The following is a 70,386-nucleotide window of genomic DNA, read 5'->3' as shown; positions in this document are numbered from 1 at the left end:
AGACTAAGTACTCATTTGGAGATTGAATTAATAATAGAAACCTCCCAACCACAAAAGCCTAGAACTAGATGGCTTCACTGGTAAATTTTACCAAAATTTAAAGAATTAATACAAATCCTTTCCAACTCTTTCAAAAAATAGAAAAGAGGGAAACACTTCTAAAATTTTACAAAGCCAGCATTATCCTGACCAAAAAAGATACTACAAGAGAAGAAAATGACAGCCAATATCCCTGCTGGACGTATATGAAAAAAAAAAAAAGAAAAATTAGCAAACTGAGTTCAACAGTACATTAAAATGATCTTATACCATGATCAAGTGGAATTTATTCCAGGGATGCAAGAAGGGTTCAGCATCCACAAAATCACTGTGACCTCCCACATTAACACAGTGAAGGATAAAAGTCATATAATCATTGCAATAGATGGAGAAAAGGCATTTTACAAAATTCAACACCCTTTTATGATTAAAAACTCTTAACAAATGGAATATAGAAGGAATGTACCTCAACATAATGAAGGCCATAAATGATAAAACCCCAGCTCACATCATGTTCAACAGTGAAATGCTTAAAGCTTTTCCTTTAAGATCAGGAACAAGACAAGGATGCCCACTCAAATCACTTTTATTCAACATAGTTGTGGAAGTCCTAGCCTGAGCAAGTAGCTCAGTGTTTCTTTTTGTAAAGAAATATAAATGTATCCAAGTCATAAAGGAAGCAATAAAATTGTTGCTGCAGACGACATGATATATGTAGAAAACCCTAAAGACTCTACCAAAAACCTGTTCAGTTCAGTTCAGTTCAGTCGCTCAGTCGTGTCCAACTCTTTGCGACCCCATGAATTGCAGCACGCCAGGCCTCCCTGTCCATCACCAACTCCCAGAGTTCACTCAGACTCACGTCCATCGAGTCAGTGATGCCATCCAGCCATCTCATCCTCTGTCGTCCCCTTGTCCTCCTGCCCTCAATCCCTCCCAGCATCAGAGTCTTTTCCAATGAGTCAACTCTTCGCATGAGGTGGCCAAAGTCCTGGAGTTTCAGCTTTAGCATCATTCCCTCCAAAGAAATCCCAGGGCTGATCTCCTTCAGAATGGACTGTTTGGATCTCCTTGCAGTCCAAGGGACTCTCAAGAGTCTTCTCCAACACCACAGTTCAAAAGCATCAATTCTTTGGTGCTCAGCTTTCTTTACAGTCCAACTCTCACATCCATACATGACCACAGGAAAAACCATAGCCTTGACTAGATGGACCTTTGTTGGCAAAGTAATGTCTCTGCTTTTCAATATGCTATCTAGGTTGGTCATAACTTTTCTTCCAAGGAGTAAGTGTCTTTTAATTTCATGGCTGCAATCACCATCTGCAGTGATTTTGGAGCCCAAAAAAATTCAGTGAAGTTGCAGGATATATAATATCAATACACAAAAATTAGTTGTGTTTCTATACACTGACAATAAAATACCAGAAAGTGGAATTAATAAAACAATTTATAAGTATAAAAAAATAAACTACTTAGGAATAAATTTATCCAAGGTGAAAGATCTGTGTACTTAAAATTATAAAACTGGTGAAAGAAATTGAAGACAAAATAAATGGGAAGATATTCTGTGTCCACGGATTGGAAGAATTAATATTGCTAAAATGTCCATGCTACCAAATGATCCATAGATTTAGTACATTACTGATCAAAATTCTAATGATATTTTTCATAGATACAGAAAAACAGGGAAATACAAATCAAAATCACAATATCACCTAACACTAGTTAGGTTTATTTTTAAAAAAGAATAAGAGCAAATGCTGGCCAGGGTGTAGAGAAAAAGGAACTCTGCTGCACTATGAGTGGGAATGTAAGTTGGTGCAGATACTATGGAAAACAGTATGGAGTTTTCTCAAAAAAAAAAAAAAAAAAACAGGGAGAAGGAAATGGCAACCCACTCCAGTGTTCTTGCCTGGAGAATCCCAGGGACGGGGAAGCCTGGTGGGCTGCCGCCTATGGGGTCACACAGAGTCAGACATGACTGAAGTGACTTAGCAGCAGCAGCAGCAGCAGTAGAACTTGCAGGGCAAGGTCTGTATTTCACTGGTATTATTTGGCTGCAGTATTTGTTCCCTCTCTGGGAACTACAGATGTTATGCTTCAAGTGGATGCTCTGACTAACTTTACTCAACAGGCTTTACAAGATTCTCAAAAAGCTATTTCAGCTCTTAATGCTGAACAAATACAAATTAGAAACATGGTTTTACAAAACAGATTGGCCTTATTCTGACAGCTGCACAAGGAGGAACTTGTGCCATGATTCATACCCAGTGCTGTACATATATACCTGATATGAGCACTAATGTTACTCACTTTACTAAACATATGAACAAAATGATTCCGGCTATGGATACTCCTGAATCCTCAACTGCCTCACTTTGGGAGATGCTAACTAGTTCCTCATGGTGGAAAACTATCCAAATTGTAATGATTTCAATTGCTCTGTTTTTGCTGTTTTCTCCATCCATCTGTAACTGTGTAGCTGGATTTGTTTCTAATTGCATGACAGCTTTTAAGTTACAAAAAACAACAACAACAACAACAACCGAAAAATTGAACTACCTTGTGATTCAGCCATTCCACTGTGAATATATATCCAAAGGAAATGAAATTATCTGAAAGAGATTTCTGTACTCCCATGTTCATTGCAGCATTATTCACAGTATCTGAGGTGGAAATAACCTAAGTGTCCATTGATGGATGAATGAATAAAATGTGACACATATGTACACAATAGAATATTATTCAACCATAAGAAAGAAGGAAGTCATACCATTTTCATCAATACGGATGAAACTGGAGGGAATTATGCTAAGTCAAATAAGCCAGACAGAGAAAGACAAATAGTGTGTGGTATCACTTTTATAGGAAACCTTTAAAAAAAAATAGAACTCATAGAAACAGAAAGTTGAATAATGATTGCCAGGGACTGGAGTAGTGGTGGTGAAGGAAATAAGGAGAGGCTGATAAAAGCTACAGACTTTTGTTTATAAGATGAATAAAGAACTTCACTGGTGGTCCAGTGATTAAGAATTCACCTGCCAGTACAAGAGACACGGGCTTGATCCTTGCTCCGGGAAGATCCCACGTGCTATATGGGCCAATAAAGCCCATGCACCATGATTACTGAAGCCCACGTGTCCTAGAGCCTGTGCTCTGCAACAAGAGAAGCCACTGCAGTGAGTAGCCCCTGCTTGCTGCAACTGGAGAAAGCCCTTATGCCACAACGAAGACCCAGCACAGCCATAAATAAATAAATGAAATTATAAGATGAATAAGATCTGAGGCTGTAATGTGAACATGGCGACTATAGTTGATAACACTGTAAGTTGAAATTTGCTAACAAGGTAGAATTAAGTGTTTTCATTAAAAAAAAAAGCTAAATGTGAGGTGATGGATGTGTTTCTTACTGGTGAGAATCTTTTCATAACGTGCATACATAACATCACCATGGTCTACACTTTAAATATATGTTTTAAATGTCAATTACACCTCAGTAAAGATAAGGAAAAAGAATCTGTGAGTTCAAAACTCCAAGGGAATAAGTTAAGGCATTGTTCCAGGTTAAGAAGTCACAGTTCCAGGGTGGGAGGTTCTGGATGTGTCCTCACATACGTCTGTCTCCCTGCTAACAAAAAAAGTGAGCTTATAGATGGTCAGACCTGATTAGAGTCATCCTCTTGTTCCTGTTTTCCAGTGCAGTGCCTGCCTTAAAGGATACAGTATGTTGATGGATGAATTATGGAGGTAGGGAACAGGGACAATGGAGAAAGGGACTTCCGTCTTTCATAGTTCTGTCTGCTGCAAGCTGTGCAGACAGAGCTCGGATCACAGAATGATTTGACATTCTAGTGAGTTCTCTCCTCCCTACACTCAGTACTGAGCTCCAAGAGGAAGCTGTTGAGAAGAGGTCTGGGTGTGATACACACATCCAAGGCCACCTGTACAAAGAGCCACTTCCTCCCACTCTGTTGGCAGAAATATCAGACCCCTGAGTCAAGTAATCGACCTTTTTTTCGTTGACTTAGAGCCCAGAGACTGTGTCATTCTGAGGTGACCTTCATCCTGAGGGTACATTTCTCTCCTGCAGTTAAAATTGCCCTTGATTTCCGTCTCTTCCTGTGATCACTTGTAAAGATCTTCCACCTGTAAAGGATTCTTTTATTAAAAAGTGAAAAATCTGAGGTGGTTTGGTAAATCAGTATTGGAAAGTGAGAATCATCTAGGAAATATATATTTATATACATGTATGTTATATATAATGTAATTTCCAGGTATTATGTAATTATGTAATAAATATAATCATATATACAAATATATGTATTACAGGTATTATGAACCAGTGAAGCCTGGTTCAGTAGTCTCTATAAGGCTCTCGCCTTCATCTGATGCTGAAGCTTGAATTCTGCAAAGCATACAGGCAGGAAGGGAAGATGGATGTAAAGAGAGTGAGGACAAGCTGGAGCCCCTGGGAACAGACTGGAACTTCTATCAGTCTCTCACTGCTCCCAAAGCTGGATTTCTTTGTCATAGAAGGAAATGCTTCTGGAGCTGGGACAGAACGAGATCCCCACACCACAGAGCGGAGCCAGCAGGTAAGGTACTCCCACACCAACCTCCAGAGCACCAGTGTCACGGCTGCTTCACTCCCACCCTCCAAATCCCAGGCAGGATGTCTCTTGCTGCCCACCCTAACCGGATGCCTGTAGCCTAAGCAAGATGACAAATTACTAACCTGCCAAACAGTCCCTGCCAAGGTTTGGTACAGTGAGGTGGCGGGTACGCAGTGTTTGCTACGTCTCTGTGGTCTCAGATGTATGTTTGAAATACCTTACAATTTGAGGTGTGAATCTATTTACGTGCATTGTAGAACCCCTAAGAAAAATGATGTCAAAATCCACTCCCTTCCAAAAAAGTTGACTTTTTGAAACCAGTTAAAACATTGTGTAAATGAATAGCCTTTCCAGTGAATAAATTAACAGGCCAGGTGGAAATGATCTTGGTGATTCCAATTTCATCTGTCTTCTTAAGTGTTTGCAAAGTGATACCATACCTTAACATTAGCAGAAGAGATACCAGATAGGTTTTTGCTTGAAATTGGATTCCCGAGCACTCATTACACGAAATTAAACTGTAGTCATTGTGCAGAATTACCTATGTAGCTTGTAAACCTGAACAATTCAACAAATATTTCACATCTTCACTGTTTCGCTACACTTTGTGTTTGAGCTGGAAAGAGCTGCAAAAACCTGTATGTTAAAATAATTGTATAAACATAATGTGCAGAAGCTGAAGCAAAATGCTAATATTAGAAGTATTTTAATAATTTTCTTTAGTCTCAACAATTAAGCACATACACAAAGCTTCCTTTGAGATCATATTCCATTCAATTATAAACTACTAAATTATAAACTCAAATTATAGTTGTACGAAGAGTCAAAGCCCCTGATGCCACCCTGTTTTATAAGCAATTAGGAAAAATAACAGACACCAAGTTTTTCAGCTCTGGGACCTAGTGGGCAATGTGGGCCCTCATTTCGAAGTCAAAATATCATCATTCTACTGCTGAGAACATGCTTTCTTGAGGTGGGCTGTTTGTGTGAATCCTGTGTTTGATTTTCTTTTTCTCTAGTTGCTACGCTCCCCCATTTAGAAGCCTCAAGGCTCGTCTCACGGGTCTGTAATCCTGCCAGCTGGAGAGAGCGGTTGTTAACGTGTTGCTGTATGTTCTTTCACTTTTTTCTTTCCCATGAGGCACATATTGAATAGGAACCACTTAAAAAGGAATTGCTTGGTACAATATTTATATAATGACAAAACTAGGGTAATTTTTGAAAACATTTTCTTCTTTTCAAATGATACTTACTGCTAAAATTTGGAAATGATAATGTTTCTACAAAATTTCAACCTAGATAAATAACTCCCAAAATAAAAAGTGCTAATTCACAAGTGTGTCTGAATGCCTGGAGTTGTTATTACCTGCAGAGTGGAATACCCACCCTCTCCCACAAACACCCCAGATCCGAAGAACACAGTTAAAAATTGCTATGAATCAAGACCACTAAAGATTGTTTCATTTAAGCGTACCAGCTGACACTTTTAGGTGTTAAATACAGAGAGATGGCTCCTTTTGTTTGCTAGTTATTACCATTGACAGAGACTTTGGAATTAAGTTCCTAAGACTGGGTTAGAAAAATGAAAAGGTAATGTAATTGAAATGGGCAAAAATAGTTTGAATTACACTTTTGAAACAGTAAAGCAAAGCAAAGTTTCAGTCTCAGTCGTGTCTGACTCCTTGCAACCCCATGGACTATAGCCTGCCGGGCTTCTCTATCCATAGAATTCTCCAGGCAAGAATACTGGAGTGGGTAGCTGTTTCCTCCTCCAGGGGATCTTCCCAACCCATGGATCAAACCCGAGACTCCTGAATTGCAGGCGAATTCTTTACTGTCTGAGCCATCAGGGAAGCCCTTTGAAACAGTGGAATGAACACAGTTCATGAATAACTGTCTTTCTATGTATGGAAAACATGGCAATTCATCCTTTTGTATCCATCCATCCTCTAAACAATTTCCCTAAGACATTCAGAACATGGCACAGTGTCCCCTGTGAGTGTTAGTCACTCTGTCGTATCTGACTCTTTGTGACCCATGGACTGTAGCCTGCCAGGTTCCTCTGTCCATGGAATTCTCCAGGCAAGAATACTGGAGTGGGCTGCCATTTCCTTCTCCAGGGAATCTTCCCGACCCAGGGATTGAATCTGGGTCTCCTGCATTGGCAGGCAACTTCTTTACCATTTGAGCCACCAGGGAAGTCCCCTGGGTGCTCTGAACAACCCCTCCAGTGATTATTTCCATACAGATGCCCTCTTGACAGAAAAGAAATAAGAGAAGCCCACAGTCTTTACCTTGCGGGGGTGAGGCTACTTCTGCTACTCCAGTGGGTAATGGATTGCTTAGTCAGTTAAACTGTCTAAAAAGCAACATCATTCATTTTGTTTCTTCGAGGCATATGGTGTCCAGAGCCCGAGGGAAGAAGGCTACATGATCACACTGAGTTATTTAAAGGCTCTCCCTTCAGAATTGTTGGGTTGAAAGCCCTTGCTTGGGGAGAGCCAGTGGAGTGAACAGAAATGTCAGGAGGATCAGTGTCCATGTGGTGTAGTGGTGGTGGATTGTTTTAGGGATCAAGCCTCCCAGGGCATCAGGATTGGCCTGGAAGGCCCTCTTGCTGGTACCTGGGAGAAACTGTCACATACCCAGGGAAGCTACAGGTATAGAGGAACTAGCCCAATTCCTTCCAGGAGGGATGTGGAGGAGGAGAGCATGAGGGCACAGCTGTGCAATAGGAGGGGGAACAAGAGAGCTGGCCATGAAGGGACACACTTCCATTCTGTGACCCTCCCCAAAGAGGGCTTCATTTGGGGGCTGGATTTCCCCAGTTTGAGTCTTCTGTAAACGGCCTTTATGGGTTCTGTCCTTTCTACATGACGTGTGTGCGTGTGTGCTCAGTCGCTTCAGTTGTGTCCATCTCTTTGTGACCCCATGGACCATAGCCTGCCAGGCTCCTCTGTCCTTGGGATTTCCACAGCAAGAATACTGGAGTGGGTTGCCGTGCCCTCCTCCAGGGGGATCTTCCCAACCCAAGGATCAAACTCACGTCTCCTGCACCTTTTGCATTGCAGACAGTTCTTTACCACCAAGCCACCAGGGAAGCCCCTCTGCGTGACTTAATATTCTTCAAATCAGTACACTTTCTCTTTCCCTTTGGGTCGCTCTGTGTGGCATGCAGGATCCTAGTTCCCCGACCAGTGACTGAACCTGTGCCCCATGCATTGGGAGTTCAGAGTCTTAACCACTAGACTGCTAAACCATCAAGGAGGTCCCTCAGTATGCTTCCAAATGTCTAGTAGCCTTAATTTAAAGCAGCGATATTAAAACACAGTTTGTGCCACTTATATGTTTCTGACACCTGTTAAAATAAATACACAGCCATCACATTTAACAGTGCTGGCCCCTGCCCCCATAAAATCACCTTGATAGTACATAGCCCTTGTAGTACATAGCCCGCACTTTGAAAATCTGCTCTGCCACAAACTCCAAAGAACAGGAGTTTGAAGTAGATAAGCCACTCAGCAGGATGGTGGCAAACCCAAGAGGGGCCAGGGCACTGTGAGCTTGGGTATCGGGGTAAGAAGCGTGAGCTTGTAAACTCGCTCTGGGAACGTGCCTCTGTTCCTCCCAGGAGTCCTCACCCGCAGGGTCAGCCCGAGAGAACAGCTCAAACCTGCCACCTGGAAGTCAGCCTAATGAGAATTTCCTGGCTTGAGGTTGCCCCACCCTAGTGAAAGACCTGTAACGGGAACCTGAGTCTCGCCTCAAATGTTCGGGCAATTCTGGGTGTAGTTGGTTCAGGTGGTATCAAATAAGAGCCAGGAAAATGGTGGCTGAGAAAGGAGAGAGGAGAAGGGAGGAGGAGGAAGCAGGTGAGGCGGGAGGAGGAGAAGGGGGTGGCCGGGGATTTGGTCAGAGCCAGCAAGTCTCTGATAGTCTGTTTTCCTAAGGGAAAAAAACAGCTTGAAAATGTCTGCTCGTCTCAGCCAGCACTGCAGGTTTCCTTAGCTTTAGGGCCATTGTAGCCCTGCACTTGTTTCTGTCTTGTATTATTTGCTTTTACTTAAATCTCTCTTATAACAACCTAACACCCAATAGCAGAAAACACATAAGCAAGCATGACTTTCCGCTGGCTAAAATCTCTTCACAGGCGTTTCAGACTCAGATAAATTGCTGAGAAAATCCTAGCCTGATGATGCCATTTATTTGTGACTTTGTTCCCCCGAACCTCCTTTCCCTGTGCGCTTGTGCACAACGCAAGTAAGGATGGCTTAGCGCTCGGCTAAGACCAGAAATCTTCCTGAAATTCTTCCCTCGGTCTTCAAATCGCTTTCATCCCTCATGGAGGAAGAAACCACACCCACACATCAGCAGATGATGAGAAAGGTGTCTTTATTGGGTGATTTTTTTAAAAGGCATTTTTGTCTGGCCTTACAGGAATCATTAGGGCACACCCACCACCAAAAAGTCACGGATGACTGTCTAACACAGCACGGATGACTGTCTAACACAGCACGGATGACTGTCTAACACGGATGACCTCACTAACACAACGGACAAACTGTAGAAGCATTTTGGGGGAAATTAATAAATTAGGGGGAGGAGGTGGGTGTCCCAGTTCCTGGGGCTTTGGAGGCCTTCCAGCCGATTCTAGCTCCACAGTCTGGGCCCTTTAAGAATGTACCATTTCCTGGAATTCTAGAACAGAAGAGGTGAGAACAGGGTCAGCGGGGAAGGCTTGGCACTTTACAGACAGGCTACTGCCAGTGAGGGTTCTGAGGAGGAAAGAGAACCAAGCGCATCGTCAGATGATGGCCATGGCCCCCTCCAAGGGCGCAGAAAGAAAAAAAGATGTCACTGACAGCCTGCGTGTTCCATCCTCCTGCCGAATCTAGTGTAACAAACATCTTTAATTTTGCATCAGAGCCCTTTGTGTTAGAACTTGCCAATCCAGTCATTTCGCTTTGACGAAATGTAGCAGCCCATTGTAGCAGCCCATCACAGTACCTGTGCTCACTCAGCCTTTTGTCTGGTCAATTCAGGACAGAAATGGGAGGTCTCCTCCTCCTGTTGGGTAGCTACTTATTGTATATTTAGGAAACATTTAATGGTTTGGGACTTTGCACTAACTTTTCTCCACTGGACCCTAACCTTGCCCCCCAAATTTATATTACTAAGAGATAATAATAAGGTGTGGATGCCACAGAGTGAAGCTGAAAACTAGGATTTGTTTTATATTTATTGGTAAGCTTTGCTTGTTTGAAAAAGCTGTCAGTGACACCTTATGAGTAAGTTTAAATAAATCTACCTTCCCTTACCTAAACTATTTTTCTATCCATACAGGCTACATTAACTCCCTTGTAGTAAGTGATGGTGGTATCATTTTGAGTAGATTTTTTACATTTTAATTAGTACCACCATAAGGAACACACAGAAGTTCTCCTGAGCTGACATGCACGGAGTAGGTAAAACATGTGGTAACATGACAGCAGCAGATGAAGATAATCCTCCAGACATGCAGTTACGATGAAATTTGAATACAGGGCTCTGCACGCAGAAGGCTGCGCAAATGGTGACTGATTTACGTGTTCTCTTAGTATTGCCTCCTTGGTATGCTGATGTCCAGGAAAACATATTGCTTTAAACCCTTGCAAGCTAAGATCCTTTCCTACTCAAAAGGATCAAGCAGACACTTCAGTATGAGGTGTACTTGAGAACGTCAATTCTCCCTTATTCAGGGAGACTCAAGTCCCACCGCTGGAGATCCCTAACATTGTTTTTCAGGTACATCAGGGTGTCTTGGGCCAGGCTAGTAGCTAGTACCGTGGTCAGGTGAAGGGTATTTTCTGGTTCGTAGACAGTGGTCAGTGGGACTACCTTCTGTGGTATATCCCCACGCCAGAGTCTTGACATAGATCATTTGTATCCTCAATTTACTTTTATGGATGAAAAGACTGAGGCTCAGCAGGCTGAAGGTAGGGGGGTTTTAACCTGTATTTGTCTGACCTCATGGCCTAACCCCCCTGCCCCGGATGCCGCCTGAGCTCAAGTCTCTCCTGCCGTGTACAGGTGTGAACATACCATCAGCCCCGATCTTCCCGTCTCCATCATTGTCTGCAGCTGCCATCAAGGACTTGGTTTCTGACTCGGTCAGTTCTCTAGCACCACTCTCAAACTTCTGGAGGAAAAACCTACAGGATAGTGAAGATTGAGGGGAATGTTTTTAAAAACCACACACATTTCTGTGTTCGCCCCTTTCTCTTCCCCTTGAAGCAAACCATCTGTTCCCAGCAACCACAATAATCAGTCAAGATCTTAGCAAGCAAAAGCTTCTTTCATTGTCGAGACTAGTGGACCTTTTGTTTAAAAAATTCTTTTTTTCAGAAGTTAGCTGTTAAGTCAGTTTGCCAAGGAATACTCCTAAGACTAATGACTTTTTGTCCCCAAGTCTTTGGTGCTCATATTTAGTGTTTTGTGAGTCAGCGTGGCTGACTGCCTCATGCTCTGCTCTTTCATGAGAATCTACTGAGTGACCAGCATCAGAGCTGGTCATTGAAAGATACTGGGGAGACTGGCCTCCACTGCACCCCAGCCCCACCTAACAATGTTGGGGTGCTGGTCGGGCTTAGGACAAAGCTCACTTCAGCTCTTCTTCATCCAGGTACCCACTCTGGTCGTTGTCTATGAAACGAAAAACATCCTTCACCTGACTGGCTGACATCTTAGCAAGGCCCGATGTCTGGAAGAATTTTTGGGGTTCAAAGGTATCTGGATCTGAAAAACAGAGAATAGGTTATTCTGATGCTCGTTGGACTGCATTCTGTCTCTGGACCAAAGTGATGTCAACTTAGGATGTTAAAACTACTTTACATAATATCATTGAGCTACAGGGATGCTCTGTTTAAAAAAACTTTTTTTAAAGGCCAAGTAGGGCTGTGACTGGGTCTGGATTCTGAGGCAGCCAAGACCACATGCCTTCATACTCTCATCTCCTTTCCCCCTCCCCAGATTTCCCTCTCCACTTGACTCTGTCCATCTCCTCTTCTCTGGCCTCCTCTCGTCTGTGCCTCCTGATGCCCTTTATTCAGGCTGGGTATCCAGGATGGCAGCCCCACTGGTCTAACTGATGAGAGAAACACAATCATAGGATTCAAACAGGCTACGGGGATCCACTGATTCCTTTTTTTTTTCTTCATGTTTAGTAAGTTTCTTTCACCATACAGAAAGGGATTCTATGCTCAGATCTCCTATTTCTATCATGTAGTTATCTAGTTAATAAGTTCTTCCTCTGATTCCCATGCACTTTCAGCCAGTTTGCATTTTAATTTTTGTAACTTTTCAGGAGCTACCGATTTGTGCGAGAAAGCCGCCGCCGCCTCGCTTCCCGTTTACCTTGGCACTCCTGCAGGGCCGCTGCGATGTCGTCAGCACTGAGGACATCTGAGATGCTCATTTTCCACCTGTTCTCACAAAATAATCGAGATGTGGTAAATGCCTAGCAGAAACATGCACATCTCGGGGGAGCACACCCCCCAAGGCCCACAGAAACTGCACATTTGTTGAGCGATTTTAAAGTGTAATAAGCGTATGACCAGCTAAGACATAATATCCAAATAAAAACCAAATACTGAAAAGATTCCAGCCCCCTTCGTCTCAGTGTCCTCTCTTGAATATATGCCAAAGATGAAATTAAAAAATACAAACTGAAGAAAGATTTGATGCTGCTTTCTTGTAAAAAAAATATATATTCACATCATCAACCACTTATACAGACATCTACAAGCCATTCAGAAGTAGACCATGTTACAAATGCAATGGCATTTTAATACACTAGCCAGAGAAATGCAACATTGCAAGTTTCACTTACAGAAGGACAGAGCTTGGGCTGCTTGCAGACTCTCTACAGAAGGGATGCCCTTCTGTCCCGAAGGATGGGAATCAGAGACATCAAAAACCCATTTACCAGAGATCAAAATCCACCCATGTGTCAACTCCACGGGAAAAGAACCCGAGCACCGCATGCACCAGCCTAAAATCCATGTAGGAAAGAAGAGTCTGGGATCTGGGTGGTCCACCAGCTACTCACTGTTTTAGATTTTCCTCCAAGAAGAATCAGGAAAAAGAACTGAAGGAGCCAATAAACAGATGCGCTTTTGCTACCTCACTGACGTACCTTATATAGGATTGAAAAAGCGATAGGAAGAACCTCTTAGATTTCCTTTTCAAGGATCAGGTGGACATAGCTCAGATGTCTCGTTTTACTAATTAAACCTTTTTTTTTTCTATTTATATCTCAAAGGAATGTGGGTAGGAACAGCCAGTTTTCAAAACCAAACCTCAACAAGCCTTAACTAAGGTTTCAATTTTGCAAACCAACCCTGCTGGCCAAGTGTCAAGACACCAGAGGCCTGGTAAAGAGGAAACAGTGGTTGAAGTGAGGTAAACACATCTGAGGGGCCTTTGTCAATTGAAAAGGGCTCCCCCCGCAGATGTTAGTGGCTGCCATCAGAGGCAGGTCTGTTGTTGGCCTCTGAAACTTTAGATGTGTGAGGCCAACCTCAGGCCAGGGCTGACAGACTCAGGGTCAGTGTCAGATGGGTACAAAGCTTTGTCCCACCAAGGGGATAGATGGGTTAGATGGCTTTCTAAAAAAGCCTTGACTTTGCTGTTGCTCAGCTGTACTTTTTTTTGGTTGACATATAGTTGATTTACAATGTTGTGTTAATTTCTGCCGTGCAGCAAAGTGATTCAGTTATACCTATATGTACATTCTTTTCTGATATCCTTTTCCATTACGGTTTATCATAGGATATTAAATATGTGCTATGCAGTCAGACCTTGTTTTTATCTATTCTGTATATAAAAGCTTACGTCTCCTAACCCCAACCTCCGCTCCATCCTTCCTCCAGCTCCTTCGTCTTCGGCAACCATCCGTGTGTTCTCTATGAGTGTGGTTCTGTTCCTGTTTCACAGATAGGCTCATTTGTGTCATATTTTATTAAAGATATTAATTAATCTTTTAGGCTGTGCCGTGTCTTCCTTGCTGCGAGCGGTTTTTCTCTGGTCACAGTGATGAGCAGGGTCTGCTCTTGGTCGCGGTGTGTGGGCTTCTCATCCCGGCGGCTTCTCTTGCTGCAGAGCACAGGTCTAGTGTGTGGGCTTCAGTAGCTGCGGCACACGGGCTTAGCTGCCCCACAGCATGTGGGATCTTCCTTGACCAGGGATTGAACCCACGTCCCCTGCACTGGCAGGTGGAGTCTTAACCACCGGAACACCCAGGAAGTCTTCATTTGTCTCATATTTTGGAGTCCACATATAAGCAAAATCATATGGGATTTGTCTTTCTCTTTCTGACTCCACTTAGTATGATAATGTCTAGTTGCATCTGTGTTGCTCTCAGCTGTATTTTAAATTGCACCTACTAAAAAGGCAAAAAAGGGGAAAATAACTACCCATTCCCAACCCCATAGCTAAAATTTGCAGAAAATATATGAGGCCAGGACTTGGGACCTCATAATTTGTTTTTGTTTTGTTTTTTGGGTTTTTTGGCTTTCCGCAAACCTTTTATTGAGTCCTTATGTGGCCATCACTGTGCTACTTTCTAAAAAAAAATTATGGCAGAAAACATAGAATATAAAATTTGCCATCTTAACCATTTTTAAGTGTACATATAGTAGTGTTAACTACATGTGCGTGGTTGGACAACAGACCTCTGGAACTTTTTTCCTTTTTTTTTTTTTTTTTTTTTTTTTGCTGGGCCGCAGCACTTGGGATCTTACTTCCCAGACCAGGGATTGAACCTGAGCCCCCTGCAGTGGAAGTGAGGAGTCTTAGCCACTGGACTGCCAGGGATATCTCTCTAGAACTTTTCCATCCGACAAAACTGAACTCCGTACCCAGTGATTAAGAACTCCCTATGCTCCTTCCCTCAGCCCCTGGCGACCACTATGCTACTTTCTGTCTCTAAGGGTTAGACCGCTTTAGATGCTCCTTATAAGTGGAATTGTCCAGTATTTGTCTTTCTGTGACTAGTCTCTTTCACCTAGGAAAATGCCCTCAAGGTTCATCCATGTGGTAGCATATGACATTTCCTTCTTTTCGAAGGCTGAATCCATGTGTTTTAAAAGTCAAAACTGATTCCATGTTGCAATCATAATTATTCAGTGTTTTTTTAGAGAAGGATCTCAGGACTCTTACCTGGGGGTACATAAATCTGGACAACCATCTTCAATTTCCTCCCAGATATATTCCCCTGCTGCTATGCCTCTACTTCTGCTAGTGTTATCAATGAAAAGTTTCTCTCAGGATCTCCTACAGCATTTTTTTTTTTGCATTGTATAAGATTTTTATTTTTATTGAAATATAGTTGGTTTACAATGCTGTGTCAGTTTCAGGTGTACAGCAAAGCGATTCATATTTCTGCGTTCATACATGTATTGTTTTTCATGTTCTTTTTCCTCATAGGTTATTACAAAGTATTGAGTAGGGTTCCCTGTGCTACAATAGGTCCTTATTGTTTGCCTGTTTTATGTATAGTAATGTATATGAGTTAATCCCAAACTCCTAATTCATCCCTCCCCGCTTTTCTCCTCTGGCAACCGCAACTGTGTTTTTTACGTCCCTACAGCATCTCTTAAATTACCAAACCTCAGGTCAGCGCTGTTTCTGTCTTGCCCACATGATGTTGCCTCAAATGCCTAGCACAGTGCCTGACCTAGTTAGGTGCTTGGAAAGTATATGATGAATAGATATATAAAAACAGCAAAAAGAACCTGAAAACAAGATTTCCAGACAGCATCCACTTGGCCCAGTCTTAAAAAAAAAAACACAGTTTCTGAAAATAGGTCTTAAGAAATTAGGTTGCTGACATTAAGTTGCCATAGAAACTGGCTGAGTTCTTTCTTTCTGTGGCAGGGTTTACAACTGTCCATAGAAAGACATTTAAAAAAATCTGCTCATTTAAATGAAAACAGCATATGGGTTAAACCGAGACACTTTAGATATTCATGCTGTTTTTCTGATAGAACCTAAAGATAAACAGAGACCCAGTAAATGATGTCTGAATCAGGAATGTAACCAGGATTCTGACGTGAATCCCACTACGTGCAATCTGGGGATCAAAATGTTGATTCACACAGAAGGACAAAGACTGTGATTTCACTACTCTGAGGCGCCTCAATCAGGGCTCAGTTGTGTCCGACTCTTTGCGACTCTAGCCTGCCAGGCTCCTCTGTCCATGGGGTTTTACAGGCAAGAGTACTGGAGTGGTTTACCTTTCCCTTCTACAGGGAATCTTCCTGACCCAGCAGTTGAATCAATTGCATTGGCAGGTAGATTCTTTACCACTGGTGCCACTTGGAAGTAGTCAGAATCGTGGAGGCAGAGACAGAAGGGTAACCACCAGGAGAGGGGAAAGGGGGAGTCGTGTTTAATGGTAGTCAGAATCGTGGAGGCAGAAACAGAAGGGTAACCACCAGGAGAGGGGAAAGGGGAAGTCGTGTTTAATGGTAGTCAGAATTGTGGAGGCAGAAAATAGAAGGGTAACCACCAGGAGAGAGGGGAAAGGGGGAGTCGTGTTTAAGGGGGACAGAGATTCAGTTTGGGAAGATGAAAACATTCTGGAGATGGATGGTGGTTGATGGTTGTAAAACAGCGTGGATGCACTTAAAACCATAGAACTGTACACTTAAAATAGTTAAAATGGTAAAGTTTATGTTATGTATATTTCACCACAATAAAAATTGTTGATTGAGTAGTCTTCCTTGTTTTGGTCACCAATTCCCATGAAAGAGAAGAAAGAAGCATTGGAAATAGACCTTAATTTGAGCCCAGATCTGTCCTTTATTAGCCATGTGACTCTGGACCCCAGTTTCCCCTGTTGGGAAGTAGGAGCAATGCAAATACCTGCTCCATCAACTTCTCAGAGTTCTTCTGAGGATCATGGAGCCAAGAGCAGGTCTGCAAATGTCCAGAGGGGTCTCAGTGTCCCCTGGTGAATCCCACCCTGTCCTGCAATTGCTAGAGTATTTCATTTGTGTATCTGTTCCACTCGATTGGTAGGGACTTCCCAGAATGGAGGGAATGGATACTGGGATCGACTAGCACTGTCTGCAGTGGGAAGATGGCAGCAGGGAGAAGAGTAATTCGTGACTCCGTCAAGCTGTGTGCTTGGGCTTTGCTTCTGCCACAGGCCCTGGACTGTCAGATCATACTTGTCTCTCAGATATCTGATGCTGTCCCCAGTCACCGGTTTCTATCCAAATCCCTGCTGCTGCTAAGTCGCTTCAGTCTGTGCGACCCCATAGACGGCAGCCCCCCAGGCTCCCCCGTCCCTGGGATTCTCCAGGCAAGAACACTGGAGTGGGTTGCCATTTCCTTCTCCAATGCATGAAAGTGAAAAGTGAAAGTGAAGTCGCTTAGTCGTGCCTGACTCTTAGCGACCCCATGGACTGCAGCCCACCAGGCTCCTCTGTCCATGGGATTTTCCAGGCAAGAGTACTGGAGTAGGGTGCCATTGCCTTCTCCCTCCAAATCCCTAGTGGGGCTCTTAATCCCACAGACTTCCCCTACTCTGAGCCCACACACCTGCTGATTTTGTAGCTCTCTGATGTAGTCTTTCCAGCCACACCGGCCTGACCCAGGTCTCATCACCGCCTACGCGCAACCCCAGCTGTCTCGCTGGTGACTAACTTCTTGGAAGTGTCTGAGGCCCTCTGTTCAGTGTGTGTGTTGCTGTAGACAAAAGCACAATTGACTTCCGTCCTCTCTCCGTGGATGTCTCCTCCTTCCATTTCTCAGCCTCATCTTCTCTGCATGCCCCACTGTCACCACCCTCCCCTTAGCTGCCATCATTTCTTTGGGGAACAGCCGCGGAGGACTCCTAACAGGCCAGCCCTCATCCGCTTGGGCTCCCCTTCCAGCCTCACTCGGTGGATCTTTCCAAAACCCTAGCAGTGTCAGTTCCCTAGAGCTGTCCTAACGGACTGCGTGGCTTTAAAATCTGTTGTCTCAAGTTCTGGAGGCCAGAAGCCCAAACCACAGTGGCAGCAGAGCCCTGCTTCCCTTGAAGGCTCTGACAGAGGACCCTTGCCTGCCTCTCCCAGCCTCTGGCATTTGCGGGCAGTCGTCCACACCCCTTGGCTTGCAGCTGCGTCACTCTGCGGTCTGCATTTGCGGGCAGTCGTCCACACCCCTTGGCTTGCAGCTGCGTCACTCTGCGGTCTGCCTCCGTCATCCCCTGGCCATCTTCCCCCTTTGTGTCCTCTTCTTACAAGGACACCAGTCGTAATGGATCAAATACCCACCCGACTGTAGTATGACCTCATCTTAACTAATTACACACCTGCAGTGACCTTTTTTCTAAATAAGTCACTGTATGAGGTATGCGGGTTAGGACTTCAGCCTATTTTTAGGGGACACGATTCAACCTAAAACACAAAGCATATGGCTCCCCTCTGCCCCTTCCCCCTGACCTCTTCTGCCAGACCACAAGCCCTTCTCTGGGTTCCACTTGCCCTTGGAATAAAGACAGAAGTCCTTCGCACGGCCTTGAAGACCCTTCCTGATCCGTCCCCTGCAGACTTCTCCAGCCTCATCTCACTATCTCCCACATCAGACCCTCAAGTTACCCACCCTTCCACCAGCCATGGCCTTGTTTTACTGTTATCTTTGCCTGGAACAGTCTTCTCTTTCCTCTCGCTTTTTAGGTGTCTCACACACACAGCCTCTATAGCTCTGCTCAAATGTTACTTCTTCCAGGAAGCCCAGACTTGAAGAGTAGATCAGACCCAACTTCACAGGCGGTTGAACCACCGTGCTTCTCTCTCACCATGCTTCTCTCAGCAGCAAAATCACAGCTGCTGGCCCTACTTGCTGTGGTCACTTGAATCGTGTCTCTTGCCCTCAGGGAAGTAAGATGCACGCCAGGAGGGTCAGAGTCTGTTTGCTCAAGTCTGTTTCCCCATGTGGATATAAACAAAATGAGCACAGGCAAGGGCTATTTGTTCAGAGCATCCTGCAGCAAGAGAGGCACCATCTCTTGTGTTTGGCAGGGCCGTAAAGGCAGGCAGAGGAAGGTTTGACAGTGGAAAAAGAGGAAGACTCAGGTATGCTCTGATAGGAGGCTGTCACCCGGGAGCAGCCGGAGCCCGGCTGATAGAAGCTGGACATACTATGTGAGCATGTTGGGAGCATGTTTGGCTTTCTCTGGTTGGTCCTAATTTGGAAGCAAGGGCCAAAGTGAAGTGAGCTGTCAGTCATTAATCCAGTCTCCACTGTTTTGGGCCAGTTGTGATGGGCATTAGTTTGGCTTCCTGGATTACTTGCTGGAGATGGTGGTCTCATTTGCTACAAGTCTGACTTACAGGCTGGCTTCTATTGGGTGGTTGCTGCAGATGGTGGGTCAGAGTTCTGAGTTCTCTTTTCATATGTGCTCTGACCATTAAACTGTGAATCTAACTAAGACCAAGCAAGGCCAAATACACAAATAATTTTTTTTAAAGGTAGAGCGCTGATGCAAAGAGGAGTCTGCATAAACAGACCTTTCTAAAAGAACCCGTATCATCCGTTAGTTCTCCATATATTTCCCAGTCACTTCCCTGTGATCTATTACCCCAAGAAGCCTAAACCCCCTTCCCTTTGTCTAATCACTTCTCTAGAATTCAATACTCTTTGTTAAGATGGCATGTAATCGAGTGTCCCTTCTTTCCTGTGAACTCCCATGCAGGTAAAATAAAGTTTTACCTTTTCTCCTGTTAACTGTCTTTTGTCAGTTTAATTCACAGGTCCCATGAACTAAACCTAAGAGATTGGAGGAAAACATTTTTTTCCCTCCATGACAGCCCCATTAATCTCCTCACTCTGTGTTTGGTTTCTCGAGAATGCTTACCACGGTCTGAATTTATTTGGTTTACTTCTTGGTTTTCTTGGAATCTCCTGAGAAGCAGGGGCCGTATGTGTGGCTGGTTCAGCTTCAGCCCTCAGGGCGTGGCTCTTACTAGCACCAGGGGCTCCAGCAGTGGACAACAGAGGGCCTGGCCTCATCTGGGTGTGTGACTAGCTGTAAGGTAGGCCAGGTGGGAATCTGAAGTCTTAAGTTAAGCAATGTCCAGAGACTCCCCTGGTGGTCCTGTGGCTGAGACTCCATGCTCCCAGTGCAGACCTCCTGGGTTCAAGCCCTGGCCAGGGAACTAGACCCCACATGCTGCAAAACCCGTTGAGTCACCAGGGAAGCCCACCCACCTGTTCCCTTTGATAATTGACTTAAGATCCAGGGTTAGTATGGTCTGGACCTTTTTCCTTAGGGAGACTTTTTTTTTAGTTGAAGTATAGTTGATTGACAGTGTTATGTTAATTTCTGCTATATAGCAAAGTGATTCAGTTATACATATATGCATTCTTTTTTAAAAATATTTTTTCCATCGTGGTTTATCACAGGATCTAGAATATAATTCCCTGTGCTATATACGGTAGGACCTTTTTGTTTATCCATTCTATGTATAATAGCTTTCATCTGCTGCCCCCAAACTCCCAGTCCATCCTTCCCCCAACCCTTCCCCCTCAGCAACCATAAGTCTGTTCTCTATGTCCATGGTTCTGCTTCTGTTTCATAGATAAGTTAATTGTGTCATATTTTAGGTTTCACATATAAGTGATATCACATGGTATTTGTCTTTCTCTCTCTGACTTACTTTCCTTAGTATGATAATCTCTAGTTGTATCCATGTTGTTGCCAATGGCATTTCTTGTTCTTTTTCATGACTGAGTACTATTCCATTTTGGCTTCCCAGGTGGCTTAGTGGTAAAGAAACCACCTGCCAATGCAGGAGATGCAGGTTCGATCCCTGGATTGGGAAGACCCTGGAGAAGAAAATGGCAATCTGCTCCATAATCTTGCCTGGGAAATCCTGTGGACAGAGGAGCCTGACGGGCTACTGTTCATGGGGTCGCAGAAGAGTCAGACATGACTGAGCAACTAAACAACAATGATTCCACTGTATATATGGACTTGGGGGATTTCTAAGGGCAACACAGGATATAGGACTTTAAGATATGATCACATTAGGATAGCTTGACTTGGCATAACAAGTATCTGGACTACTCTTAGGATGGTTAGCACTCGAGTGATACCTGGCAAGACGGTGACACTTTCAGTAAATGAATGAACAAGTCACTAGCCTGGCTTGTATGTAGTGTGGGGTGTGTGTGTGTGTGTGTGTGCGTGTGTGTGTGTGTGAAGGTTAAATACAGATAAAGAAGAAGGGGAAGAGAAAGGAGAGAGGAAAAGAGAGGGAAATCCAGGCCCTCCTGTCACTTGAGCCTGGGTGACGTGTAACTGAGCATCCGCTTGCCCGGCTAACACAGCTCAGGCCCCAGGGAAAAGCTTCTTCACATCTCTTGCTCTGTGTCCTCAAAACAAGACAACTCCGGAGATACGGAGTCTGTGTCCCTCCTGATCTCAGAGACTGGGGAGGAGGGCAGATCTGAGTGGCAGGAATCTTAGGAAAAAAACAAAAGACAAAATTAGTTGAGATGTCAAGTCCTTTTTCAGATACGTTGACTATGATGGATTCTCATATAACAAAGTATTGTTTCCTGGTGGTGCTGAATGTCTTGTTTTTTTCCTTCTCTTGGTGTTTTAATTTGTAGTTTCAGAGGTGTTTACAAAGTAGCTTGTCATTTAAAACAATCCCACATGATGACTAAGGAAAATGTGCAGTATTAAACAACTCATGTTATTTTTGATTTGTGTCTGTATAGGTCTAGATGTAACATGAGATAAGTGTGATATCGATTTTTTACATTGACAATTAGTTAGACATTGAATACTAGAATTGTGAACTATTTCCTCTTTAGAAGAATTTAGTAAGGTTTAATGAAATTCTGTGAGTATTTTAAAACATTAAACACTTTCATTTTATTTAAATCATTTTGATTAAAATTTTGGTTTTTGTTAACTATAGTTTGTATTTTACCATTTATTTGTAGCTGACTTTGAATGCTTCAGAAGAAAACAATTTTGTGAAAACATACGTAAATAATTTTGATTTTTAAATGTTTTACCTTTATTATGTATGTGTTTTTGATGAAAATATATTCAAACGTCATACTTTGAATATAATTGCACTTTAATTTTTTAGTCCCTGAGCTTATTATTGACAGTAGAATATTGTGTGAAAATATCATTATAAAATTACAAAGTGTTTGCTAAAAAGAAAGGAAGAAAAACAAACTTTGGGGGTTTAAAATATAACAATGTATGAATTGTGTATGTCATTGTTTTATTATTTATCCAAACGTTGTTGGGGCTTCCCAGGGCGCTCAGCGGTCAAGAAGCTACTTGCCGGTACAGGAGATGCAGGTTTGACCCCTGGGTTGGGAAAATTCCGTGGAGAAGGAAATATGAACCCACTCCAGTATTCTTGCCTGGGAAATCCCGTGGACAGAGGAGCCTGGTGGGCTACAGTTCATGGGGTCGCAGAGTCAGACACGACTGAGCAACTAAACAGCATTGTTGACCCAGCAATGCTGACGTGTAAGATAATAAAAGCCAGTCATTTTTCATGTGTTGCCTATTTTGCTCTTGCAAAAAGCCATACACAGCCTATCCACTTAAATGTGTGTTAAACCCTTGTGTATCTCACAGCTCAGAATGTTCCCAAAAGTCAGGTATTCATGTTTCCTTACAGATGAGGAAACTAAGCTGAATTTCAGAGAATGTGCCAGCCTTTATCTTCCTACTGAAATCTCCCTGGCTCCCTGCTCTTTCTAAACTGAATGGACTACCTGCTGCTTTTGTCAGACACAGAGAGCAGAGTCCCAGTGAGATGATCATTATTCAGAAGGGCCTGTCCTGGCCGCAGTCAATGGAGAGGCTGCTGTGAGAACGCATAAAGAACTCTGCAGGTACTTCCCCCGTGGTCCAGGGGTTGAGAAACTGCCTTCCAACGAAGGGGATGCGGGTTCGATCCCTGGTCAAAGACTAAGACCCCACTTGCCATGAAACAGCCAAGCCCGCGTGCCGCGACTGGAGCATCCACACGTGCTGCAGCTGCTGAACCCTCGAGCTCTACAGCCAGGGGCAACCCGACAAGCCCGCACGCCACAGCGAAGACCCAGCACAGCCGAAGAAATAAGTAAATACAAAAGTTTTGTGTTAAAAAAGAACTCTGCAAACGTCAGTCTCCTCTGCCAAAAATGTCAAAAACAAACAAGAAGCCACAGCTATGGTTCAGTTGCTATGAAAAGACATTTGTCTTAACTGCTGGACTGCCAGGGAAGTCCCAGGAATTTGTTTTAAGACGCCAGCTGCCAGTGGCCTTGAAAAAAGTGCAGGTTCGGGAAAGGGTTCCCACTTGTGAGAACGCTGATGTTTCCTGGGTTTTAGTTCCTCTTACCTTTGGGTTCTTCCTCCAGCTTTCTGTTAGGACTGTATCCCATGTTTAGAACGTTGGATCCATCACTCCAGGCTTCAGTAATGATCCAACTGGCATTCTGGGTGTCCTTAGACCTCTTGTTGCCTTCAGGGCCCCCTGTACCCCTCCCCCCAGCCTTCTTACTGGCTCTCAGAGGACAGTATACAGCATTTTTCACCCAAATATTGCAGGAGAGGACAGTTCCTCCTCTCTGCCTGCCCGTCTCATGCCTTAAGTAATCCCAACGATGACAGCACTTCTCATGTCTTTTTTTTCCTCTTTGAGATTTGCTGTAATGACTCAGTGGAATTGATGGCAAACATCAGTCATAGTTTATTTGCACATTAACCTCTGCAGGGGTCTCCTCAGGCTTTGAGGAGCATTGTAGAAAGAAAATGCTGACATTGAGCTGTGCTCATATCTTCCCGGTCCACCCGCGCCTTCGGAGTTCGTGGGCTGCACTCCCGTCTTGAACAGCGTGCGATCACCGCTGTGGCACCCTCTCCCACGTGTCTCCTTCACCCTCACCTTCCGACCCACTCACAGCACTTCTGACAGCAGACTGCGTGCTGGGTTTTCTCCACCGTGAGCAGTTCTCTGCGACACCAGCTGGGTGTCCTGCAATTTAACTCAATTCCGCTGACACTGTCACCTGTGCCTCTGACTGACCAGCTGTAAGTCAGAGGTTCCCACGACCCCTTCCCAAGAAGGATTAATTTGCTAGAGCAGCTCAGAAGACTCGGGAAAAGAGTTTTCTTACTGTTTGCTGGTTTATTATAAACGGATATGATCAAGGGCACAAATGAACATCCCGAGGGGAGAGATGCGTAGGACAAGGTAGATGGGAAGCTGCCCAGAGCTTCGTGCCCCCTGCAGGCAAGCTGCTCCCCCGGCATCTTCACCTGTTCACCAGGTGAGGCTCCCCAGCTCCACACTCTGGGGGCTTTACGGAGGCTTCCTCACATAGGCAGGGTCAATCATTAACTCGATTTCCAGCTCCTCTGCCCTCTCTGCAGGATGTGGGGTGGGGGTGAAGCTCCAAGTTTCTAATCCTGGCTTGGTCTTTCTGTTGACCAGCCCTTGTCCAGGAGCCCTTGTTAGAACAAAAGAGATTCCCGTCACCCAGGACATTCTAAGGCACTGATGAGTGGTGTAGTGAACCAGAGTTAAAGACCAAATATTAGCGACAAAAGATGCTCCCAGCGCTCTTATCACTTAGGAAATCACAAGTGTCCAGGAGCTCTGTGCCAGGAGCCAGGGGCAGGGACCAACATATATACATTTCTATTATCTTACATACACAGAGAAATCTCAGGGGCTCTGTGCTGCACACACTCATTTTATGTTTATTATTTCTACGTCCGTTAGGAAGTCAACCAGTTGATCTTTTATTACTCAAGCTAGTGTAAATTTTACATCATAAAAATTTATAGCATACAGGACAGACTGTACCGATATTTCGATAACCTATATTGTGAGTCCTGTGATGCAAGGCACGTCTTTTCTGCCTTAAGACAGGTGATTTATAAGGAATCTGTAGATTGCATTTGAATGACTTGAATATCCTTTGGTTCCACATTGATTTGACACAAAGAAGCACTGGCAGGTCTCAAGGATTGCCTGTTTTAGAAGCCTCAAGTCCCTAAGAGGAAACCCAGTATCAAGAATGTGAAGCAAATTAGACTTGTGTGGAAGGAATCTACAGAAAACAAACACTGGGTGGTTTGACTAGAGCATTATCAGAGCAGCATGTTGAATTTTAATAAAATTTTTTGATGTGCTGTTTCAATTTTCAGTAGCAAATCAATTTATGTATAGAGGGTTGTACTTTAAAAGTTTATTGTGTAAGCAGCCCGGCTAGCTCAGTCGGTAGAGCATGAGACTCTTAAAAAGTTTATTATGTGAATGAACAAGAAACGTGATGTTCTAAGAGCTTGGGTGACTTCCCCGTGGTCAGACAGCTGGGAAAGTCAGCATGAGGGTGTCCTCCGTCTTCTGCTCGTGTATCTGTTCAAGGTCATGTCTAGATAAGAACCTGAGGGAGCCCTGAGGCTCTAGAACAGTCTCCTAGATTTGGACCCGGCCCTATGTCTGTGGTCTCCAGAACTTCTGGATGGCAATGCTCAATGACATGACAGTTGTTATGACAATGACAATTTCCTTGAAATTTCTCTTAGTGGATGGTTTTCCTGGGGATCTGATTCTTGGGGGGATGTCTGTTCCATTCAAGGAGCTGCCCCTGCCCTAACATCTGCATGTTAGGAAAGAGCAGACAGATAAGAGGGTGCCCTGGAGTAAGAGCTGTGGCCTTTCTCCTTACGCTGGGTTTCATGCGATTTCTCCTTAATTAAGTCACTTAGTCTCCATTAAATGTTACCTCCAGCCCATCAGTAAGTTGAGATGGAGATGCTCACATTTCTCGTTCATGAAAAAATCAGCCATCTAAAGCATTTTGTTTCTTTTCTCCTCTAAGATTTCATATATGCCCGAGCAGTTTGGGGATCTCCTGATATTTTTCCCCCTTGGTCAAAAAGTGATAGGTTGATGAAATAAATCACAGGGTTGGTCAGATTGCAAAAACTCCCGGGGTAGGTTTTTACTGAAAAAGTGCCCAGAAACTTCTTAGCAAGAGGTCCTTGAACATGGCGGGGGCGGGCTCTGGGGACAGCCCTGCTGCCGACGTGGGCTGTGTTGTAGCAGGTGGTGGTCGCTGTCATGGCTGTTGCTGTGTTTTGTAGGGTTGGGGGGAGGGCATGCCTTGGAAATCCCGACGCTTCAGTGGAGGAAGCTGGAGTGGAAAATCTGGGTCCTAGAGTAGTTATAGGACACTGCCAACCTGTTTTCCAAAGAATTTTAGATTCAGGAGAGAAAGCGTGTTGAAAAAAATCCTAAGAGCCCGAGAGATCTTATCAGTGTGAACTCCAGTTCACACGGAGAAAGTGACTCCAGCAGCGAAGGGAGTTCTAGTCCCTCCATATCCTCGCCAACACTACTCCTGTTTTTTTGTTTTTTGTTTTTTTTAATTAAGACGTTTTCATTGGTTTGCAGTGGCACCTTGGGGTTTTAATCTTCATTTTCCTAATGACTATGAGGCTCAGCATCTCTTCATGTCACTATGCTATGGGCGGAATGTATCTCCTCAAGTTCAAAGGCTGAAACCTAATCCCCATGTGATGATATTGGGAGGCAGGGTCTTTGGGAGGCGATTAGGTTGTGAGTTCGATTAGCTCTCGTGAGTTGGATTAGTGCCCTTGTTAAAGAGACCCCTGGGAGCTCCCTTGCCCACTTCTGCCAGCTGAGGACACAACCTGAAGGGGTCTGCTGTGAATCAGGAAGAGGGTTCTCACCAGACACCAAATCTGTCAGCACCTTGATCTCGGACTTCCCAGCCCTCATTGCCTTCGTTTAAGCCCCCCAGTCTGCAGTATTCTGTTCTAGCTGCCCAAATTAAGTAAGACAGTTTATTTGCCATCTGTATTGAGAATGACTGGCACACCTCATTTTATTGTGCTTACATATATTGCACATTTTACAAATTGAATGTTTGTGGCAGTCCTGAGTCGAGCAAGTCTATAGTGCTATTTTTTTTTTCCCAACAGCATTTGCTCACATCATGTCTCTGTGTCACATTTAGGTAATTCTTGTAATTTCCAAATTTTCTCACTGCTATTATATTTGTTATAGTGATCTGGGATCTTTGATGTCACTACCGTTACAACTTGCTGAAGGCTCAGATAATGGTTAGCCTTTTTTAGCAATAAAGTATTTTAAAATTAAGGTATGGACTTTTTTTTTAAGACATAATAGTATTGCCCACTTAATAGGCTATGGTATCGTGCAAACATAACTTTTATATGCATTGGGAAACTGAATAGTCATGAAAAGTGAAAGTGAAGTCGCTCAGTTGTGTCCGACTCTTTGCGACCCCATGGACTGTAGCCTACCAGGCTCCTCCCTCCATGGGATTCTCCAGGCAAGTGTACTGGAGTGGGTTGCCATTTCCTTCTCCAGGGGATCTTCCCGACCCAAGGATAGAACCCGGGACTCCCACATTCCAGGCAGATGCTTTAACCTTTGAGCCACCAGGGAAGCCCATCATAAAGGTGGGCTTTATGAATAGTCATAATGACTGGCTTTATTGCAAGATGTGCTTTATCTCGGTGGTTTGGAACCAAACCCCCAATATCTCAGAGGTATTCCTATAGTTTTAAAGACAGGATCAATAACAGCATATTTGTAGGCCGATGAGAAAGATTTCTTAGGTAATGAACAATCCATGACTAAGGGGAGGGGAGACTGAGTGGAGTGATGTCCTTGAGTGGGCAGGAGGGGACGGGGTCCTTGAGTCTACTTGGAGGAGCTGACTTGGGTAGGACAGGGCTAGAGCATCTATGCATAGAATAAAAAGCAGAGTGTGTGAGTTGCAGGTGCTGGTAATGACATATGGAATTGGGGAAGAGCAAAAAGCTCTCTCTTAAAAAAAAATTATTTTGGTTGCTCTGAGTCTTAGTTTTGGCTCATGGGATCTTTGTTGAGGCATGGGGGCTTCTTAGTTTCCACATGTGGAATCTAGTTTCCCAACCAGGAATCGAACCCAGGCCCCTGCGCAGAAAGCATGGTGTCTGACCCACTGGACCATCAGGGAAGTCCCCTAAAACTCTCTTCTGATGATTTCTACTTTCTCAGTGAAGAAGCAAGTTCACCTGCTGGGGATGAAGATGTGTTCAGGTTTGAGGATTAAAAGAGTGTACTGGGGAAATAGAGAAAGGACTAGAGATGTAGAGTGTGGTTTCCCGGCAGGAATTTTTACTTGATGAGACTTTTCAGACTTCAACGAGCTGCAAAACATGGTAGGCAGTGCCTGTAGTTTGACACCTCTGGATCTGAACTGGGATTCCCATTAACCAAATTTGGTGTCATCATGACCCAGCCACCTGATCTGGTCACCTCAAGCCTCCTTGTAAGCGTGTGCGGTCTTTTTTGGCCAGTGTCAGCACAGCTGAGCAGTATGATTCGCCAGTGCCTGAATTATTCATGCTTTTGACCTATTATAATGAGAACTTCGCCCAAAAGGCTAAATTATTAAGCAGTTGGGTGCGATCTTGAAGGATGCTGTCTAGAAAACTGGGACACAATGAATTTTCTTGCTGGTCTTGCTTCTTACGGGAGTTGAGCCTTTACTAATGATGCACAGTTACTCCCCAAGTGAAAGATGGCAATGCCAAGCGGCATTAATGTCCCAGACACAGAGGAGAGAAGAGACGCCTGACTAATTAGAGGAGGAGAGATCCCGACCTGGCCTGAAAGTCAGCGTTTTTTAGAGCATCACAAAGGCAGTGGATGAGGACCACACCATTCCCTTAGCTTGCAAGGCTGAGGCGATTTTTTTTTTTTTTGAGAAACATGAATCACTTCTAGCAACAGAAAAAAAGGAATAAATTCTGGAAATAAGACATGTTCAGCAGTGCCCTAGGGGATCTGTGAGGACTGTTTAGCACTTGGGCAACACATAGCCTCTGCATTTAGAGAAAGTGAGTTTAGCTATGCGTTTAAGTAAATAGATAATGCCAACACTGAAATCCTTAGTTCTTGAATCATTTTTGGAAAACAAAGAACGCAGACATCTAGGTGTGAACAAATGTGCCACTCTTTAAATGATGGTATGGTTGTGTGCGCTTCCCAGGAGGCACTAGTGGAAAAGAACTCACCTGCCAGCGCAGGGGACTTAAGCAATGTGGGTTCCATCCCTGGGTCGGGAAGGCTCCCCCGGAGGAGGCCACGGCAACCCACTCCAGTATGCACGTGCTGGTGATGCTCAGCTGAGGACTTAACGGGGCTCCTTTGCAAATCTCCTGAGCTGGCTTTCTGACCACCCTCTCCTCCCTGGCACTCTGCCCTGCAAACTCCTGCTGCTTTGCCCTTCCCAAACTCTCAACTCAGAGAGACTCCCAGGCGCAGCCCAGGTCCCCAGTCCTCAAAGTGCAGCCTGCGAACTCCCTGCATCATTTCCCCCTCTGCCAGGGATTGCTGTCCCATGCTGCCTGCCATCCAGTGTCTAACAGCCGCCGTGCTCTATGTTTTATCCAGTTTTGTAGGTGCTTAAGGTAGGAAGGGTCATCCAGTCCCTACTGTTCCATCTTGGCCGGAAGTAGAAGAGATCTCCACAGTTTTTTAAAAATTGTAAGCTACTAGGAGAATTTTTGGTTAAAGACTATATAAAGTATTAAGATTTTTTGATTAAAAGTATGTACAGGGGACTTCCCTGACAGTCCAGTGCTTCCGGTGCAGGGGGTGTGGGTTTAATCCCTGGTCAGGGAACTAATATCCCACATGCTGCAGGGCAGGCCAAAAAATAGATAAATAAAACTTCCTATTAAAAAATAAGCACACAATTTAGAGACTTGTGTGTGTGTGTCAGAATACTTATTTCCAGTAGAACCCTGAGTTCTCCAGTGAAGTGAAAGTCACTCAGTCATGTCCGACTCTTTGCAACCCCATGGACTATACATTCCATGGAATTCTCCAGGCCAGAACACTGGAGTGGGAAGCCTTTCCCTTCTCCAGGGGATCTTCCCAACCCAGGGATCAAACCCAGGCCTCTGGCACTGAAGGCGGATTCTTTACCAGCTGAGCCATCAGGGAAGCCCCTCCTTTGTAATGCTGTTTGTGGCATAAATTTTGCAGCTGCCTGTAGATGTCACCAGAGAAAGGCAAGTCAGAGGACACAAAAATCCTGGAGTGAAAACCAGAGCATCATTAGCAGAGGGCACAAAATGACTGCAAGAGGGCTGTAATTTAAATGAAGAAAATCAGTCCACAAAACCAAAATATGTTAACATGGACATAGTAAAAGCCTTCCTAAAACGAACATTATCACAAGCAGCCCAATTAAACATTGCCCAAATAAAAAGCAAATAAGGAAAGATTTGGTTGTATGTTCGGGGTTGTTGTTGTTATTGTTCAGTGGCTCCGTCGTGTCCTACTCTTTGCGACCCCATGGACTGCAGCACGCCAGGCTTCCCTGTCCTTCACCATCTCCTGGAGCTTGCTCAAACTCATGTCCATTGAGTTAGTGATGCCATCCAAGCATCTCATCCCCTGTCGTCCCCTTCTCCTCCTGCCCTCAATCTTTCCCAGCATCAGGATCTTCAGACCAATTTAATCAAGGTCAGATTTGATCAAACTCCTCCTTTTAAAAGCTGGGGTTTGGGCTGGAGCTTAAGCACATGTCACGGAGTTGTTTGTGTGTCTGTTCTCGTGGGTGGGATATCATTCACTTAGCACAACTTTGTTGTTCAAGATGCTGAAAATAGGGACTTCCCTGGTTGTCCAGTGGTTGAGACTCTGTGCTTCCACCTCAGTGGGCATGGGTTCGATCCCTGGTTGGGGAACTAAGATCCTGCATGCCACAAGGTTAGGCCAAAAGAAAACCCCAAAAAAACAAAGACTCTGAAGATAGAGTGTCGATCAAGACACAAGATCCCCACTACCATGAAGCTAACCTTCCAGGGAAGGGGGACAATAAACAACCAAGAAAATAGACACTAACATGCAAATAAGACGTGGAACGTCTCAGTATTACTGCCTAACAAAGCCATATTCTCACATTACCATATACCCATCGCTAGGGAAAGTTTGGAGGTTTATTAACATCTGCCCGAATCTCTTTTTGGCAAAGCATTTAGACATCTTTCTTGTTTCAGCAAATGAGTTGCTTTGCAATCCAAAAGCCAGCCATCTCCAGCAGAGGGAGACCTGCTGATGGCTGGGGCCCTGTTGGGGCCGGGGCTGCGGTTCCCGCCCCCTGCTCCCGTCCCCGGGGACTGGCACACGCATGTGAAAGACATGTCAGGCGACCCTCAGAAGAGCTGGGATCCAGTTCAGAGGCTGCGTGGTCTCAGGCGGGCCCTGTCATCTCTCTGAGTCTGTTTCCACAGCTGTAATTGTCATAAATGAGAGCTGGACCATGAAGAGGCCTGAGCGCCAGTGGAATAATTGATGCTTCTGAACTGTGGTGCTGCAGAAGACTCTTGAGAGTCTCATGGATAGCAGGGAGATCAACCCAGTCCATCCTAAAGGAAATCAAGCCTGAATATTCATTGGAAGAACTGATGTTGAAGCTGAAGCTCCAATCCTTTGGTCACCTGATGCGAAGAACTGACTCATTGGAAAAGACCCTGATGCTGGGAAAAATTGAGGGGAAGAGAAGAAGGGGGTGACAGAGGATGAGATGGCTGGATGGCATCACTGACTCAACAGACACGCGTTTGAGCAAGCTCTGGGAGACGGCGAGGGACAGGGAAGCCTGGCGTGCTGTAGTCCATGGTTGCAGAGTCTGACACGACTGAGCGACTGAGCAGCAGCAACAGACGGTCAGAGTGAGACCTGCCCCTCAGCGCAGCTCGAGGGTTCATGAGGACCCTGCGGAATGAGGCGCCCGAGGCTGTGCTGCACTGTGCGCATCTCCACTCGTGTCCATCTGTTGTCCGGGGCAGGCCGGCTGCCCTCTCCAAACCTCAGTTGCCCCAGCTTAAAGGAGGCTGTAAGAAGTTCCGTTAAGTTCCAGTTCTGCTCAGCGTTTGTCTATAACAGTACTGTTGTTCACCTGCAGATTTGTTAAGAGGGGAGATCTCACGTTAAGTGTCTTTGGCACAATAATTTTTAAAGCGTTTTCATCCAGGAAGCACAATAAAAAACATCCAACCAGTGGTGTCTGGCTGTCCTTACAGGACCCCAGACCCTCCTGGTTCCTCCTGACGAGAACTGTTAGGCAAAATGGGTGTTGGGCCAGAGTATCTCTAAGCAGCAAATTATTCTGTCCGCCTTGAGCTTTCCCAGGCAGGAACTTCAGGGCTCTGGGGCGGCTTGGTCATTCCAGAGACACCAGGCAACTGTTTGCTCAAATCCCTTGGTATTGGGCGCAGCGCCTTTCCAGTCCTGTGGTGAAAGTGCTGCACTCAGTATGCCAGCAAATTTGGAAAACTCAGCAGTGGCCACAGGACTGGAAAAGGTCAGTTTTCATTCCAATCCCAAAGAAAGGCAATGCCAAAGAATGCTCAAACGACCGCACAATTGCACTCATCTCACACGCTAGTAAAGTAATGCTCAAAATTCTCCAAGCCAGGCTTCAGCAATATGTGAACCGTGAACTTCCTGATGTTCAAGCTGGATTTAGAAAAGGCAGAGGAACCAGAGATCAAATTGCCAACATCTGCTGGATCACGGAAAAAGCAAGAGAGTTCCAGAAAAATATCTATTTCTGCTTTATTGACTATGCCAAAGCCTTTGACTGTGTGGATCACCACAAACTGCGGAAAATTCTTCAAGAAATGGGAATACCAGACCACCTGATCTGCCTCTTGAGAAACCTGTATGCAGGTCAGGAAGCAACAGTTAGAACTGGACATGGAACAACAGATTGGTTCCAAATAGGAAAATGAGTACGTTAAGGCTGTATATTGTCACCCTGCTTATTTAACTTCTATGCAGAGTACATCATGAGAAATGCTGGGCTGGAAGAAGACAAGCTGGAATCAAGATTGCCGGGAGAAATATCAATAACCTGAGATATGCAGATGACACCACCCTTATGGCAGAAAGTGAAGAGGAACTAAAAAGCCTCTTGATGAAAGTGAAAGAGGAGAGTGAAAAAGTTGGCTTAAAGCTCAACATTCAGAAAACGAAGATCATGGCATCCAGTCCCATCACTTCATGGCAAACAGATGGGGAAACAGTGGAAACAGTAGCTGACTTTATTTTGGGGGGCTCCAAAATCACTGCAGATGGTGATTGCAGCCATGAAATTAAAAGACGCTTACTCCTTGGAAGGAAAGTTATGACCAACCTAGATGACATATTAAAAAGTAGAGATATTACTTTGTCACCAAAAGTCCGTCTAGTCAAGGCTATGGTTTTTCCAGTGGTCATGTATGGATGTGAGACTTGGACTATAAAGAAAGCTGAGCACCGAAGAATTGATGCTTTTGAACTGTGGTGTTGGAGAAGACTCTTGAGAGTCCCTTGGTCTGCAAGGAGATCCAGCCAGTCCATTCTGAAGGAGATCAGCCCTGGGATTTCTTTGGAAGGAATGATGCTGAAGCTGAAAGTCCAGTCCTTTGGCCACCTCACGTGAAGAGTTGACTCATTGGAAAAGACTCTGATGCTGGGAGGGATTGAAGGCAGGAGGAGAAGGGGACGACAGAGGATGAGATGGTTGGATGGCATCACCGACTTGATGGACATGAGTTTGAGCAAGCTCCAGGAGTTGGTGATGGATAGGGAAGCCTGGCATGCTGCATTCCGTGGGTTCACAAAGAGTTGGACACGACTGAGCGACTGAACTGAACTGAACTTGGCCTGGGAACTGGGGGATGGGGATAGAAGTGTTTGTGTCAAAAGTTTGCAATTCTTGGACGCCTAGTGGAGAAGAGGGCTCAGAGGAGCATGACTAAAGTACAGCCAAGTAGTGTCTTTGTCAGGATCCAGGGGCAGGTGTAGCCCCCTCTCCAGGAGGGGCCGGAGAGCTGAGCCATCAGGTCGTGTGTGATGGAGCCCCAACAAAAGCCCTGGACACCGGAGCTCGGGTGAGCCTCGCTGACTGTGTGATGTCACCTGTGTGAGTCCATGGAGGGGCCAGCAGAGTCTCTGCACGTGGACCCCCGGACCTGTCTGTGTTCTGGTTCCCTGGGCTGACTTTCTCCTGCATCCTTGATACAAACCACAGCTCGCAGTGAGTTCTGTGAGTCCTTCCAGCAAATCCAGACTCAGAGTGGTTTGAGGGACTCTCACAAACTGTTAACAGCAGTTGGTAGCAGCATGGACGCGTCCTCGGGAGGACTGTCCCCTTACTTGGTAGTTGGAGTCCAGTGCTCGTGTCTCGATGGTCAGGTGTCCCATCCTGGCACGGCGTGCAGTGGGGCTGGGAGCATGGTCATTGCTGGGAGGTCCTGAAGCTTGGCTCTGGCGACCACCTGACCACTCTGGACACACTCAGTGTCTCACGGTTTGAGGCATAGCTGCTGACCACCAGCCATGACTGGTGCCTGCTGATCCTTTCTGGGCTTCTTGCAGAAGGGACTAGAGGGTCATCCATTCTGCCCATCTCTGTCTTACCCACACTGGCTTCTCCTGAGGCCACTGCTTCTGTGATGTCCACAGAGAAAATTCCAGATGCTCCAGGTCCTGACCACTCTGTGGGGGCAGAGACCCTTCTCTTCATATGGGGCTGCTCTGCCTCCGGGCAGTTTTTCCAGCTCAGCATCCTTGCTCCTTAACCTGAAATTCTTCTCCATTTTACACTTCTCTCTACTTTTTATTCACGTCTCCCACCAAATCCTATTTCCAATGCATAAGTCTGAACCGAAACCCCAATTTGGGGCTAAATAGCATCGTTTTGGGAACCAGCTCATGCTAAATAGGGGTTCATGAAAATAGAATGTGGGATTACAAGTAGTGGATTCACATAAATTCAAAAAAATACCACAGGATCTTCCCTTCACCTGATGTGTTTGATCCACAGTCTTGACAACATAGGGAAGTGGGCACAACGTCATCAATCTGTTAAAAAATAAAATGACATCATACGAATTGCCAGATTTGATGAACATCCCGCATGTTCTTTAATTTCCCCTTAAAAAAATTAACTTCCACAAGGAGAGTAAGGTATTTGCTTTTCTGTATTCACTGTAATATACATTGAACACATATTCAGATGTCTCAGAATCATCCAGCAAAAAAAAAAAAAAAAAGCATTAACTCGGTAACACAAGATCCCGCAGGCACACGAGGAAGTCTGTGGTATCGGATCCAAGGAAAGTGAGCGAGCCAGCCCTGGGGAAATGCGCCGTCGGCGCGCCTGTGAGCGCACTGCTGATCCCCAGCACAGACAGTCATCAGTCTCGTTTACGGAGCCACCATCTGTGAACTGCGAACCACTCGTAAAATGCGGCATCTGGTTCCAAGTATGAATTATTAGTATTTGAGGTGAGTGGTGGTATTAGCCACACAAGTAGTACACACACACACACACACACACACACACACACACACACGTGCTTCCAAAAACAGGCTTCAGCAGAGTCCCCCTTGAGTCCCAGAGAAGCCTCCACAAAGCCAGATAGAGGAAATTGCTCGGAGGGAGGGGGGTGCCGTGAAGGGTTTCCTAAGGACTCGATTCAGACCAAGGTCATGAAGAACCTGCTTCATGGAACATCCTACCTGGGAATTCTGTGCAAGGAATTTGTTTGTAAATCAGGCTGAGAAGGAACATGTTGAAGGCAAGAATACCAAAGACTGTAGTCCAAGCAGGCAAGACCAAAAATATATCTTTTTTAGAGACTGTGCAGAGAATTCTTGGATCAAGCTGTCAACTCAGTGGCTGATCATGAGACAAAGTGCGAGGAGTCTGATTCCTCTCAGCACAAAGGCACCCAGCACCCTGCTGCCCTGTGGAGCTTCCAACCACAGTTCTCCAGGCTCAGAGGAGACCTCCAGCCCCAGGTCCACTCCTGGCCGAAAGGGCCTGGCCGCTCTCTGGAGAGCCAGAATGGAGGGGAAGGTGGCACGTGTGGAGAGGCTGTTCAGTTGGGGGTGACACTGGCTAAGGCTGACCACCAAGCCAGAGGAGAGCCCCCACCTACCCCTGCCAAGCCTGAACTTCCCTGAGCCCGAGTCTGCAGTGACGAAGTGGATCCCCGTTCTGCTCTGGGACGAGGCATGAGAGATGTCTGCACCCACCAGCCTAACCTGGATCAGGGCCCAGCAGCAGAATTCTTTCCTTTCACGTGTGTCGTGAGGCACGGAAGGGCGCAGGGAGCGAGAGAGGGAGAGTATCTGACCCTTGCTCCGTTACGGGGGAGTACACAGGTCAGTGGCGTTGAGTATATGCTCATTGCAGCCCCCCCCACCCCCGATCTCCACAGTCTCATCTTTCTAAACTGAAGCTCTGGCCCCACTAAACGCCCACTCCCCACCCCCTCCCCCAGCCCCTGCACCAGCGTTCTATTCTCTGTCCAGGTGAATCCGGCAACCCTGGGGACCTCATCTCAGTGGAATCATACAGTATTTGTCCTTCTGCGACGACCTCTTTCTTTTGGGATCCTTTCCTCACGGTTCATCCGTGTTGTAGCCCGTGTTAGAACTTTCCTCCTTTTTAAGGCTGAATACTCTTCCATCACATGGACAGACCGCCGTTCATCCATTGGCGGGAACTTCTTGTGTTGCTTCTGTCCTTCTGGCTCTTGCAAAACGATACCGCTATGACCAAGGGGGAGCAAAGATCTAGTCCTGCTTTCAGTTCTTTGGAGCATATCCCCAGAAGTGGAATGGCTGGATCTGCTTCTGCTTTTCTTTTTAATTAAAAAAATTATTTACTTATTTGTAATTATTTTTGGCTGCTCCGGGTCTTTGTCGAGGCACACAGGGCTCTCTGTTGCTGTGCAGGCTTTCTCTAGTTGTGGCAAGTGGAGGCGACTCACTCACTGGGATTCGCATGGGCTTCTCATTGTGGGGCTTCTGGGGGGAGCATGGGCTCTAGGCACCCGAGCTTCGTTGTTGTGGTGCCACAGCTTAGTTGCTCTGCAACTAAGGGATCTTAGTTGGGATCTTCGAGCACCAGGAACTGAACTCCGCGTCCCCCGCTTTGTAAGGCGGACTCCCAGTCATTGGACCACCAAGGAAGCCCTGCTTATGTTTTAAAGCGGGTCTGCACTGGGTGGCGGAGAAGGCAGTGGCACCCCCTCCAGTACTCTTGCCTGGAAAATCCCATGGACGGAGGGCCTGGTGGGCTGTAGTCCATGGGGTCCCTAAGAGTCGGACGGACTGAGCGACTTCCCTTTCACTTTTCACTTTCATGCACTGGAGAAGGAAATGGCAACCCACTCCAGTGTTCTTGCCTGGAGAATCCCAGGGACGGGGGAGCCTCATGGGCTGCCGTCTATGGGGTCGCACAGAGTCAGACATGACTGAAGCGACTTAGCAGCAGCACTGGGTGGGGTAGCCAGGTCGCCTCTGCTCTAAATCTGCACAGCTACGGGGTATGGTAATGGCCTTCCCTGGTGGCTCAGAGGTTAAAGCGTCTGCCCGCAATGCGGGACACCTGGGTCCGATCCCTGGGTCGGGAAGATCCCCTGGAGAAGGAAATGGCAACCCACTCCAGTATTCTTGCCTGGAGAATCCCATGGACGGAGGAGCCTGGTGGGCTACAGTCCACGGGTCGCAAAGAGTCGGACACGACTGAGCGACTTCACTCACTCACGGGGTATGGTGAGACGCTGACTCGATTCTCAGCCGTGGAAAGGAATAGTGATAATAGCACTAATCACAGGGTTGTTGGGAGAGGTATTTAAAACCACGGGTTTTGTGCGTTGGCTGGTGCGCGGTGCCCACCCAGCTGTCGGTCCTTTTCACGTGAAGGCTCAGGGAACTTGGGGAGCCTGCTTCGTCACGTCCACCAGGGGTCGCTGTTGCCCGCGGGGCTGCGTCCTGGCCGCACCGCACGACCTCTCGCCTCCCGCCTCCATCAACTCCCACCGTTTGGCTCCTAACTCTCTCCACTCACCCAGTTCCTTTGGACCCTACAGTTAATGGGCTCGCCATATCACTGTTTTAACCCAGGAACTAGAAGTCCCCAGTGATCCAAGCCAGGTCATCTTTTCTGATTACCCGGGCCACTTCCTCCCAGTGAGATTCCTTCTGCAGGAATCTCAGGCTATTGCCTAGGCAGATTTATCTGGGCTGATGATCTCCCCCTGCAGGTAATGACCATGTTTCGTTTCCCTCTAGAGGGCTTTTACCAGACTTGAGTGAGTCATGTGTGGGAAAGTACCTTATAAAGGTTTGGGAGGCTGTCCTGAGTCTCAGGCGAGGGCCCTGAGGAGTCCTCCTGGTTGCAACCGCCTTTGGGAGTAATTGCGGTCCCTGAGCAGGAATGGAGTCCATATGTACCCACAGGGTCTGGGCAGATGCGGCCCCTGGGAGAGAGGCTCTGGGCACGGTGACCAACTCTAAGGCCGGTAGCCACCCCTGAACCCCAGCCTTTTGGTCACTTACCTGAATGTGCGCTCAGTGTGACCAGAGATTCTGATTTTTCAAGAGAATCTGAAAATACGGGGCCTTTTTTTTTCCCCCACATGAAATCTCCAACATTTTCAACATTGGCCATTAGGGGCAATTTTTTTCCAACTCTGCGTGGGTCAGTCAAAGCACTGTAGGCTGGTCTCGGTCCGTGGGCGCCCCGGCGCAGCCTGCAATGGGGTCATGTTGGAGACGTGGTCAGGGGCTGATGGTAAATCCCACTGACAATCTTGGGGATGACCTGGGTTTTTAGCTGCCCACAGGCTCTCTGGTGCTCACCTCCTCGGGACAGACCAGGACTCCCGGCTTCTCCCGTGGGGAAGGTGGGAGGAGGTGACCTTTGGGTGTCTGCCCTGGACCCAAGCTGAGCCAGTTACCTCAGGGTTCCAAAAGCCTCGTATCGTACCCCACTTTGCTGAGCTGTGCAGCATCGCTCCTTCTCCCTCGAGGCTTTCTGCCAAGGGAGCGAGAGGCACTTGATAACCCATTTACAGCCTTGCTCTGGGCTCTTACAGACAGGGAGTGTCATAGTCCCCTCTGCCGCAAGGGTGGCGTTTCCGGGTGCACATACGCGGAGGGTGCTCTCAAATGACCCAAGAAACCGCTAATTGCACACTGATGGTCAACCACCCCTTGACAGGTCAACCTCACACTGCCCATGGACAGTGTGGACGGTCCTCGGAATGGAGGGGCCCCATCCACAGGACTCAGAGGCAGGGGCTGGGAGGAAAGAGTGCCCTTGTGGGTGGGGCTGGAAAGTCCCGATGTTCCTCTCTTCACACCCGCCCAGAGAGTGTGATCGCAGCTGCGGAGTCCAAAATAGATGTGCTTGGCAGAGGGCCTCGCAAGGTGCTGAAATGGGATTTCGCATGTCGGGCTGCCACTGACGTGCAATAAGCAGCCAGATGCCCTGCCCTCCCCCCCCACCACGTGCGTCCAGGGAACTGGACTTCCAGTGGAGGTCCCCGTTGGCCTTCACTTTGGACCCCAAGCTGGCAGCTGGATCAAGCAGTCCCGAGGAGGTGACCCCATTTCCCTAAATTAGGAAATGCTGCCCAACGCTCCCCCAGACACATTTATCCTTCACCTCCTCCCCCAGGCTTCACTTCCGTGGAGTGAATGAAATCAGGTTTTAATAAGGATGATCCTGCCAAAGGCAAAATAATTCTGGTTCTTTCTCTGTAGCTCCAAAGAGCTGACTACACACTACACACACACACCCCACACCTTTTTAATCACTGCAGTTGACTTTTAGAAATAGAATTGCCCAGAACAAATGAAGGTTATCTCAGCAACATTTTTCATGATTCAGAAGTATCGTATCCAACGGATGGAGAGCCACACCCCTTGCCAGTCCCACGACTGGTAACCATGAAGGTAACCACAGATCTCCTGACCATTTCCGTGGCCTCTGTCTCTGAAGAAGGGAGAGGTGTGCACGTGTGCCGCTGGGGTCTCCTTCTACAGATGCCAGGTGGGTGTTTGGCCAGCATCCATCCTGGAGGGGAGCTGAAGCCGTGAGAGCTCTGTTCTCTTCTCCTCACCAGCAAAACCTCCACTATTTCTTCTCCTTTTTCTGAGTTCTCAGCGAGAGACTCTCCCCTCATTTCCCTCAGCCCTGCAGTATTAGATTTGAGAGTTCACGGTGAATCATAATTGTGATCACAGCTGGCCTGCTTGGGTCCTAATGATAGACCAGGAACTGTCATGCCCCAGACCAGTGCTGTCCAACAGAAACTTCTACCTCTATGGACGTGTCCTGTAGCTGCACATCCAATGTAGGAGCCACTAGCCACATGTGGTTACTGAACCCTTGAAATGTGGCCAGTAGGACTGAAGGACTGAGGCTTAATTTAAATGTATTTACAGTGAAATTGACATTAATGGGTAGTAGTTATCATGCTGGATTAGACTCAGCATTAGACTCTCGAACCCAGCTTGTACATATTGGTGTTATTCACCCATTTTACAGATAAAGAAACAAAGCCTCTGAGGGATGAAGTAACTTGCCCCAGGGTCTCAGAACTAGCTCGACATGGTCCCAAGCCTTGTGTTTGGAGGGAATATTGTTTGGGGAGCTTAGTTCTCAACCCTCCTCTGCCCGCCTGCATGGACCTGGCTCAGGTGTGCAAATGAAGGGGTCTTTCTGAAGGTTGCATTTGTTTATTAGTCCTTCCTTTTCCCTACTTTAAAAATGTATTTTTCTGGATAATAAGGAAATACAGGCACATCAGGGTGAAATTATACAATAACTGATAAAGTTTATTCCATTTACATCCCATTCAGCTACCCTAATTTCCCCAGCTGTTTCTTTTAATTGTGGTGTATAGATTCTGATGGATTTCTTTCATATACACTCCACCAAGATCAAGACAGGGGACATTTCCATCACCCCAGAAAGTTCCTTGGGGGCCACCTTCCAGTCTTTTAAACAATCATCTTAGCAGTTTAAGCACCAACCCTTTATTCTAATGATAACTTTGCAATCGACAGATTTTCACTGAATGAGAATTAAGATTCTGAAGTCATTGCTTCTCAGACAGAGGTCTGTGGAGCCTTGCTATGCTATGCTATGCTAAGTCACTTCAGTCGTGTCCGACTCTGTGTGACCCCATAGACGGTAGCCCACCAGGCTCCCCCGTCCCTCGGATTCTCCAGGCAAGAACACTGGAGTGGGTTGCCATTTCCTTCTCCAATGCATGAAAGTGAAAAGTGAAAGTGAAGTCGCTCAGTCGTGTCCGACTCTTAGCGACCCCATGGACTGCAGCCTACCAGGCTCCTCCATCCATGGGATTTTCCAGGCAAGAGTACTGGAGTGGGGTGCCATCGCCTTCTCCATGTGGAGCCTTAAGAATCTGTAAATATATTCTCCCAACCAAGAGTCTTCCTTTTGAAAAAGGTTGACAGTTTCTCCGGATTGGGGATCCCGGGGCCTAGGTCTTCTCTCCCGATACACACAAGCCACTACCCCACTGCAGGGCTTGTCTCAGGATCGCCCTTTATGGTGGCTGCCGTCCTGTGCACAGAGGATGTTTAACAGCATCCCTCGCCTCTATCCACCAGGTGCCGGTAGCAACCCTCCCCCCGAGTTGTGACAGCTAGAGACATCTCCAGGTCGGGTGACATCACTCCTGGTTGAGAATCACAGCCCTGCTTACAGACTTAGTTCTGGAGAAATTAAAGATCTTGAAATATGTTAGACTGGGGCTTCTATAAAAATAATGATAATATTAATAATAAATGAGGGTCACGTTGGGGAATTCTTACCTAAGTGCTTTTCTCCAGTGAAGCTGCTCTTGTCCTGCCTCCCTGACAGCATCAGGGTTCTTGCTGGATAAGCCCTCCTGGCAAAAGAAGGCTTTGTGATTAAAGCTGCCAGATTCTGAAAAAAACTACAGAGACCCTTGAGAGTTATTTTTTCTTTCACTTGAGATGTGGCCCAACTTTAAATCAGTGCCCTCGGCCCTTATCTGCTATCCCAGTGAAAATTCCTTATAGATGGGTAACAGGTGTGTGTATTGAGATGAAATTCACACGACATAATGTTAATCATTTAAAAGTGAACAATTCAGTGGAATCAGGCACACTCACAATGTTGTACACCCACCGCTCTATCTCCAGAACATTTTCATCACCCTGAAAAGGAAACCCCACACCAATAAGCCATTGCTCCTCACTCTCCCCCTTCTTTCTCCCCTGACAACCGCCAGTCTACTTTCTCTTTATAGATTGGCCTGTTCTTAATATAGCATATGCATGGAATTTTAGAGTATTTGTCCTTTTGTGTCTGGCTTACTGCATTGAGCATAATGTTTTCAGGCTTCATCTATGTTGTAGCAGGTGTCAGTATTTCATTCCTTTTCATGGTCAAGTAAGATTCCGGGATATGTCCACTCACCCAGGGGTGGGCATTTAGTTATTTCTGCCTTCAAGTTACTGTAAATAATGCTGCTCTAACCGTACTAGTGGCTGGGAAGGGATTTGGTGTTTTTATAGGAGGTATGTGGCCTTCCCGGGTGGTGCTAGTGGTAAAGAGCCTGCCTGCCACTGCAGGAGACATGAAAGACGTGGGTTCGATCCCTGGGTGGGGAAGATCCCCTGGAGGAGGGTGTGTCAACCCACTCCAGTATTCATGCCTGAAAGATCCCATGGATGGAGGAGCCTGGCAGTCCATGGTTCATAGGGTCACAAAGAGTCAGACATGACTAAAGTCACTTAGCTCGCATGCATATATCTGGCATATAATCATTATAGAAAGTGAAAGTGAAAGCGTTAGTCTCTCTGTCCCGTGTGATTCTGTAGTTTCTCGGTCGTGTCCGACTCTTTGCAATCCCATGGACTACAGCCCGTCAGGCTCCTCTGTCCATGGAATTCTCCAGGCAAGAATACTGGAGTGGGTAGCCATGCCCTCTCCAGGGAATCTTCCCGGGTCTCCTTAATTCAGGCAGATTCTGTACCATCTGAGGCACTCATACCAAATATCCTTTTCTAGAGGAGCCAAGATATCCACGTCTAGAAGTAGTCATCACAAATAGACTTTTTTATTTATAGACTATAGGTGTGCTTGGTTGCTAATGGCAACTGAAGCAATATTTCAGATTTACAGACCTGGCCACAGATAGCAACAGAAGAGTCTCATTTCCTTTCCCAGAATATAAACTTTCTCTGATTCACAAAGAAGTCTCAATGAAAAATGTCGAAATTAATAGCAATAATATCCAGAAGTTACTGAGCGGTTAACCACATGTCAGATTGCGGGCTCTGTTGTATGAAACAGCTTCTATTTTTATCTCTGTCTTACACACGAACTCCCTAACGCTGAATGGCTATTAAATGGGAAGTAAATGGCTGTTTGGTGTCCTGGGGTTCATAAGTGGCCAAGCAGAGACAGAGGCTGGGCAGACTGAGCCCAGGACCTGTGCACTTACCCATGACCTGTGCCATCTCTGGAGGTGATCCACTCCTTTTGAATACCAGATGCTGCGGGAGGAGCTGTGGTCTCTGGGCCGGCAGCAGAGTCTGGAAGCCCTGCGATGGCCCTGGGGAAACTGACCCCCTCTGAGCCTCAGTTTCCTCAGTTTCTTTGCTTTCCTATCTGAAAGCAAGAGAACTGGACTGAGTGCTTAAGGCCCAGCTGCTCTGACACCCCAGGACACCCCGTCTTGGGGAAGAGAGCAGACCTCTCACCTTTGCCTGTGGAAAACAGCCTCCATGGCCTTTGGGAAGACAGTATCGGTCATCGGCATGGCTGGGCTGAGAAATAACCAGCAAGAGGGAGTCTCCTCGTTCCGGACTGTTTTGTCCCCAGTCTCCCTCTGCTAACACTTGAAATCAAAATCAGGCCTGAGAGTTTGGAGTCTGGGGATGAGGGAGGCATCCTCAGAAAAGAACCTCACATATGGGGCCTGGGCCCAGTGCTGACCCACCCACACATGGGCTGGGGACAGGACATGCCATCTTGCCCACCAGCCCCGGGGCTGACTGGCACTGCCCGCCTGCCAGTGGGACCCCACAGACGCTGAATCCAGCCCAGCACCAAACCTGGGTTCCAGATATGCTGGTCAGTGTTCTGTTTAATCAAGAAAAGTGGATCCCTGGACCCTGCCACCACCACGCTGAGCTAATGCTTTGGAAAGAGGTGTAGGGTTTGCAGCCACGGAGGGCAGTAAGGGAGAGCCTTTCTGCTTTGTCATTATGACTCTTCCCCGAGTAAGCCAGAAATAGCCGTGGTGGGGCTGGGGTTCTGCCTGGGAAAGGTTCCCCCTCAGAGAGCAGGTGTCAGTGCGGCCTTTCTGTGGAACTCAAAAGCCCTTATCTAATTAACGGGTCAGAAAACCTATAAATCTCTTTTATGACCGGCCAAGGCAAGTCCTGTATCGTGAACTAACCCATCCCCCTGGGAGCAGGATGACGCAGGCAGGAATCAATAAAAATAGATGCCCAGGATGCGGGTGGGGTCCTGGGCGAGTCCCAGCCCCTCTCTGGAGCTACTTCAGGCCAGCTGATATGTGACGTTTCAAACTTTCACATGGAGAGGGTACTATGTGTAAGCCGTGTATTTCTTAGGTAATTAAATCTTAATTTTTGAATCTTAAAATTTAAAAGACCATTCAGTTGGAAACCGCCATGGTTTTTCTCCTACAGACCTTAGGAACGTCCTGATCTGCATGTTATTATTTTGCTCTCAAATTGAGTCTGCTTTCCCTGTTTTGTTTTCCTCATAGCTGTTATGTCTTTGAAATTATCTTAGGCATTGGTTTACTTTGAGGGGAAGGAGGAGTCTGTCTCCACTTGTTAAAATGTAACAGTAATAACGTCATATAGAGCTTATTCTGGTGCCAGGCTTTGTTTAAAGTGCCTTGTATGTAAATTAATTCATTCAAATGTTACAACAGACCCTAGGAGAGAATATTCTTTTAATATACCCATCTTATAGATGAGGACACTGAGGCTCAGCGAGGTGAAAAGGTTTGCTCAAGGTTGCTGACTCTAGCGGAGAAGGCAATGGCACCCCACTCCAGCACTCTTCCCTGGAAAATCCCATGGACAGAGGAGCCGAGTAGGCTGCAGTCCATGGGGTCACTAAGAGTCGGATACGACTTAGCGTCTTCACTTTCATGCATTGGAGAAGGAAATGGCAACCCACTCCAGTGTTCTTGCCTGGAGAATCCCAGGGACAGGGGAGCCTGGTGGGCTGCCGTCTGTGGGGTCGCACAGAGTCGGACACGACTGAAGCGACTTAGCAGCAGCAGCAGCAGCTGACTCCAGGATCTGGCTCTTAACCGTCAGCCATGCCATCGCCGGGACCAGCTTGCTGGTCCTAAGGGCAGAGTTCGTGGCTGAGGGGTCTTTTGGGGTGAGTTTGCTGACGGCGTCATGGCACATGGTACCGAGAGGGAAACTGCTGGTCCAAAGACGCTGTTCCTGTCAGTTCATCCCTAGGGTCTGGCCTGAAAGAGGTTGCTGAGCCCACCGAGAAAAGGCCCCTCAGAGACGCTCAGCACCTGATCCCCCGACCTTAGTTCTCCAATTAGTCCCCACCCTCCAGGGACTTGACAGCAGAAATCACTTCTCCCCCATGTGTCTGGCAGCACAAAGTTGGCCTCCAGGCTCCTCCTGGAGAAAGGTGGAGAGACTCTGCAGGCTCACCTTTGGGTGCCCCTGGATGGGGCGCTCCGGGTGACCAGGAAGCAGGGTGCCGCCTCCTGCAGGATTCCCCACTGTCACGCACCCTCAGCAGAGCTGGTGCAGAGACCCTGGGCCTGGCATCCAAAGGGGACCCGTGGCAGCAGGACTTGCCAAGTCATCACCTCTCGCTATTTTTATCTTGAGGGAATACACCTGATATTTGCAAACAAACCAGGAAAAGTGTCTAAATCTGGGGAAGGTTCTTGGCCAGATCGGATTTCTCATGATTTAAGCAGAAAGTTTAAACTTCTCCTTAAGCCCAGAGCCAAGGACAAAGGACAACGTGCTGGGCTGCGCCCCAGGATGCAGGCTGAGCCGAGAGCCGAGCAGGCAGCAGGGGAGCGGAGAGGCTCTGAAATGTGCTAACTCGCCCCCGCTGCGAGCAGACAGACGGTGCCCGGGACGGGGCCTGCCAGCCAGCGTCGACAAGATAGACAGGTCCTGTGCCCGGCAGCTCAGGTTTTGTTTCAGGAGCAAAGGAACGGAAACAGTGTAGACTCGGATGCTGAAAAGAGGAAACGAGAGTGGGATTCCCTGGTTTGTTCCCTCCCTGTCAGTGGAGGGGGTCTTGTCTCCTGGGCTCTTGGGGACCCTCACTGATGTTGACCCCAAAGCTGCTGACTGACCCTTGGGTTGGCAGATCTCCAGATTTCCCCCCAAACTGATGAAAGGAATTCTTGTGCTTATTTTTTTTTGAAGTTCAGTAGTGTTTCTGTATTTTAATTAAAAATTTTTTCTTTATTGTGTTAAAATACGCATGCCATAAAATTGACCATCCAGAGGAACCAGAGATCAAATTGCCAACATCCGCTGGATCATGGAAAAAGCAAGAGAGTTCCAGAAAAACATCTATTTCTGCTTTATTGACTATGCCAAAGCCTTTGACTGTGTGGATCATAATAAACTGTGGAAAATTCTGAAAGAGATGGAAATACCAGACCACCTGATCTGCCTCTTGAGAAATCTGTATGCAGGTCAGGAAGCAATAGTTAGAACTGGACATGGAACAACAGACTGGTTCCAAATGGGAAAAGGAGTACGTCAAGGCTGTATATTGTCACCCTGCTTATTTAACTTCTATGCAGAGTACATCATGAGAAACACTGGACTGGAAGAAACACAAGCTGGAATCAAGATTGTCAGAAGAAATATCAGTGACCTCAGATATGCAGATGACACCACCCTTATGGCAGAAAGTGAAGAGGAACTCAAAAGCTTCTTGATGAAAGTGAAAGTGGAGAGTGAAAGAGTTGGCTTAAAGCTCAACATTTAGAAAATGAACATCATGGCATCTGGTCCCATCACTTCATGGGAAATAGATGGGGAAAGAGTGGACACAGTGTCAGAGTTTATTTTTTTGGGCTCCAAAATCACTACAGATGGTGACTGCAGCCATGAAATTAAAAGACGCTTATTCCTTGGAAGGAAAGTTATGACCAACCTAGATAGCGTATTGAAAAGCAGAGACATTACTTTGCCAACAAAGGTCCGTCTAGTCAAGGCTATGGTTTTTCCTGTGGTCATGTATGGATGTGAGAGTTGGACTGTGAAGAAGGCTGAGCGCCGAAGAACTGATGCTTTTGAACTGTGGTGTTGGAGAAGACTCTTGAGAGTCCCTTGGACTGCAAGGAGATCCAACCAGTCCATTCTGAAGGAGATCAGCCCTGGGATTTCTTTGGAAGGAATGATGCTGAAGCTGAAACTCCAGTACTTTGGCCACCTCATGTGAAGAGTTGACTCATTGGGAAAGACTCTGATGCTGGGAGGGATTGGGGCAGGAGGAGAAGGGGACGACAGAGAATGAGATGGCTGGATGGCATCACTGACTCGATGGACATGAGTCTGAGTGAACTCAGGGAGTTGGTGATGGACAGGGAGGCCTGGTGTCCTGTGATTCATGGGGTCGCAAAGAGTCGGACACGACTGAGCGCCTGAACTGAACTGAACCATTTTCACGTGTACCATTCAGTCGCATGAAGTTCATTCACATTGTTGTGCAGTCATCACTACCATCCATTCCCATAACACTTGTAGCGATACAGCTGAGACTATCCCTGTTTAGCACTGACTCCCTTCCCTCCCCTGCCCCCACTCCGCAGCCACCATTCCACTTCCTGTCTCTATGAATTTGACAACTGCAGGTGCCTCATCTACGCGGAATCGCACAGAATTTGTCCTTTTGTGACTGGTTTCTTTCACTCTGCACGATGTCCTCAAAAGTTCATCCACGTTGTAGCAGGTGTCAGAACTTCCCCGACCCAGGGATCGAACCTGTGTCTCTGCATCTCCTGCATTGGAGGTGGGTTCTTTACCAGCTGAACCATTAGGGAAGCCCCAGCACCTCAGTTTTAGGGTGAAGATGTCCTGGAGGAGGGAATGGCAACCCACTCCAGTAATCTTGCCGGAAAATCCCATGGACAGAGGAGCCTGGAGGGCTACAGTCCACGGGGTCGGGAAGAGTCGGACAGGACAGCACACAGACAGCTCTCATACTGGACGGCTCGAGTTAGACCCTCAAGGCAAGCTTGTAAATGTTGGTGTTACTCACCTGTGTTACAGATAAAGAAACAAAGTCTCTGAGGGATTAAGTCACTTGCCCCGGGGTCACTGAATTGCATTCCATTGTTACAGAATTTTGCTTATTTATTCATCTGCAGATAAACACTTGGGTTGCTTCCCCATTTTAGCTATCGTGAATAATGCTGCTATGAACATGGATGGGAAAATCTCTCTTCAGACCCTGCTTTCAATTCTTTTGCATGTATACCCAGAAGCGAAATTGCTGGATCATATGGTAATTCTATTTTTAGTTTTTTGAGGAAACATCCTCCTGTTTTCCACAGCAGCTTCATCATTTTACATTCCCAACACAGGGCACCAGGGTTCTAATTTTCCCACATACTCATCAGCACTTGTCATTGTCTTTTTTTTTTTTTTTTTAATGTAGTAGACACCCTCTGGGTGTGAAGTGGTATCTCATTGGGGTTTTTATTTGCATTTCTCTAATGGTTAGACATATTAAACATTTTTTCCTGTTAACCATTTGTATATCTTCTTTGGAAAAATGTTGACTTGAATCCTTTGCGCATTATTAATCATATCATTATATGAAGATCCCTGGGTCGGGAAGATCCCCTGGAGGAGGGCCTGGCAACCCATTCCAGTATTCTTGCCTGGAGAATCCCCATGGACAGAGGAGCCTGGCAGGCTGCAGTCCATGGGTTCGCAAAGAGTCAGACACGACTGAGTGACTAAGCACAGCACAACCATATTGTTTGGGGGATTGTTGAATTGTAGGAGTTCTTTATATGTGTTGGAATTAACCCCTTATCAGACATAAGCTTTGCATCTAATATTCCCCTGCTTTCCATGGGTTACTTTCTCACTCTGTTGATGGTGTCCTTAGATGAACACAGGTTTTAAATTCGGAGGTATTCCAATTTATCTATTTTTTCCTTTGCTGCCTGTGGTTTTGCTTAACGTTTAAAAAGCCATTTTCTTGGAAACCCCCATGGTTTTTCTCCTACTGTTCTTAGAAATGTCCTGACACGCGTATCATTGTGTTTTTCTAGTAAGGTCTTCCTTCCAAGTGATTCGCACGGGTTCTGCCTTCAGTGCGTCCTGGGAGATGGTGTCTGCAGCCTGGCCGTCTGCACCGCCCCCAGGTGCCCACATCGATCTGGAAATAATGCCCCAGTGACTCACTGTTTGGGGTTAAGGCCCCCTTGGAGAAAGGCAGGCTGTTCCTGGGGTCGTGGCTCTCGGACCTGTTTTAGGCAGAGAGCCCTGGGCGGTGGGCTTCCCCAGGGCTGGGCCTAGTCTCAGCCCTGAGACCAGCCCAGGAGAGAGGTTCAGAGCCCCCAGTGTCACCCTGCCTAGAGGCTCCTGTGCTTCCTCGATGTGGCCCAGGGGGAAGGCGGCACTGCCCACGTGGAGAGAAAGCTCCGGAGAGGACCCCTGGGTCCTTCTCTGTGCTCTTGCCCCCGGACTCCCCGTTCTCCACGTGCGTGTTCCCTCAGGGGGCCTGGAAATGGCTCCTTTCGGTCAGTCTTTTCCATTCTGGCACTAAGTCATTCTCTGCCGTAGACGATCTATTTTGGACCTCCTTTTTTTTTTTTTGGTCTGCTTGCTTCGTGCGTGTCAGTCTCCTATGGGCTCCACATGAGAGATGCTTCATCCCCTGGCTGATTCTCAGAAACAGAGCCAGCCACGTGGGGCGAGCCGTTCGCAGGCACAGATGGCACTGACGGGGGCTGGAGTGGGGGAGGCAGGAGGTGGGCTCTGGTTCTCCACCTGGACCGGCCGTGGGGACAAGGCCATCCTTCGAAATCAGAAGGAGACGACCACAAAGCTGCTTTGAAAGCCACCCTCCCAGAGCCCTGGATCTCGTGAACACACCCCACAGTTGCTTTCCATTCCCTGGGCTGAGGTCTGGTGGTTTGTAGACTGACATCTTTTAAATTCAGATGTCTACACATGGACACCCTCTACCACATGTATGTTGGTACCACTTAGTGATGCCAATCAGTGGCCCACTGATCTAGGCGGCGGAATTTCAGGGGCACAGGAAGATGCTCTCTACGGGTCTGGCCCTGAGCAGCTGGGGAGGGGGTGGAGGTGGGGGTGGGGCGGGAGGGTGGGAGAGTCACAGGCCCGGGGGGCTCTGCTGCACCTCCTCCACAGCCATCGCCCAGGGCCCGCGGGGCTCCTGGGCGACTCTATGGCCCTGTGGCTCCCCTGCACTCTGCAGTAACTATTTCAGACTCCCCCTTCTCTCCTCCACCCTCAGACCCCTGCCCCTTACCTCCTCCCAACACCGCCTCAGCCAGTGGCCTCACCTCCCACTTCATAAAGCTCATATCTGATAAGGGGTTATTAGCCAACATATATAATGTTATACACGTTGGATATTAACCACCTCTGTGTGTGGAACCCGCCTGGACTCTGCTGCGTGAGCCTCTGCCCTTCGCTGACTGTAATATATATCCTTTTGCTGTAATAAACCATCACCGGAGTGCAGTGGCTTTTCTGAGTTCTCTGAGTCCTGGGAAATTATGGAACTTGAGGCGGGCTCTGGTCCCCCTGAACTTGCACTTATCCTTGCCAAAGTTTGGTAGCATCCTATACGGCCCATGTAGGTGCCTGTGCCACATGGTGTCTGCTCCCTTCTGGGGGTCCTCTTGGGGTCCCCTAAAGGCTCAGGTCCTTCCCCAGCCTTGGCCCTTTGAGCGGCTGCTTTAGTTCCTGGGGTTCCTGAAGACCGTCTGGGATGTGGTCAGCGTGCACCCTCTCAAATTTATTTATCTATTTATTTTTGGCTGCACTGGGTCTTCGTTGCTGACCGTGGGCTTTCTCGTTGCGGTGAGCGGGAGCTGCTCTCCGTTTGCAGTGATCGGGCTTCTCATCGCAGCGGCTTCTCTTGTTGCAGAGCACAGGCTCTAGGAGGTGTGGGCTCAGTAGCTGTGGTGCATGGGCTTAGTTGCTCTGCGGCATGGGGGATCTTCCAGGATCAGGGATCGAACCCGTGTCCTCTGCGCTGTTGGCAGGTGGATTCTTAGACACTGGAAGAAGCCCAAGGACGACATCTTGATGCAGGAAAGTGCTCAGCTGGCCAGGCCACTCCTTAAAGGGGTGAGAGATTAAAAACAGGCCACCCGTCCAAAAGTAGGAGAAGGGCAAAATAAATGATGGTACAAAGACCAGATGGGATGTTAAAAACTCTTAAAAATAACCACCACGGGGGCTGCAGCCATGTATGCAGAATGTCCACATTAAAGTAAAACAAGCAGGATCCAGAAGTGTCTCTGTGTTGACTCGAACTGTGTAAAGATACACCCGCAGGTGAGCGAAGGCCGGACGCTGGTGTGGAGGATTTTTGTTTGTTCTTCCCTTTGGTGACAATGCAGCTGATACAGCTTGAGAGGGAGAGTGAGGACGGAGCCTCACGGGAGGGAGACGGGCGGTTCGCCTCCTGCCTCTGCTCGGAAGAGCTGGCGGGGAGCGCGCCTCGGTCTTTTCCGAGGCGCTCCGCACGTAAGGGTGCGGGCTCCCTCGCGGGGGTTATACCAGCACGTTCCCAGGTCCAGGCTGCCATTTGCACCTGCCTTTCCTCCAGCGGGAAACGTGTCCCAGCTAATTTCAAGGCGCGTGGATTTTCTTTGGTGATTGTTGGTGATGGTTTTTATTAAGGTAAAATATATCTAACATAATATTTACCATCTTAGCCTTTTATTAAGAGTACAGTTCAACAGCATTAAAGGCATTCACACTGCCGTGCAGCCATCCCTGCCATGGTTTCTGGAACTTTTCCATCTTCCTAAATGGGAACTCTGCTTCCATTGAACAGTGACCCCCCATCATCCCTTCCTCCACCCCCTGGCAACCTCCCTCCTGCTTTCTGTCTCTTGAATGTGACTGTTGGAGGAAGCTCCTGTCCTTGGAATCATATTAATACATCATTTGCCCTTTTGTGACTGGCTTGTTTCACTGAGCCCAAGGTCCTCAAGGCTCATCCATATTCCAGCAGGTGTCAGAATTTTCTTCCTTTTGAGGCTGGGACTTGACTAGCCATCTGGTGGTTAGGACTCCACCCTTCCATTGCAGGAGGTGCGGGTTTGATTCCTGCTTGGGGAACTTAGATACTGTATGCAGGTGGCCAAAAAAGAGAAAGCAACATTTTTTTTTTAAAAAAGGGAATTCCCTGGTGGTCCAGTGGTTAGGACTCCACACTTTCACTACTGAGGGCCTGGGTTCAATCTCTGGTTGGTGAACCAGGATCCTGCAAGTTGAGCAGCAAAAAAGAAGAGGGAGAATTTTCTTCCTTTTGAGGCTGAGTAACATTCCATGGCATGGATGGACCCCGTTTTGCTTACCCCTTCTCCTAGCTTTGAGCCTCCCTGAACTCCCACACCTCATGGGTCCATCAGCATCAGGAATGTCATTAAACACATGGGGTCACCAACCACCGTGGATGTGCCTGCTTCAGGCATCGCCCCTGTTCACACACCTGCTCCATCGTTCCATCTGACTCCACCCACAAACACAAGTACGAGGAGAAAACTATTCAGAGTTTCAAGAGTGAGAGCAGAGCATGAAGCTGAATGTGGGGCTCCTCTGAGCATGGGGTCCTGCCAGCTGCTCGTGTCACTCGCCCGGGAAGCTGGTCCTGTTCTGCCGACTCTGCTGGCAGATTACGAACACAGTGAGGAAGGAGACGGGCTGGGAGGAAGGTGACAAGCAGAGGTGACAAGGAGTGTGGGCAGGGGCATTCATTCTGACGACACTGTGGGCACTTGGAGAAGACTGGTGGTACCCAGGGTGGCAGCCTGTCCTGCTCCCCACAGGTCTGCGCAAAAGGAGAGGCTGCAGGATGTATTTTCAAATGTCCACCTAGGGATGCAGTTCAGAGGTCAGTCACGGTTAACAATGAGCCACCTCTCACCTCCCTGAGGAGGAGTCAGGAAGGCATCAAACTGAAAAATGGAAAGGATAACAACACTAAATCCTGATGCAGACGTGGGGAAATGGGAACTCACAGCCTGCTGGTGGGGGTAGAGACTGCCTCACTCACTACAAAAAGGCCTAAAGACTGGAGGCTGCTCATCCCTCACCACCCAGGACTTGTGTTTCTAGATATATTCCAGAGAGAATGTCTTGCATGGGTCACTGGGCACGAACTGCAAGGATGCTCACTACAGCACTGTTTGTAATAGCCCCCAAATTGGAAGTAACAGAAATGACTATACTTAAGCAAAGCAAAAATGGATGTGTTAAAACAAAGGGCTTTCAGGCAGTTAAAATGAACATCTATCAAGAATAAATCTCAACATGCTGGGTGAAAAAGCAGTGAGAAGACTGTTTAGCGTGAAAAGGTGCATTTGGAAACACAAAAGACAATGCTGTCCATTGTTTATGGATACTACTGAGGTTGTTCAAGCAGAAAAGCCTGGGCAGGAAGGATACAGGCAACTTCAGGGTAGGGCTGGCCTCCAAGCAGAGGAACATGAGCTCCAGTGGGGAGGCAAAGGGGATTTCTTGAAAGTCGGAAACGTTAACACATATTTATTCTGGGTGGAGGGTGCATGAGTGTTTATTTCACTCCATGTAGTTGTCTGTATGTTTGAATAGTTCCATAATTAGTGATAAGAAGAAAAAAGCAGCCCTAAAAATGTTTCCCTTTTGTTCTTCACTCCTCCTCAGTCCCTGCCTTTTAAAAACAGGGAATCCGAGGCCTGGGGGTGGGGCGACAGAACTGGGGGCGATGGGTGGGGATTTTAACAGGAGTGTGGCAGACAGTTGAGACCGGGCCGCTTCCTTCGCGGATCCAGCGGGACTCCGCTCCCGCCCGGCTGTATCCATGGCAACCAGGGTCGTGCTGCGGCTGGACCAGTCGGAGAGTCGGGCTCCCGCGCGCCACCTGGCGGCCTTTCTTGTGGCGCGCCCTGTGAGGGGTCCTCAGGTGTAAGTCGGAGGGGCCGCACTGAGGGGCTCTCCTTAAATATAAAGAGCACCGTTTCCCTGTCGCCCCAGGTCCCTTGCCCTTAGGGCAGTGGCAGTGCATTTCAGAAACCGCTTTCATGAGACTTCCACTACAGCTATTCACCACGAAGGGCTTTCCAGGCGTCTTCTGGCGCCCTGTGCTGCTCAGGACATTTATGGGTGTGTCTTTTCATGGGGACCCCCAGGGCCCACGGTTACAGGTTCCTTGGAAACCCCGAGAGAGGAAAAGTCTTTAGGACATGCCTGTGTGGACTTATATATGGCACATGACTCTTTTATATGGGTTTTATAAATTTGTTTTTCTTTAAATTTGTAGAAAGTGTGGAAAGTCACCTCACCACCTACCCATAACTAGAGGTGACATTTGAACCTTTATCCTTCCAGTTTCCCTCTGTTCCATTCGTTTTTGAGGGGCCGGTTTCTTACAAAATTGGAAGTTCACAGCTGTCAAGTGAGTTTTCGCCAGGGCTCTGGAGATGGGGACACCTGTGAAACAAGGCCAGCTCCTTTGCTTAACTGCCACCTCAGGCGAAGGGATGAATTTCTCTATACCTCAGTCTTCTAACCTGCAAATTGGGAATATTAGCTGTGCCTACCTCATAGGGTCACTGGGGAAATTTCAATAACATAATGCATATGAAACACTTAGCACAGTGCTGAATACATAGTAAGCAATGGAACCTCAGCCATCCCCAGAATTACAGCAAAGTATCAGTTCAGTTCAGTTCAGTTCAGTTGCTCAATTGTGTCCAGCTCTTTGTGACCCCATGAATCGCAGCTCGCCAGGCCTCCCTGTCTATCACCAACTCCCGGAGTCTACTCAAACTCATGTCCATTGAGTCGGTGATGCCATCCAGCCATCTCATCCTCTGCCGTCCCCTTCTCCTCCTGCCCCCAATCCCTCCCAGCATCAGGGTCTTTTCCAATGAGTCAGCTCTTCGCATGAGGTGGCCAAAATATTGGAGTTTCAGCTTTAGCATCAGTTCTTCCAATGAACACTCAGGACTGATCTCCTTTAGGATGGACTGGTTGGATCTCCTTGCAGTCCAAGGGACTCTCAAGAGTCTTCTCCAGCACCACAGTTCAAAAGCATCAATTCTTTGGCGCTCAGCTTTCTTTACAGTCCAACTCTCACATCCATACATGACCACTGGAAAAACCATAGCCTTGACCAGACGGACCTTTGTTGGCAAAGTAATGTCTCTGCTTTTGAATATGCATGATATAATTATAATATTCTGCTTTCCACTTTTTTCATTTAATACAGCATGAACATGTCCCTTAGTTTTTTTCTTTCCATGTAGGCCAATATATATTTTCTATTATCTCCAATAGATATATCCAATAACTTATCTTTTTTTTTTTTGGCCTTGCCACCTGCCTTGTGGGATCTTAGTTCCCCAACCAGGGATCAAACCCATGTCCCGTGCAGTCGATGTGCATAGTTCCAACCACTGGACCTCCAGGGAAATTCCTCCCATAACTTATTTAACCTCTTTTCAAGAAGATCCTGACTTTTCCTTTTTTACAAACAACTCCACAGAGTGTATTTCTTATTAGTTGCTTCCTTTATTGATAATTCGTTCCCTTTTATGCTCAGAAAGACCTTCCCCTCCCCAGGATCAGATAAACATTTTCTACTAAATGTCTTGTTTCTTTATGGCTTTTAATTAAACTCTTTAATCCATCTGGAATGTATTTCGATACCATAAAGTAGGAGCTAAGAAGTCTAATTTTATTCTCATTCACAATAACCTAATTGTCCCAGCATCATTAATCAAAGCAGCCAACCCTTCCACATTAATTTGTGAGACCACCTTTAGATTCTGCTAAACTTAGTGATTCTAAACTTATCTCCACGTTGGCTCTCTGTTGGGCTCATTGCTCTGGCTCCCACCCACGTGGGCTGGATGGTCACGGCTCTGTTGGTCACAAGGCATCACTTTGTTGAGTCCCATGGACTCCACCTCCCAGCGCTGGCCACACGTGACAAACAGGAGTAGCCAAGCCTTGGGCCCTTCTCCAGGCTGCGCTGACCGCCTTCACTACCTTTTCCCCACTATGAACAATCCTATATTCCTGTTAAGCCCAGAACTCAGCTCCTCCACGCCCAGCCGCATCCCTCCACGGTCATATCCATACTTAGAAATGTCCCAGCACTTACGTATTCAGCCTCCTCATGCGCAACAGATTGTGTTTTCCGAAGATGGCCTCACCAGTGTATTTATTTATCCTCCATGCTCTTCTTACAGACCTTGACTGACTTGCCCCACCCCGAGAAGTGGAGTCAGAGTGCTGTCCCTGGGAGTCTGGACCCGGCGCTGCCCCATTCAGCAGAGCAGCGTGGGCAGAGGGAGGCCGTGTGACTTCTGGGACAAGGTCACAGAACGGATGCAGCTTCTCCTTCCTTCTCTCCCCCTCTCCCCTCCTCGCTCCTCTCTTTCTCCCTTTCTCTCAGCACTTGCCTTCAAAATCCACTCACTAGTTTTGCAGGAAGCCCAGGCCTCCTGAAGAGGCCATGTGTGGGTGTTCCAGCCCGCAGCCCCACTCCCCTAAGAGTCCAGCGGCTCCAGCCAGTATCAGTGGCCTGACATGTAAGTGGATGAGATGCTTTTGGTACCTGGCCTTCCAGAATTTCAGCTCAGGACCCAAACATTAAAAAGCAAAGACAATGCAAGGAACGGAGGATGGGGAATTACTGATTAATAGGGGCGAAGTTTCTGTCTGGGATAATGAAAAAGTTCTGGAAATACTGGTGATGGTTGTACAAACACCGTGAACATGCCTAAGACCACTGAACTGTATTACTTACGATGATCAAAATGATAAGTTTTATGTTATTTATATTTTGTCACAATAAAAGTAGACACCATACTTATCAACGGTGTGAAACTGGGCAGGTTACGTGATCTCTCTGGATCTCAGTTTCCCGAACCATAAATATGGACATAACAAGTTATTTCAAGGAGTTGTTGTGAGGATTTAACAAGATAAATGCATAATAAATCACTAGCAAAGGCTTGGCACGTCTTTAGGGTTCAAGAAATATTGACTCATTCACTGCTCATAACAGCTCTATAAGGTAGGTATATAGTATCAGTCTTACAATCTCCGTCTCACCACTGGAAAAAGTGAACCGTGGGGAGATCAGGCAGACATGCCCAGGAGTACACAGGTAGTGAGGGGTTGGCCCCTGTGTCTCCTTGCCAGGGCTGTCAGCAGTCCACAGACGAGGCAGCTTAAACAACACAAGTTAATCTTCTCACAGCTCCGGGAGGAGGTCCAAGATGAGGGTGTCGACAGGGTGGGTTTCTTCCCAGGTCTCTCTCCTTGGCTTAGAGACAGCCGTCTCCCACCCCGTGTCTCCACCTGGTCTCCCCCTGTGCTTCTCTGTCTTCTAATTATAAGGACATGAGTCATAAGAGTTTGGGACCCACCCATATGACCTCATTTAATTGAATCACCTCTTTAGAGGCCCCGTCTCCAACTACAGTCACATTCTAAAGTCCTGGGGCTTGAGACTTCAGCCCATGAATTTGGAGGAGACTCCAGCACTCCAGCCTGGGGAATCCCACAGACAGAGGAGCTTCGCAGGGCTACAGTCCACGAGGTCCCAAAAGAGTCGGACACCTCTGAATGACTAAACAACAACAACAGTTGAGCCCATAACAGTTCCCTTCCTGTTATCTTGGGGTTCTCATTCTGAATGAAGTGGAAGGGTCAGGGACCTGGGTGCCAGCATCTCCTGTTTCTAGGGCCCCGTGTCTAGACCAGGAGGAAACACGCAGTTGGGAAGGTGCATTCAGGGTGGACTGTCTGTTTCATGCGAGGTGAGGCTGACCTGCCTCCACAGCCGCCGTCATCGCCTTGGCAGGACTAGAAAGTGCTGGAAGAACTGTGCAGAGAGACGGTCTTTCAGACAGGTTCAGGCCAGCAGCGTTCAGCTCTACACAAAGACCCGGGAGAAGGGAAAGAGTATCTGTTAGCTAAGTGGAAAAGAACAGACCTTCAATTAATGACTCCCTGGGGGCTGTGGGGGTGAGGCCTGGTAGGGAGGTGGCTAGACAATAAAAATTTCCATCCTCAGTGGCTGTGAAATCCACCGGGGTGTCCTAGAAGAGGAAAGACAGACGTCAAGTAAAAATAAACAAGCAAGATGATTTCAGACAATGACGGGGCGGCCGTGAAGACAGCGAAGCTGTGTGATGGGGTCGGGGGTGATGGGAGGTACCCCGTTTCTGTAGGATGGTCTGGAGGGCCTCTGAGAACAGGTGGCGTTTGAGCAGAGGCCGGAAAGAGGAGTGAGTGGAGGAGAGGCCTGGAGCTGAGTTGCCCTGCCTCGGCACTGTGGATGTTGGGGCAGGATAACTCTTGGCTGTGGGGGCGTCCTGTGCCCTGCGGGGTGATGAGGAGCCACCCGCCTCCACCCTCCCCTCCCCACCTCTGCACTAAGTCATGGAAACCAGAAATGCCTCTAGACATAGTCAAATATCCCCTGGGAGGCAAAATCGCTCCTGTGGAGATCCACCGACCCAGAGGAAGGGCGTTCCGGGAAGAGGGAACAATCAACATGAAGGTTCCCGAGGTGGGAACAAACTCAGCAGATTCTCTGGGAACAGAACTTTCCGGAAGTGGAAGTTTTCAAGGAAGTGACAGTTCAGGGGTGGAGTCCAGGGAGGGAGAGGTGGCTGGAGAGGCAGGCAGGGGCCTGATGCTGTGGGGCAGGGACCTCGCGATCCCCCCCAGGGTGAGGACGGGAGCAGGTCTGAGGGCAAGCGCTTGAGTGTCCTGGGTCTGCTGTAATAGAGCACACGAACTTGGAGGCTTAAGGCCACAGAAATACATTCTCTTATTCTGGAGTGCATATGTGCATGCTTACTCGCTTCAGTCGTGTCCGACTCTTTGCGACAACACGGGCTGGAGCCCGCCAGGCACCTGTGTCCATGGGGTTCTCCAGGCAAGAATGCTGGAGTGGGTTGCCATTTCCTCCTCCAGGGAGATCTTCCCGACCCAGGAATTAAACCCAGGCTTCCCTCATTGCAGGCGGCTTCTTTACCATCCGAGCCACCAGGGATTGGCAGGCAGGTTCTTTACCGCCAGTGCAACCTGGGAAGCTGTATTCGGGAGGCAAGAGTCCAACATTGAGGTGTCAGCGGGGCCAGGCTCCTTCCTGCCTCTTCCAGCTTTGTGTGGCCCCAGGCCCTCCTGGCTGCGTCACGTGACCTGCTTCTCCCCGTGTCTACTGAACCCACCCCAGCAGGCAAGGAGGACGCGGTGGCGGGGGGTGGGGTGGGGGTGGGGGGGCTGCTTCCGACCCCCCAGGCAAGAAGTGGTGGGGCCTGGGCCAGGGGGCACTGGGGAGACAGAGCGCCTCGGTCAGACTGGGCTGCACACACAGCGGACCCGCTGGCCGTGCCCCCAGCGTCTCCCCCGTCACAGGGCGGATCCAGGCCACCCCAGCCTGGTGCTGTGTGGGGCTCCCCTGCTCTCTCTCCTGCAGCATTCCCGGTGCTCCTGGGCTCAGAAGTTTCTGAGAAAGCACCATTTAGCCCCCGGCTCCCGCCTTCCCTTGAAGCGCTCCTGTGAATATTCTTCAGGAACGGAGGTTAGGAGCCCTGATCTCGGAGCCCAGGGCTACACAGAAGAATGTCGCTGGTTTCGGGGCCTGCCCTCAGCAGCACCGGGCTTGTTTTTCAGGTTTAGGTCAATGGAGGGTTTTTGTTTTCTACAGGAACGAAACCCAGGGCGCTGGGTCTCGTCCTACTGGGAGACATGGGGCATCCTGGCAGATGGGCCCAGGTGTTCTGGGCGTGTCTCGCCCACCCCCGACCCCCACCCCAACCCGCACCGGGAGCCCCTGCCTTCCTGGGGGTGGGGCAGGCCCCCTCCAGGAAGGAATGTTCCACCTAGGGAAGCCCAGCTCCCTCGCCAAGGCCCCCCTGTGGAGGTGGGGGCCGAGGGCAGGCGGGTCTCAGGGTGAAAGGGAGGCATTGAGAGATCAGGGGCGGGGCGCAGAGGCGAATGGGCAGGGGCGGGAGGAGGGGCGTGTCCCGGCCGGTCCCTGGACTGGGGGTGCACGCGCTGCTCAGCCCACAAATCGGAGCAGCCCCCAGGACTTGCCCGAGGCAAGCGGAAAGCCCAGGGCTCCGCCGGCACAGAGCTGCCGCTCAGAGCCCGAATTCTTGGATGCAGACAATTCACTTGCTCCCCCGCCACCTCGCCCTTCCACGGCACTCACCGCTCGTGGGGGCACAGGAGCGTTACTGCCCGCGCCTTCCACGGAAACTCAGCACGCAAACCCGCAACTGGCAGACGGCAGGTGACAGGGGACCTCTGACCACCACCCCTGCAGCCCCAGCGCCAGCCGGCGGGGACTCAGCCGAGAACTGCCCCTTCCTGACTGTGCGTGCCCGCTTCTAACTTAGGACCAAGCGGAGCTGCCCTGGCATCACACGAGGCGGCCGGCTGCTCACCCCCAGGCCGACAGCCTCCTGAAAGGGCAGACTTGCAGCCTCTCCCTGCTCCCGCTGGGAGAAGCAGGCGGCGTCTCCGGCATCTCGTGGTTTCTCCCTCTTCCGTGAGGCCCACGGAGTTGTTGTTGTTGTTTTCTTTGCCTTCTCTTTTTATGAAGATGAAATCCACACAACACGAAACTATTTTAAAGTGAACGATTCAGCGGCATTTATTACGTTCACAATGTTGTACGAACACCATCTCAGTCTAGTTTCAGAACATTTTCATGGCCCCCAAAGGCCCACCCACGCTCTCCCCCCAGCCGCTGGGGCTTGGTGGGCCAAGTTTATATGATGCTGACCAAATTATTTTTATTTGGCTGTGCCAGATCTCTGTTGCCACGTGCAGGATCTAGTTCCCTGACCAGGGATCGAACCCTGGCCCCCCTGCATTGGGAGTGTGGAGTCTTAGCCACTGGACCGCCAGGGAAGTACCCTGCTCAGATTATTTTTAACACTCCCCTTCTCTATAAGACAAAATTGTTTTCAGTAATAATTATGGAAAGATGATTATTTTCTAGATTTGTTCCTTGATTTTCAAGCCATCAACAATTTAGGAAAGAATTCATTTCTATTTTTGAAAATGTGATCCCAAATCAGTAGACTATTTCACACGTGAACTAAATGTTAACACTTAATAAAAACATCACACCTTGCAGTTCGCACTTTGTTTCACAGTTCTAAAACGAAATGCAAACCCCCAAGTGGTCCCCTGAGAGGACAAAAGTGAAGAAACTCAAGTTCTGGGTCTGGTCTTTATAATCTCTGTCCCTGGAAGATGAAGAGACACCACGGAGGGGAGAGACACAAACGATACCAAAAGCTGGCTCTAACAGCTCTGCGCCGTTCCAAAGTGGTCTGTGCCCGGTGGGACCAGCTGCCTAAGTGTGAGCTCTGCGTTAACCTCCATGGAGAATGCAGTGCTTGTAAATAAAGATGTGGGGGACATCCCTGGTCACCCAGTGGCTAAGACTCCGAGCTCCCAACGCAGAGGACCTGGGTTTGATTCCTGGTCAGGAAACTAAACCCCACATGCTGCAACTAAGAGTTCTCATGCAGAAACAAAGATCCTGAGTGCCGCAACCAAGACCCAGCGTAGCCAAATAAATAAATCTTTCTTTAAAAAAGAAATAAAGACATGCAAATTTGAATTTACATCTGTGTTTTTAAAACCCAACAGTAACTGCAGCAAATTGAACAAAAAGTAAACCAACCATAATCCTTTTTCTCCCCAAAGAGGAGTATTTTATCATTGACATTACTGAGAGTTGTTGGCACAAGGTGATCATAAAAATCAAATGAACATTGGATCAAGCTTATTGTTATTAAATCCTCAGCAGATAACGCCCTTCCTCCTTGCCTGCAGTTGGGGTGGGTGGTCTGCTCCTCCAGCACCGCCCTAGTTTCCCATTGGCTGGGGGCTCCTGGGAGAAAGATGGAAACAGCTTTCCAATCCCTCCCTGGACGCAGAGGGGAAGCCCACAGCCCTGGTGGCAGTTGGTCATCCCCATGTATATCAAGGAGAGCCTGCTGCTGCTAAGTCATTTCAGTCGTGTCCAACTCTGTGCAGCCTACACTTCGCAAAAGAAAGGGAAGAGACAGAAGAAATCAATACTGAAGCGGGCAGGTATCGCCTCTGAATATACATACGGACCTGAATATACATACAGATGCTGAAGGTGAAGCGCCAATGCTTTGGCAACCTGATGGGGAGAGCCAACTCATTAGAAAAGCCCCTGACGCTGGGAAAGATTGAAGGCAGGAGGAGAAGGGGATGACAGAGGATGAGAGCTGGATGGCATCACCAACTCAATGGATGTGAATTTGAGCGCTCTCTGGGAGATGGTGAAGGATAGGGAAGTCTGGCGTGCTGCAGTCCATGGGGTTGCAAAGAGTCGGACACGACTGAGTGACTGAATGACAAATACATACAGACCAACAATGGCCACACCATACAACAAGATAGAACTCTGACCCCCAGCCTCTGCAACACCCAGTCCAGAGCCATCAGGACTTGCCTAGCTGCCAGTTTCTCATGTTCACTCAGCGTATTGTGGTGTTCATTTTATGATGTATGTGGGTTGAATCACCACGTCGAACACCTTAAACTTAGTGTGGTGTGTTAATTGTATCTCAGTAAAACTGGAAGAAAAAAGCACTTTGGGTGACTGAATGCATCGTGGTATCCTGGGTTGGCCCCAGGAACAGAAAAAAGGACATCCGTGGGACAGTTGGTGAAATGTGAACAACGCCTGCGTTCTAGAAGTCAAGCTGATACTGCATGGCCCCAGATCAGAGATCAGATCAGATCAGTCGCTCAGTCGTGTCTGACTCTTTGTGACCCCATGAATCGCAGCACGCCAGGCCTCCCTGTCCATCACCAACTCCCGGAGTTCACTGAGACTCATGTCCATCAAGTCAGTGATACCATCCAGCCATCTCATCCGGTCGTCCCCTTCTCCTCTTGCCCCCAATCCATCCCAGTATCAGAGTCTTCCAATGAGTCAACTCTTCACATGAGGTGGCCAAAGTACTGGAGTTTCAGCTTCAGCATCATTCCTTCCAAAGAAATCCCAGGGCTGATCTCCTTCAGAATGGACTGGTTGGATCTCCTTGCAGTCCCAGGGACTCTCAAAAGTCTCCAACACCACAGTTCAAAAGTATCAATTCTTTGGCATTCAGCCTTCTTCACAGTCCAACTCTCACATCCATACATGACCACAGGAAAAACCATAGCCTTGACTAGACGAACCTTTGTTGGCAAAGTAATGTCTCTGCTTTTCAATATGCTATCTAGGTTGGTCATAACTTTCCTTCCAAGGAGTAAGCGTCTTTTAATTTCATGGCTGCAGTCACCATCTGCAGTGATTTTGGAGCCCAGAAAAATAAAGTCTGACACTGTTTCCACTCTTTCCCCATCTATTTCCCATGAAATGATGGGACTGGATGCCATGATCTTCGTTTTCTGAATGTTGAACTTTAAGTCAACTTTTTCACTTTCCACTTTCACTTTCATCAAGAGGATTATTAGTTCTTCTTCACTTTCTGCCATAAGGGTGGTGTCATCTGCATATCTGAGGTTATTGATATTTTTCCTGGCAATCTTGATTCCAGCTTATGTTTCTTCCAGCCCAGCATTTCTCATGATGTACTCTGCATATAAGTTAAATAAACAGGGTGACAATATACAGCCTTGACGTACTCCTTTTCCTATTTGGAACCAGTCTGTTGTTCCATGTCCAGTTCTAACTGTTGCTTCCTGACCTGCATACAAATTTCTCAAGAGGCAGATCAGGTGGTCTGCCCCAAGGCCCTGCCATTAGCCACATTCCTAGACTGCCTGGTGTGGCCCAAGGCCTCCAGGTAAGTGAAGACACTCATCATCAGCACAGACATTCCACGGATTACAGGTCACTGCCTAGGATCCAAGGGCAAAGGCCAGACCTCTTTGTGGATGGGATCAGTCCTTTACTGCCTATGAACTGTTTAGCATAAAGCCGACTTTGGTGGCTTTGAAATCACCACTGCCTTTCAGCAAAGCCAAAAAGGGGCCAGGGAGGCAGGTTTGAAAAGCCGCAGTTGAGTCCCAGAGACACTGGGGGACCCCGTTCATGGTCCTCCCATCAGTCTTCCTTAAACTTGCCCATCAGTGGCTCCCTGGGCGTCTGGGAACCTTTCCAAACAAGAATGTTTGGAAGGAGCGGGACTTCCCTGACAGTTCAGTGGTTAAGACTCTGTGCTGCCAGTGTGGGCGTGAGTTTGATCCCTGGTCACTGAAGCAGATCCCACATGTGAAAGTGTTAGTCACTCAGTCGTGTCCAACTCTGCGATCCCAGGGACAGTAGCCCGCCAGGCTTCTCTGTCCATGGAATTTTTGAGGCAAGGATTCTGGAGTGGGTAGCCATCTCTTTCTCCAGGGGATCTTTCTACCCCACATCGTGGGGGGACTGTACTCCCCAATGCCATTCACACCTGAGCCCTTGCGTCGTCTCCACAGCTCAGCCCATGTCCCGGCCGGGGTCAGCTCTCCCCTGGAGGAACGTGCAGCCTCCCCGCTGGTTCCTGCATCCCTTCTCCCCGCTCCTCTTCCCTCCTCCCCAGTTCCGTAAGATGTCAATCAGACTGTTTTATCTGTTTCTCCATTCCGAACCTTCAGTGGAGGGTTGAAGATATTAAGGAATTGTTTATTTTTGGTGATGCTGGTATTGTGGATTGTTTTTAAAATCAGACACATTTATCTTGGCGATGCCAGGTGAAATATTGGCAAATGAAAAAGGTAGGGTGTCTGGAATTTGCCGAGTAACAGGGCAAGGGGCAGGAGGAGCTGAGACGGGGGTTGGCCTTGAGTTGAAGATTCGCTAAAGCTGGTGACCAGTGTGTGTGCTGGGGGGCGCGGATGGGGAGCTGTCCTTATAGTCCATCGTCTACGTTTGTATGTTTGACATGTCCCCGGCCAGAAGTTAAGTGGAAAAAACCCTTGGGGGTCCCTTGCAGTGAACTGGACAGAGTCCAAGCCCTGGACCCGTCGCCCCCTCACCCTGTGGTCTGGCCTCTGCTCTCCCCACCCCCACCCTCTCTGGGCACTAGCACACACCCTGCAACACGCCGCACACCAGCTCTAACACTCGCCCCTGGTCTTCCCCTGTACCGAGAGCCCTGAGCTCTGTCCTTAAGTCACTCCAAAAGTCTGCTCTCCCCGGTGCGGGACCCCCAGGCTGGCTGGGTGCCTTGGGGGCTCTCTGCGTATTTACAGCCCCAATCACGTCGTATTTCTGACACTGTTTGCTTATTGCTCAATGCGTTCATTCATTCTAGCAGTCAGTCAATCAGTCTCTATCCAGCATTTTTAGTGAGCATTGAATCCAGCCACTGGGGATACGGTGGGAACCACGTCAGTTTAACCCGGCCCAAGATCTGCCTCATTACCGCCCAGGTGATGGAATAAAACAGCTGAGATGGGGAACGATCAATCCACCTGGAACTCCATCCCTGGCTCACAGAACCTGAACTGCAGGAAAAAGAGGCAATGTTGGGCGTTGCATGTCTGAGTAAACGAGCTCAGAGGTTCAGAGTGTCCCAGCATCCTTTCCGGTGGGCCAGAGACCACACGTTGGACCTCACGGTGACTTGAGGGAAAGTCTCCTCTTTAGGAGTCTCAACAGGGTCCGCTCTCCCCTCCTCAGTGCAGCTCTGGCTGAGAGGTAGGACCCCCAGGCAGCATTCAATCTTGTAGCAATAAAGGAGAATTCTGCAGACACCACATCAAGCCCTGGTGATAAAGGACAGAAACCTTTGACTATTGCCTGTCTCAGAGGCTCTACAACCCTAGACTTGTTTTTAAGATTAAAAAAAAAATTTTTTTTTTTGCACCAGGAGCAGCATGTGGAATCTTAGTTTTCTGACCCAGGATTCAACTTGTGCACTCTGCAGTGGAAACACAGAATCTTAATCACTGGACAGCTAGGGAAGTCCCAGACTTATCTTTTTTAAACAAGGAACTCAAGTGAATTTCAAGGAAAAAAATACCGACACATCATTAAATCCCACAATCTCTCTGAATGTTCTTTTAATCTTTCTTGAGAGCCTTGGGTTTGTACACAGTTGTAATCCATAGGTACAGATATCTGGGGTTGTTTTCTCTTCTTCTTTTTCTTAGTCTGGCGTTTACTGCAGAGACTCCGTGTAGTGTGATGATTTAGCTTAAAGACCTTGTAACTAGCTGCCTGGGTATGAATCCCAGCTTGCTGTGTGCCTCTGGGCAAGTTACTTCATCTCTCTGCCTCCATTTCCTTGTCTGTAAAATCAAGTTGGTGACAGTACCTTCCTCACTGGGCTGATGGCAAGATTAAATTAGTTAATATGTGCGTGCATGGGGCTGGGCCATGGCTAACGCAAGTGGGCAGCTGCCCAAGCCAGAAACTCAGAGCCACACGCTTGCCTCCCCTCCTCCCATATGCAATTGATGACCACGTTCTTTTTTTTTTTCTTATTTGGCTATGCCAGATTGTAGTTGAGGTCCACGGGATCTTTGATCTTATTTGCGGCGTGTGGGATCTAGTGCCACCAAGGGTGGCACCCAGGCCCCCTGCATTGGGAGCGCGGACTCTTAGCCAGTGGACCACCAGGGAAGTCCTGATGACCGTGTTCTGAGTTGCCTCTAGGGAGGGTTTCTCCAGTCCTCTCCTTTCTTTTCATCTCTGCCGTCGCCACCTAGCCCATCACTTCCTGCTTGAATGGTGCAAGTGTTCTCTCCTGACTGGTCTGCCCTCTTCACTCCATCCTGCTAACTTTTCAAGATAGTGATTTTGTTTCCTTTAGATAAATACCCAGAGGGGGGATTGCTGGATCATATGGAAGTTCTCTTTTTAACTTTATCAGGACCCACCATACTCCTTTCCATAGTGGCTGCAGCAGTTTACATCCCTGTCGACAGAGTGCAAGTTTCCCTCTTCTCAACACCTGTCTCTGGTCGTTTTGACGACAGCCCTCCTAACAGGTGAGACAATAGCTCATTGTGGCCTTGCTCTGCATTTTCCTGGCGATCAGTGATACTGAGCACCTTTGCATGTACCTGTTGGCCACCTGTATGTTGTCCTTGAAAAAAAAATGTTCTGTTCCTCTGCCAATTTTTAATTGGATTATTTGTTTGTTTTTGCTGTTGACTTGTATAAGCTCTTTACATATTTGGGGCATAAACCATTTTATCAGATACATGATTTGCAAATATTTTCTCCCATTCTGAAGGATGCCTTTTCATTTTGTTGATGGTTTTGTTTTCTGTGTAGAAGTGTTTTGGTTTCCTGTAGGTCAGCGTTCTTTATAAATTCCCCCAATATTTGTCCACCCTCCTCTCTCCTTGCATATTTAGCCCCCATTCCTGCCTGTCTCTGAGATGAACCTTTTCTCAGAAATGCCGAAAAATATGTGTGGGAAATGTTTCAAGTGATGGCCCTGGTACATTTGGTGAGCTGTCAGAATTATCTGCCTTTTAGAAAGATGTGTCACTCAAAGATGCTGCCACTAAGAGAGAACGGAATTCTGTGGAGCTGTGTCTGTGTTGTCTGGTACGTAGCCTTTAGCCACATGCGGCTGTTCACATTTAAATGTGAAATTCAGTTACTTTGTATGGTGACGTGGATTCCTTGAGGAGAGAGGCTGCATCTCACCTATTTTATTTTGTACATCCTGCTGCCCCTATTATAAAATCTGGCACAGATTAGCCATTTGATGTTATTTTTAATTTTAAAAACTCATATCTGTGCCAGGATTCCTGCCATGAAGTCTGAGATGGCTTACGAAAGGAAATTGTGCAACAAGATCATCACAACTCAGGAGGATGGAATCAGGGCCAATTAAATGGGGGGGGGGGATGAGTGACAGCTAGGGACCAAAGTCAAAAAGCAGTCAAAGGCTGACATAGTTGCTGTACACAATTCTCTTATTTGGCTCAGAGCTTCCTGGCAGGCAACGTGAAAAGGGGAACACCATCAGTCATATGCTGACTATCAGAGATGCCAGACATCTCCCCTTTATTGCATCAGATCTACTCTCAACCCTTCCCTGGGACATTCTCTGCCCTGGGAAGTGGAGCCATGTAGACTACACCAGCAGGTTCCTGTGAACTCCGGCTTCTAGCTGGGTTCACTCCACCAGAGCTCTGGCACAAGATCAGAGGTGAGAGGAGAGTGAGGTAGGGCTAGTCATCTCCCCCTCATCCTTTAAGGGCAAGTTGCCTTGAGTTGGCTGTCATCTCAAGTGAAGGTCATCCCTCCATCCCTAGCTTTCTCCCCTCCTGGGTTCTGGTAACCCCTTCTTCCCTACTCTATCCAGCCAGGGGTGATAACAACTCAACGTTGTCATCCACACCTTTGTAAACAGCTCCATTGTAAATAAATTCTCCTAAAATGATTCTATTCTGAGGGTGCCATCTGGACCCTGAGGGACCTTGGCTGATAAAATATGCATTTCTCGGGGAAGCAAGCTTTTTTGGCCCTAAATTTGAAAGTAAATGTCTCATGTAGAATGTGATGTAGGAGACAGGGAATGAGGGTGGGTGGGTGGTGGTGAACCATGCTCCCCCCAGCAAAGGCAAAATCGGCAATGAATTTCAATGCACCACTTCCTTCATGAGAGCCAGGAGCATCTCATTCATTCAACAAATAATTCTTGAGCACCTACAATGTGCCAGGTACTTCTCTGGATGCTGGGAATTACACTCGAGGACAAAAGGCAGCCTTGTGAAGACAGCTATGTGAGCGGCAGAGGTCCTGCATCCTCATATGTGGCCTTGGGAGGGGCGGCTCTCAAACATCAGCATCTATCCCCTCCCACCCCCCGGAGGCTGGTTTAGACACAGATCATGGGCCCCACCCCCAGTTTCTGTTGCTGGAGGTCCAGGCTGGGGCCTGAGAAGGTGCCTTTCCAACATGTTCCCGGGTGATGTTGATGCCTCTGGCCTGGGTACCACACTGACTTCTGATGCCCAGATCTCAAAGGTGGCACATAGAAGGGCTCTCGGGATGAGCGCATTCTTTTTCTTTTTAATATAAAATTTCTTGACTTGGCTGCGCTGGGTCTTAGCTGTGGCACACAGGCTCTTCCGTCTCTGTTGCAGCACATGGGAGCTTTAGTTGCAGCATGTGGGGTCTAGTTCCCTGACCGGGGATGGAACCCTGGCCACCTGCACTGGGAGTGGAGTCTTAGCCACTAGACCACCAGGGAGGTCCTGGGATGAGCATATTCTTCATGCCCTCTATCAGCGAGGCATGTTCACCTTGTCTTTTGCAGGCCACTTGCTAAAATTCCCTACTCTTGGTTGACTAGGGCTTAGTCATAAGAAACCAGGGGATGTGTGTTTATGAAAACAATGGCACTAATTCTTGGACTCTGGCTGGCATGGGAGTGCTGAAGGATAAGACCCAAACCTTCTAAGTGTTTGGAGATGCTCTTCTGTGTTTCTTCACTCTGGCGGAGGCTGCCAGCTGTCTACCGTATCTGCTGGTCCTTAATTTCCCAGTAAATGGAAGCCTCAAGCCTTAGCTGGCCACGCAGCCACCTAGACAAAGAGCCTACATTCCCCAGCTTCCTTGCAGCTAGGTACGGCCACATGTCTAAGTTCTGACCAATGAGTTTTGTTTTTAATTAAAATGTAACTTGTGTATCATAAAATCCACACTTTTTAAAAAGGAAATTTCAGTGGTTTTCAGTGTCATTCACAAAGTTGTGCAGCCATTCAGTTCAGTTCAGTCGCTCAGTTATTTCCGACTCTTTGTGACCCCATGAACCGTAGGACGCCAGGCCTCCCTGTCCATCACCAACTCCTGGAGTCCACCCAAACCCATGTCCATCAAGTCGATGATGCCATCCAACCATCTCATCCTCTGTTGTCCCCTTCTCTTCCTGCCCTCAATCTTTCCCAGGATCAGGATCTTTTCCAATGAGTCAGCTCTTCCCATCAGGTGGCCAAAGTATTGGAGTTTCAGCCTCAACATCAGTCCTTCCGATGAACACCCAGGACTGATCTCCTTTAGGATGGACTGGATGGATTTCCTTGCAGTCCAAGGGACTCTCAAGAGTCTTCTCCAACACCAAAGATCAAAGCATAAATTCTTCGGCACTCAGCTTTCTTTATAGTACACCTCTCACATCCATACATGACTACTGGAGAAACCATAGGCTTGACTAGATGGACCTTTGTTGGCAAAATAATGTCTCTGCTTTTTAATATGCTGTCTAGGTTGGTCATAACTTTCCTTCCAAGGAGTAAGCATCTTTTAATTTCATGGCTGCAATCACCATCTGCAGTGATTTTGGAGCCAAAAAAAAAAATAAAGTCAGCCACTGTTTCCCCATCTATCTGCCATGAAGTGATGGGACCAGATGCCATGATCTTTGTTTTCTGAATGTTGAGCTTTAAGCCAACTTTTTCACTCTCCTCTTTTGCTTTCATCAAGAGGCTGTTTAGTTCTTCTTCACTTTCTGCCATAAGGGTGGTGTCATCTGCATATCTGAGGTTATTGATATTTCTCCCAGCAATCTAATCTTGATTAC

At 47.5% G+C, this 70,386-nt stretch overlaps 2 protein-coding genes and 2 long non-coding RNA genes across 6 annotated transcripts in view; 2 read left to right on the top strand and 2 right to left on the bottom strand.

Annotated features, from left to right (window-relative positions):
* LOC138985567 (uncharacterized) overlaps positions 1-5,972 on the top strand; it is an 11,493-nt gene extending 5,521 nt beyond the window's left edge. For both annotated transcript variants that reach the window (XR_011462609.1, XR_011462610.1), the window contains 2 exons: positions 4,369-4,634; positions 5,672-5,972. This is a non-coding gene — a long non-coding RNA (uncharacterized lncRNA). The remainder of the gene's footprint in view (positions 1-4,368; positions 4,635-5,671) is intronic.
* Positions 5,973-9,075: 3,103 nt separating this feature from the next.
* Positions 9,076-13,131, bottom strand: LOC102269577 (oncomodulin). Of its 2 annotated transcripts, XM_070362675.1 has the most exons (5): positions 12,739-13,131; positions 12,045-12,112; positions 11,294-11,426; positions 10,734-10,843; positions 9,076-9,350 (listed from the first exon to the last, which is right to left on the bottom strand). In XM_070362675.1, exons 2-5 carry the CDS (start codon positions 12,103-12,105, stop codon positions 9,325-9,327), a joined length of 330 nt encoding a protein of 109 aa, XP_070218776.1. In that variant the 5' UTR covers positions 12,106-12,112; positions 12,739-13,131; the 3' UTR covers positions 9,076-9,324. The 2 variants fall into 2 exon arrangements, with proteins under 2 accessions (XP_070218776.1, XP_005902995.1); XM_005902933.2 differs by lacking the exon at positions 12,739-13,131 and having other exon boundaries at positions 12,045-12,664.
* Positions 13,132-30,508: 17,377 nt separating this feature from the next.
* LOC138985555 (uncharacterized) lies at positions 30,509-43,776 on the bottom strand. The gene is made up of 5 exons (XR_011462597.1): positions 43,325-43,776; positions 43,066-43,232; positions 41,405-41,481; positions 38,114-38,307; positions 30,509-34,621 (listed from the first exon to the last, which is right to left on the bottom strand). It is a non-coding gene; the product is annotated as an uncharacterized lncRNA (long non-coding RNA).
* Positions 43,777-51,225: 7,449 nt separating this feature from the next.
* Positions 51,226-61,451, top strand: LOC138985641 (uncharacterized). The gene is made up of 5 exons (XM_070363106.1): positions 51,226-51,358; positions 53,653-53,785; positions 58,868-59,429; positions 60,017-60,143; positions 60,250-61,451. The coding sequence occupies exons 1-5, from the start codon at positions 51,226-51,228 to the stop codon at positions 60,489-60,491; spliced, it is 1,197 nt and encodes a 398-aa protein (XP_070219207.1). The 3' UTR covers positions 60,492-61,451.
* The last annotated feature ends 8,935 nt before the right edge of the window (positions 61,452-70,386 follow it).

Source organism: Bos mutus, chromosome 25, assembly GCF_027580195.1.
Source record: "Bos mutus isolate GX-2022 chromosome 25, NWIPB_WYAK_1.1, whole genome shotgun sequence".
Classification (NCBI taxonomy): Eukaryota; Metazoa; Chordata; class Mammalia; order Artiodactyla; family Bovidae; genus Bos; species Bos mutus.
Note: the sequence above shows the minus strand (reverse complement) of the source record. Positions and strands in the feature narration are given on the sequence as shown.

Coding starts and splice junctions, on each gene's coding strand:
- LOC102269577 (XM_070362675.1), bottom strand. CDS start 12,105: ATGAGCATCTCAGATGTCCTCAGTGCTGACGACATCGCAGCGGCCCTG. Junction 11,427..12,044: donor GGCCCTGCAGGAGTGCCAAG/GTAAACGGGAAG, acceptor TCTGTTTTTCAG/ATCCAGATACCTTTGAACCC. Junction 10,844..11,293: donor CTGGATGAAGAAGAGCTGAA/GTGAGCTTTGTC, acceptor ACTATCCTGTAG/GTTTTTCCTCCAGAAGTTTG.
- LOC138985641 (XM_070363106.1), top strand. CDS start 51,226: ATGCAGCTGATACAGCTTGAGAGGGAGAGTGAGGACGGAGCCTCACGG. Junction 51,359..53,652: donor TTTTCCGAGGCGCTCCGCAC/GTAAGGGTGCGG, acceptor TCGCGGATCCAG/CGGGACTCCGCTCCCGCCCG. Junction 53,786..58,867: donor CCTGTGAGGGGTCCTCAGGT/GTAAGTCGGAGG, acceptor CCCTCATTGCAG/GCGGCTTCTTTACCATCCGA.